The 72,089-nt window shown below is 42.9% G+C and overlaps 2 protein-coding genes and 1 pseudogene across 5 annotated transcripts in view; all 3 read right to left on the reverse strand.

The window, feature by feature from the left end:
- Window positions 1-5,471: 5,471 nt before the first annotated feature.
- LOC135530035 (somatostatin receptor type 5-like) lies at window positions 5,472-37,288 on the reverse strand. Of its 4 annotated transcripts, none has more exons than XR_010453790.1 (5): window positions 36,761-37,288; window positions 18,382-19,138; window positions 16,147-16,596; window positions 7,421-7,607; window positions 5,472-7,265 (listed from the first exon to the last, which is right to left on the reverse strand). XR_010453790.1 is itself a non-coding variant. In XM_064958431.1 (5 exons), exons 3-5 carry the CDS (start codon window positions 19,132-19,134, stop codon window positions 7,524-7,526), a joined length of 1,287 nt encoding a protein of 428 aa, XP_064814503.1. In that variant the 5' UTR covers window positions 19,135-19,138; window positions 19,367-19,466; window positions 36,761-37,288; the 3' UTR covers window positions 5,472-7,523. The 4 variants fall into 4 exon arrangements, 3 of the variants coding, with proteins under 3 accessions (XP_064814503.1, XP_064814501.1, XP_064814502.1); XM_064958431.1 differs by adding an exon at window positions 19,367-19,466 and having other exon boundaries at window positions 5,472-7,607; XM_064958429.1 differs by having other exon boundaries at window positions 5,472-7,607.
- Window positions 37,289-63,527: 26,239 nt separating this feature from the next.
- Window positions 63,528-68,517, reverse strand: LOC135530037 (myeloid-associated differentiation marker homolog; annotated as a pseudogene).
- Window positions 68,518-68,965: 448 nt separating this feature from the next.
- The window catches only part of LOC135530038 (myeloid-associated differentiation marker-like), a 4,225-nt gene continuing 1,101 nt past the window's right edge, over window positions 68,966-72,089 (reverse strand). Inside the window, exon 2 of the mRNA XM_064958432.1 lies at window positions 68,966-71,477. Coding sequence (XP_064814504.1) covers window positions 70,890-71,477 — 588 coding nt within the window. The 3' untranslated portion in view covers window positions 68,966-70,889. The remainder of the gene's footprint in view (window positions 71,478-72,089) is intronic.

Below are 72,089 nucleotides of genomic sequence, written 5' to 3' on the forward strand. Positions count from 1 at the left end.
AAACAGCGTCCCTGTTCACCCCAGCGCCTTTGTTATGGTTTTTGTTTTGTTGACTAAACAGAGGTGAGGAGCTTCCAAACGGAGAGGAGGAGCTTCCAAATGGAAAGGAGGAGCTTCCAAATGGAGAGGAGGAGCTTCCAAACGAAGAGGAGGAGCTTCCAAACGGAGAGGAGGAGCGTGGTAAAAAAACATCCTGTACATAATGTTCTGTTCTAACACGCGTACAGTTTTGTCTGGGGGGGAAAAAACAGTGTTTGTTGTTTGCAGTAACGTCTTTGTTGTTGTAATAGCCCAAACAGATGTGTCAGTTTCACCAGATTCCATCTTTAAGCTTTAGCATTAACTTGAGGACAAACTCAAATCTACAGGCCACAGGCAAGGTTATTTATCACCTCTGTTAAACAGTCATCCATTCCGTCATTAGACAAATCAATAAATTATTATTCAGCCACACGTCCCCATCGAGCCCTCTGGACCCATCTGACCGTCACAGAAACACCTGTGGGGAGGAACACCGGAGAGAACAATAAAGGCTTTCGGTCCTGAGGATGTGTAGAACAGAAACCTTATACCTCCTCCTTGTCTGCCTTATCTCGTCTCTCCTTCTGTCCTCCTTCTCATTCCTACTTCCATCCCCTCCGTTCTTCCCCCTCTTTTCACCCAATGGAAAATTTTTCTCCACATAACTGAGAAGTGGTGGTGCTCATACTCCTAGGATTGCCACAGAAGAAAAGTGGGCTGCCTCCCCCCCTCCCTCCAGAGTGAGTAAAAAAAAAGGACAAAACCAGAAATGTTCACTTGATACTCAGGGTGTCTTCTTGAAGACACTGGTAATGGGTTAAGGCTTCCCCTTTCTTAAGCATTCACGTGGACATAACAACTAAGCCTGTATAGTGGAGAAAAAAAGGGTAACAAATTAAACCATTTCAACTTTTCTTCCTGTGTTTTCTGATGGATGCAAAGTAGGCTCATTCTGTCTCACTTCTTTCGTAAGATTACACTGCAGTAATTCTAGTGGGTCAAGGTCAAAGACCTCAAGCTCAATTCCTTTAAGTTAACAGACCAAGATACATCAAAGCCTTGCTGTAGCCTTTAAATCAGAATGAGGAAATCCTTTGAACTCTCCTACAGTGACCTTGCTTACCACTCTCATTTCTCTGCAAAACCCGGAAAGAAATCATTTGGAGAGCTGAGAACACACAACACGTTCAGTTACGGGGAGGGTGCTTTACGGGTCGTCACCTCAGATGCAAAAGTTTAGACAAGAGCTTTGTTTGAAGCAAAGAATTGTGGCCTTGGAAAAGCAATTTATTTAATGTTAATTGAGGCAGAACGTTTTTTGCAGCTTGGAGGATACAAGAACACACAATCACGACATGTCAATTGGTAAAAACAGACCAGATATTGTGCGCCAAATTAAATATCCTCCATGCAAATTTCCTCTATAGAAGGAGGAAGTCCTATGCCTGTCAGACGATACTTGTATGTATGTTTAATATTTTGGAAACAATTGTCTGACTACAATACAGCTGCCTTGAACACCTTCAGGATAGCAGTTGTGGGTTCAAATACAATTTTTTCCCCCAAATACTTTAAGCCTTTGATTTGGTCGGGTTTTGCTCTTTTGGGATGATTCCATTGGTTTCACTGCGCAAGACAAACAAAATCAAGCGTTGATAAAGTATTTGAAGGAAAACCAGTTCTGCAGGATAGCGCTGTGCCGCTGACGAGAGTCTGAAGGCTTGAAAAGTCAGCAGCCATCCCCATCACAACACCTTCCACCCAGGCTAGCTTGTCAGGCCGAGGGAAACAATCCGCTCCTCAACCTAGGAATGGGCTGTGGAACCTGGGGGAGCCGGCCGACTTCAGCCACCCCCAGTGGAGAGACCCAGACAGCATGTCACAGTCATTTTGTCTAGTCTACATCGGGCATCAATAAGCATCAGAGCCACTCTATTAAGCAGTGGGTTGCCGGTGGGCTGCTGAAGGGTTGTCATGACGTTTGGTGCATCAAGGATGGGGGTCCATTACCCACAACCCCATAAAACAAAATTGATAGAAAGTTCAGCACATTGTATGTGTTATCAATTTGGTTTTATTTAACTTTTATGTAATCAACAGCAACACAAGTTCAAGTGGTCTTCATGAATCTATAAAAAGGTGTAATTTAGTTTCCGCCTCCCAGAAACGAATCTCCCAAGATATTGATGTCAGTGTTGTGTGAGTTACAATATTATCGCAACTTGAAAACAAGATATTGATTTATTGGAAGCCACTAATTGTCTCTGACTGGGTGACAGACTTTCCTAAAGAGTGTGTTTTAGAGGTTGGTGTGTTTTTGTATGTGTGTGTGCACACGCATGCGAGCTAGAGAGTGAAAAAGAGCAATGTGAGGGCCTCCCGGGTGGCGCAGTGGTTAAGGGCGGCGCTGTACTGCCAGCTGTGCCACCAGAGACTCTGGGTTCGCGCCCAGGCTCTGTCGCAACCGTCCGCGACCGGGAGATCCGTGGGGCCTCACACAATTGGCCTAGCGTCGTCCGGGTTAGGGAGGGCTTGGCCGGTAGATATCCTTGTCTTATCGCGCACCAGCGACTCCTGTGGAAGAGAAGTATGTGTGGTCATTCATAACAGAGAAGCTCTTCCCTTCTGAAAGAGAAGAGAAGTATGTGTGGTCATTCATAACAGAGAAGCTCTTCCCTTCTGAAAGAGAAGAGAAGTATGTGTGGTCATTCATAACAGAGAAGCTCTTCCCTTCTGAAAGAGAAGAGAAGTATTATTCATAACAGAGAAGCTCTTCCCTACTGAAAATGTTTTTTCTCTGGGAAAGGGTGCCTGTCTGGCCCCTCTGGGCTACGGCATTCTACGGCTAAGTCTTGGGATGAGTTGATGAGTTTGAAATACAATACAATCAATATGTAGGCTATTTTATGTTTAATTTATTTAAACTTTAGTCAACAGGTTAATCTCATTGAGATAAAGATATGTTTTATCTCAATGAGACTAATCTGGTTAAATAAAGGTTAAATAAATAAAAATGAATAAAATGGCCTACATATTGATTGTATTGCATTTCAAAATGCATCAACACATCCCAAGACTTAGCTGTAGAATGCCGTACAGTGCAGTCTAATGTTACCGTATTTCTAGAAGCGTCAATAAAAAAACATCAACATCTGTAAACCAATTAAAACCCTAAAATAGTATTTTGTCTTTTGTCTTATGTCTTCCTCTCTCCTCTTCTCCACAATGTTACATCTTCCTCTGAGACCTCATAAGTCTCATCACTGTTCAAGCCAGAGTATGGAGGCTACAGATTTATCACTAGACACCACCCAAGCACCAATGTAATTGCAGGTTTGTTTATTTCCTATTGAATAAACATTTATGGGTGGAAAAAGCAATTCCCCCCCACCTGCGACCTCTTAAGACCCACAGGGCCTGTGTCGGACAATACCGCAGTTATAAATAATCCCTTGCTCTCCTGGAAGCAGAAATTGATGGAACTGTTGCCTACTTGGTATATTTAAACTTGAATCATTTTTATTATTATTGTATTATAAAAAGTATTAGACTTTTAAAATCCACCATTTGTTTGTATAATTGGGGAAGGTTAAAACTGCAGCGCTATGGCAGTGTGTGCCGCATTGGACCTTTTCTTGAAGCTATAACGTTGACATAATTGAGATAAGTCTCAACACATAGCCGTTGTTACCAACAGATTTGAAGTAAGACTACACAACAAAGCTCGTCAACACACCGTGAGCTTCATTCAACGGTCCATGTGATGGCTAGCTAACGTATATAGGAAGATTTGAGAACAGACCTTCAAATAACCTACTGTTCTTCTTCTGTCCTTTCCCCTGACATTGAGGGGTGGAAAACATGCCAGTCAAACGGTTAGGTGTAGCCTAGGGCCTAGCGGTTTAAAGGGGAGCTTGTTGTTTTCACCCATACACCTGCATACATCTGCAGTAGTAAGCCACTGGGACACGTTGCCTGTAAACACACTGGAGATACAGGTGAAGAGGAAGAGAAAGAGAAAGCACCAAGGACGGTTGGTGAGAGGGAGGGATCATGGGAGGATAGGAGATGAAAGAAGGGCATATAGAGAGAAAGAAAGACAGACAGAGAGACAGAGACAGGGGGAGCGACATACATCCAAAGAGCATGCATGCCTGGTCGCAGTATCTGTTCAGCTTTTACATTCTACTCTTTGCCACTCCTGTTGTTTTCCAAAGGAGTGGAATGTTAGCTAAAAAGACTGGTACAGGGAGTGGAATGTTAGCTACAAAGACTGGTACAGGGAGTGGAATGGCTACAAAACTGGTACAAGGAGTGGAATGTTAGCTAAAAAGACTGGTACAAGGAGTGGAATGTTAGCTAAAAAGACTGGTACAAGGAGTGGAATGTTAGCTACAAAGACTGGTACAGGGAGTGGAATGTTAGCTACAAAGACTGGTACAGGGAGTGGAATGTTAGCTACAAAGACTGGTACAGGGAGTGGAATGTTAGCTACAAAGACTGGTACAGGGAGTGGAATGTTAGCTACAAAGACTGGTACAGGGAGTGGAATGTTAGCTACAAAGACTGGTACAAGGAGTGGAATGTTAGCTACAAAGACTGGTACAAGGAGTGGAATGTTAGCTACAAAGACTGGTACAAGGAGTGGAATGTTAGCTACAAAGACTGGTACAAGGAGTGGAATGTTAGCTACAAAGACTGGTACAGGGAGTGGAATGTTAGCTACAAAGACTGGTACAAGGAGTGGAATGTTAGCTACAAAGACTGGTACAAGGAGTGGAATGTTAGCTACAAAGACTGGTACAAGGAGTGGAATGTTAGCTACAAAGACTGGTACAAGGAGTGGAATGTTAGCTACAAAGACTGGTACAAGGAGTGGAATGTTAGCAAGGAGTGGAATGTTAGCTACAAAGACTGGTACAGTGAGTGGAATGTTAGCTACAAAGACTGGTACAGGGAGTGGAATGTTAGCTAAAAAGACTGGTACAGGGAGTGGAATGTTAGCTAAAAAGACTGGTACAAGGAGTGGAATGTTAGCTACAAAGACTGGTACAAGGAGTGGAATGTTAGCTACAAAGACTGGTACAGGGAGTGGAATGTTAGCTACAAAGACTGGTACAAGGAGTGGAATGTTAGCTACAAAGACTGGTACAGGGAGTGGAATGTTAGAATGTTAGCTACAAAGACTGGTACAAGGAGTGGAATGTTAGCTACAAAGACTGGTACAGGGAGTGGAATGTTAGCTACAAAGACTGGTACAGGGAGTGGAATGTTAGCTACAAAGACTGGTACAGGGAGTGGAATGTTAGCTGGTACAGGGAGTGGAAAAGACTGGTACAGGGAGTGGAATGTTAGCTACAAAGACTGGTACAGGGAGTGGAATGTTAGTTACAAAGACTGGTACAGGGAGTGGAATGTTAGCTACAAAGACTGGTACTGGACGACATCCATAGTGATCGAACCAATTGTATTTTTGTCATTTTATTAAAACAATAACACTGAAATGAAACATTTTGAACACATGTCCAGATGGTACACATTAGCAATAATGCTATGGTATTATTTAAAATAATTAGCATAAGTAACAGCAACTTCTTTTACATTTACTTGACCACGGTGTAATCCCAGAGTAGAGTACACAGATAATAACTTACTGTATAATCTTGAACCTGTCATACATGACTGTAAGACAGTCCGTGTGGATTGTGTGCTCATTGAAATCAATACAGTTAAAGCGAATCCATAAAATACTGCATGTGTGTACAGCAGATTAATCATTGAGTCGCTGTCTGATGAAAACTCCATTTTTGCAATTACATTTTTTTTTTAAATTGAAAGCAGTAACTCCCTTCAATGTACTCTGAACATTTAATGACTCTAGGACCAAGAAAATGTATTCAAAATGGCTCCTGAAGTTCCAGAATTGTATGTTCAATAATGGGACAATATGGTAATTTCTTCCATTTCCTGAAGAAAGGTGTTTTGGAGATGAGTGCTTTCCATCAGCCAGCGACGACTATGCTGTTGTACGCAGATTGTTCAGTAGGGCATGCAAGGGAAACCATTTCAAAAGGTGAAATTAATCTGTGTATCTTACTGGACATTAGTCTAGGAGGTAGTCCCTCCCTGTTTCAGTCCGTTTTATTCTGTATGGTGCCTAAAGAACATGACCTCAGGTAAGGTCAAGCACAATGAAGTTGCACCAGTGCTTCAATCTCCAATAAAAGGTCAAGGGGATCCATTAATCACAAATAAACGCATTAAAATAACCAAAACACTTGGAACAACTACCCAAGTTTATAACAATAATACCCAACAAATAACAATAATTCATCAATAATATGAATAGGATCCTCAGTTATAACATTATGCCATAGATACAATGAGTACTGTACGCCAGATTCATATATTTGATTGACATCATCATTATCATCATTCTCTCTGTTCGGGGACAGTGTTCTTTTTCCACAGTGCAGGTTTCCTCTAATACCATTTCATTGGTCATCCCAGCTTGAACTAACTTTGTCCAGAGCAGAAACCATCCATGAGTCCACAGGTGGGAATTATGAGCCTTTGGGACTTGTTACAGGTGATCATAGTGACAAATGGACAAGGGTCATAGACAGTGTGTGTAGTACGGTCCCGTCATGGCCTTACCTGCATAGTGATGAAGGCCCAGTACATACCTACATACAGAAAGTTCCAAGCTCACAAAGATGACAATCCATTTCAATTCACAACATTTCTGATGAAATCAAATGATCCAGTTCATATAAAGTGAAGGGAATACTCAGGTTCATTTTCTAGGGCATTTTAATCTAGGGCAAGTTTCTACCCATTCACAGTCTAAAAAATAGTATTTCCTTATAGTATATGTAAGGAATCTATAAAGTACATGGAAGAATGTGCTCTTGCTGGTTCCATGACACCAAGCTGGTGCAATGCACAGGCGGTTGGTGGCACCTTCATTGAGGAGGACGGGCTTGTGGTAATGGCTGGAGCGGAATCAGTGGAATGGTATAAAATACATTGAACACAAGGTTTCCATGTGTTTGATGTCATTCCATTGGCTCCGTTCCAGCCCTTATTATGAGCCGTCCTCCCCCCAGCCCCTTCCAGTGCTGCAATGCGCTGTAAATGTCTGTAGTTTATACTGACAAATATGGAGAGGTGTCATCGCAGAAATCGTTCAGTGTAGTGTCAGAACAGGAAGTGTTCTTTGAAGTCCCATGTACCTCTTCTTCCTGTATCGTCCGAAACATGTCATTGGTCAAGAGCTACATGGGTTGACAGTGGGAGGGCTCCCAATGATGGATTGTTTGTCGTGATGGAGAGGGAGGTGGCTTGGCTCATCAAAGCATAGACTAACCAGTCAGGGCTTATCAAAGTGTAGACTCACCAATCAGGGCTCATCAAAGCGTAGACAGACCAATCAGGGATTATCAAAGCGTAGACTGACCAATCAGGCCTCATCATAGCGTAGACTGACCTATCAGGCCTCATCATAGCGTAGACTGAACAATCACTGGGCTCTCTAAGGGCAGAAGCTCCGTCGTCATGTTGGCACAAGTCTCAATTTGAACACACTGCAAAGACAGCAAGAGATACATTTAGACATTACAAACAATGACCAGCACACTCTATCAGGGACTCCTTGGCTGGACAAAGCTTATGTCATACACTCCCCATCCCCCTTTGCCCCCGTCCGTCCATCCGTCCCCCCATCCGTCCGTCTGCCCCCCGCCCATTCCCCCGTCAGCCACAATTTGTTTTTAATCTTCAAACTGTAAAAGAGATGATAAATCTCTTTTAAGATATAATAGAAAAGAGGACTTCTCTTTGAGCATCTTCTGTCTGATATGTCACACAGAGCTGCTGTTTGTTATGTATTATGTTATGTACATTATGGCATCATAGAAACACATTCACACTAACAGGGAGTACTAGACACAGACACAAGTCACACCAAGGAGATCACCAGAAATCTATTCACACACAAACAAGTGAACTTTTCTGTTTTATTAGTCTTATGTACAGGACACACATGGTGTACATCATCCAACAAAATGCTTACTAGCAGGATCCTTCTTGACAACGCAACAACAGTAAGACATCATAAAAGATAAGAATTCAAATATAAAGTAAATGGCTCAGTACAATAGAATTTTTATTTTTGCATAAGTATAATATATGAAGGCACAGTTTATAGTCCAATATTTACACGTGTTTTGGGGAAGGGGCGATTGGTGGGAAAGTGTATAAATTGTGCAGTATTTAACAATGATAATAAGAGTCTGGTAGCAGCAGTTGTGATGTGTGTAGCATAAATGTGTGTGATTGTGTGTGCGTGTGTGTGTGTGTGGAAGACTGCATATCTGTGAGGTTGTGTGAGTGATTAAGTGAGTGCATATGTGCTAAGGTGTGCAGAGTCAGTGGAGGTGGTCAGACCAGTTCAGCAGTCTGAGGGCTTGTAGATAGAAACTGTGTCTGAGTCTGTAGCTATCAGACCTCATGCTCCGATACCATCTGCCCGACGTTAAAGGAGTGACTGGGGTGTGTGGGTTCCTTGATGATGCTACTGCTCGCCCCCAGGCAACGTTTTGATTAGATGTCCTGGATGGGTGGGAACATGGTCCCAGTGATGTACTGGGCCTTCTTCACCAACAGCTGGAGGACCTTGCAGTCGTGGATGAAGCAATTCCCATTCCAGGCCGTGATGCAACAGGTCAGCAGTACTATTTGGAATTTCTTCAGCCGCCTTACGAAGTAGAGACGGTGTTGTGGTGGTGTTGTTGGTCCATGTCATGTCCTTGGTGATGTGGACAGCGAGGAACATGACTCTGCTGTAGTCCCATTGATGTGGATCAGGCATGTTCCCCCCTCTGATTCCTGAAGTCAACAATCAACTCCTTTGTTTTGCTGATGTTGAGGAAAGGTTGTTGTCCTGGCATCACAATGCCAGTTCATTTACTTCCTCCCTATAGGCTGATTCGCCATTGTTGGTTAATAGACCTACAGCAGAGGACTCAGGACACACCCCTGGGGGGCCCTTGTGTTAAGAGTCAGTGTGCTGGAGATTGGCTTGTCAATCCTGACAGCTTGTCGTCTGCCCTTCAGGATGTCCAGGATCCAGTTGCAGAGGTGGTGTCCAGACCCAAGTCTCTGAGCTTGGTGTTGAATCAAATCCAGTGAAAATGTATTTGCCACATGCATTGTAAACAACAGGTGTAGACTAACAGTGAAATGATGACTTACGGCCCCTTCCCAACAATGCTGGGAGAAAAAAAGATAAATAGGAACACGAGGAATAAATACACAATGAGTAACGATAACTTGGCTATATACACAGGGTACCAGAACCAAGTCGATGTACAGGGGTACAAGGTAATTGAAATAGATGTGTACATATTTCTAGGGATAAAATGACTATGCAACAGGATAGATAATAAACAGTTAAAGCAATGTAAATGCAAGAGTTAGTGCTAAAAAGGGTCAATGCAGAAAGTTACATAGTTAACCAATAGCTACCCGGACTAACTATTTAGTAGTCTTATGGCTTGGGGGTAGAAGCTGTTAAGGGTCCTTTTGGTACCAGACTTGGTGCATCAGTATCGCTTCCCATGTGGTAGCAGAGAGAACAGTCTATGACTTGGGTGGCTGGAGTCCTTGACAATTTTTAAGGCCTTCTTCTGACACTGCCTGGTATAGAGGTCCTGGATGGCAGGGAGTTTGGTCCCAGTGATGTACCCTCTGCAGTGCCTTGCGGTCGGATGCCAAATAGTTGCCATAATAAGTGGGGGTGCAGCCAGTTAAGATGCTCTCAGTGCTGCAGCTGTAGAACTTTCTAAGGGCCCATGGTCAAATCTTTTCAGCCTCCTGAGGGGGAAGAAGCATTGTCGTGCCTTCTTCGTGACTGTGTTGGTGTGTGTGGACAATGATAATTCTTTAGTGATGTGGACACCGAGGAACTTGAAGCTCTCGACCCACTCTGCAACAGCCCCATCGATGTGGATTGGGGAATGCTAGGCTCTCTAGGTCCGGTAGTACACGATCAGGTCCTTCGTCTTGCTAATGTATAGGGAGAGGTTATTGTCCTGGCACAACACTGACAGGCCACTGAACTCCACCCTATAGACTGTCTCATCATTGTTGGTTATCAAGCAAACCATTTTTGTGTCTTCAGCAAACTGAATGATGGTGTTGGAGTTGTGTGCGGCCACACAGTCATGGGTGAACAGGAAGTACCGGAGGGGACTAAGCATGCACCCCTGAGGGGCACCCATGTTAAGGGTCAGCGTGGAGGATGTGTTGTTGCGAATTGGAGTGGGTCCAGGGTGTTTGAAATGATGGTCTTTGCCATGACCAGCCTTTTAAAGCATTTCATGGCTATCAATTTAAGTGCTACTGGGCGATAGTCATCTAGACAGGTTACCTTGGCCTTCCTGGGCACAGGGACTATGGTAGTCTGCTTGAAACATGTAGGTATTACAGTCTGGGTCAGGGAAAGGTTGAAAATGTCAGTGAAGACACTTGCAAGCTGGCCAGTGGATGCTCTAAGTACGCATTCTGGTAATCCGTCTGGCCCCGCGGCCTTGTGAATGTTAACATGCTTAAAGGTCTTACTCACATCTGCTATGGAGAGGGATATCACACAGTCATCCGGAACTGCTGGTGCTCTCATGCATGGCTCAGTGTTGCTTTGGCTTGAAATGAGCATAGAAGGAATTTAGCTGACTGGTAGGCTCACGTCACTAGGCAGCTTGTGGCTGGGCAACCAAAATCGTTCATAGTTTAGCATCCCCTGCCACATCCAACAAGCATCAGAGCCAGCATAGTAGGATTCGATTTTAGTCCTGTATGGAAGATTTGAATGTTTGATGGCCAAATGGAGGGCAATGGAGCAGGATTTTTTTGCGTCCGGATTAGTGTCCCGATCCTTGAAAGTGGCAGATCTAGCCTTTAGCTCAGTTTGGATGTTGCCTGTAATCCACGGCTTCTGGTTGGCATATGTACGTATAGTTACTTTGGATGACACGTTGTTAATGCACTTATTAAGTGCCAGTTGGTGACTGATGATAAACTCCTCAATGTTATCAAATGTGCCACCAAAACAGTCCTGTAGCTTAGTTAACATCCACTTCATCGGACCAGCAAAATTGAGCACGTTACTGGTACTTACTTTTTGAGTTTTTGCTTGTAAGTAAGAATCAGGACGATGCCTACAAAAGACAGCTAGATGCTAGAGTTATGGTTAGAGTTGACAAATGGAGGGCAATGGAGAGCTTTGTATGGTTTTTGTGTGTGGAGTAATGGTGATCTTTATTTTTTACTAATTTCTACATTACAGCTGACATGCTGTCAAAAAGGAAATAAGACAGATTGTAGTTTCCCTACATTCAAATCGCTGGTCGCTAGGAGCAAAGCCTCTGGATGTGCATTTTCTTGCCTTTGAGCCCGGTCTTAGTGCCAGCCTGGTTTGTGGTGATAAATAGACATGTTGTCCAAAAATATAATAATATGGTCTGCAGTTTATTATGAGGTATTCTAACTCAGGAAAGCAAAACCTCAAGACTTCCTTAACATTAGATAGTGTGCACCTGTGGAGGCCAGGAAGAGCAGCACACACCACTCTCCCCTTAACCCTACCCGCAGCTGCCGGTCGGTGCCTACAAAAGACAGCTAGATGTACACTACCGGTCAAAGGTTTTAGAACACCTAATCATTCAAGGGATTTTCTTTATTTTTTACTAAATTCTACATTATAGAATAATAGTGAAGACATCAAAACGATGAAATAACACAACCCTCCTCATGTAGTGGGAAAAAGTATTACATTTGACATTCTTCAAATAGCTACACTTTGCCTTCACACTTTGCCTTCATGACAGCTTTGCACACCTTGGCATTCTCTCAACCAACTTCACCTGGAATGCTTGTCCAACAGTCTTGAAGGAGTTTCTTTGCATAAGTTGATGTGCACTTGTTAGCTGCTTGAACTTCCTTTCTGCCATTTCTGAGGCTGGTAACTTGTTTTTTTGTGACTGAACTTGAAGAAACTTTCAAAGTTCTTAAAATGTTCCAGATTGACTGACCTTAGTGTCTTAAAGTAATGATGGACTGTCATTTCTCTTTGCTGTTTTGAGCTAAACTTGGTCTATTAGCAAATAGGGCAATCTTCTGTATAACCCCCTATCTTGTCACGACACATCTGATTGGCTAAAACGCATTTAGAAGGAAATAAATTCTACAAATTAACTTTTAAGAAGGCATACCTGTTAAATTAAATGCTTTCCAGGTGAGTACCTCATGAAGCTGGTTGAGAGAACGCCAAGAGTGTGCAAATCTGTCATCAAGGCAAAGAGTGTCTATTTGAAGAATCTCAAATATATAACGCTTTTTTTTTACTACATAATTCCATATGTGGTATTTCATAGTTTTGATGTCTTCACTATTATTTTACAATGTAGAAAATAATCTAAATAAAGAAAACTTTAGACCGGTAGTGTATATTATCAGCCACGACTGAACAAGGACATGGATGACACCATGGCTGTACTAAATTCTACAGGTAATTCAGGTTACAAGAAAGCATGGGGACTGTAAAAATACCTAAGCATTATGAAATGGATATGAACACACACGTACTCAATTACATGCTCGCTTACACATACAGACTTATACACTCACACACACCTGATCTCACTCTCTTCTTTCACGCTCTCTTTCTCTCTCTTTTCTCTTCTCTTCTCTCCCTCTCTCTCTATTGTTGAGAACAGGTTTATAATTTAATGTGCTTATTGTTTATGTTTTTTATGTATTTTGTCGACAAGTTTATATATGTTTACTACCAGCAAGGGGAAGATATCAGAATAGTGGCATTGGCTCACAGGCAATGCCCTCGTTTGATATTCATCGCCAACGCCACTGGCTCCAGGTCATCTGTAAGTTTCTGCTTGGCTAAAGCCCCGCCTTATCTCAGCTCACTGGTCACCATAGCAGCACCCACCCATAGTCCAGTACGTCCTTTGCCTCCTCTACCGCACTGGCCCTGAGGTGCGTGTCATCAGCCCAGTGCCACCTATACCGGTCCCACGCATCAGGCCTCCAGTGTGCCTCCACAGGCCAGAGCTTCCGGCAACGGTTCCCAGTCCGGAGCGTCCGGCGACAGTTCCCAGTCCAGAGCTTCCGGTGACGGTCCCCAGTCCGGAGCCTCCGGCGACGGTTCCCAGTCCGAAGCCTCCGGCAACTGTCCCCAGTCCGGAGCTCCCGCTTACGGTCCCCAGCCTGGAGCCTCTGGCGACAGTCCCCAGTCCGGAGCCTCTGGCGACGGTTCCCAGTCCAGAGCCTCCGGCGACGGTCCCCAGTCCAGAGCTTCCGGCGACGGTCCCCAGTCCAGAGCTTCCGGCGACGGTCCCCAGTCCAGAGCTTCCGGTGACGGTCCCCAGTCCAGAGCCTCCGGCGACAGTCCCCAGTCCGGAGCCTTTGGCGACGGTTCCCAGTCCAGAGCCTCCGGCGACGGTCCCCAGTCCGGAGCTTCCGGCGACGGTCCCCAGTCCGGAGCTTCCGGCGACGGTTCCCAGTCCAGAGCCTTTGGCGACGGTCCCCAGTCCAGAGCCTCCGGCGACAGTCCCCAGTCCGGAGCCTTTGGCGACGGTTCCCAGTCCAGAGCCTCCGGCGACGGTCCCCAGTCCGGAGCTTCCGGCGACGGTTCCCAGTCCGGAGCCTCCGGCGACGGTTCCCAGTCCAGAGCCTTCGGCGACGGTTCCCAGTCCAGAGACTCCGGCGACGGTCCCCAGTCCAGAGACTCCGGCGACGGTCCCCAGTCCGGAGCTTCCGGCGGCGGTCCCCAGTCCGGGGTCTCCGACAACAATCCACGGTCCGGTTCCACAGAAGTGGAGGGATCAGTGTAGGGAGCGGGGACTGCATCCAGAACCGGAGCCGCCACCGAGGGTAGATGCCCACCCGGACCCTCCCCTGTAGGTTCAGGTTTGCGGCCGGGAATCCGCACCTTTGTGGGGGGGGGGGAGTACTGTCACGCCCTGACCTTAGATATCTCTGTTTTCTATATATTTTGGTTAGGTCAAGGTGTGACTTGGGTGGGTACGTTTGTATGTCTAGGGGTTTTGTATGTCTATGTTGGCCTGATATGGTACCCAATCAGAGACAGCTGTTTATCGTTGTCTCTGATTGGGGATCATATCTAGGCATGCCTTTTTTCCACTTTCTGGTGTCCACTTTCTTGTCTACAGTTAGGTGCCTGTGTGCATACTAGTAGCTTCACGTTTTGTTAAGTTGTTTGTTGTTTTGTTTTGGTGAGTTTCAGTTCATAAAAAATATGTGGAACTCTATTCACGCTGCGCCTGAGTCTCCTTCATACGATGAACGTAACAGGAACTCAAAAGGTGTGATATAAATTACCAAAAATGTAGATCTGAATGTGCAAATAGTCAGGAATGATTCGCAAGGAAGGTGGATCCTTTTGAATATCTCAATGGACCGTAAAGGTAATCACTCTACAAACTATCATCACCGTGCCTCTAAGGAAATCACTAATATTATGGACACATTAGAAATAGTGGATATTTGGAGATGAAAAAACCCCGACCTAGTGAGATACTGTATACATGGAGGAGACTTAATCAAGCTAGTCGTCTTGACTATTTTCTTGTCTCTTTCTCTCTTGCAAAAAAGTTTTAATAGTAAACTTAATGAGATCAGTTCATCATCTAATTGGCATTCACAAAACTCTTATATATTTTCCACGTGGACGGGAATATTGGACATTTCATCAAAGTTTACGGGAGGACAACTTATTTTTAACTAAGACAAAATCATTTATAACTGAATTTTTCCAGTGTAGTATAGGTTTAGCAAATCCCCTTATTGTTTGGGATACCTTCAAATGTACCTTCAGGGGTCATTCAATATTCATCAATAATAACAAAGCTGTTTCTGGCAAAAGAGCCAAGACTAACAAGGGATATACATTTACTAATAGTACAGGTTGATAGCAATAAAAACGATACTACAGAGATACAAAATAAGTTAGAGGAAAAACAAAAATAACTTATTCAAGAATGATCTAATGTAATCTATTACAAAAATAAAGCAAGGAATATGGACAACATTTTTCCTGAATCTCCAATACAGGAACACTAACAAAAATAATTTGCAGAAACTCGTTACTGAAGAATCTATGATTCTCCAAATGGTATTTTAAAATGAATTCTTTCCAAATAATATAAAACATAGAAAATTAACAAATGTACAGAAAGATCAAAATACAGAGGAAGAACTTTTTGATGCTATTAAATCCTTTTAGTCTGGAAAAACCCCAGGGCTTGATGGCATACCGGCTGAGGTATATCAAGCCTTTTTTAAATACTAAAAGCGCCATTGTTTGTTTTAACTACTCCTATAGAAATGGTAGTCTGTCAGGTACTCAGCAGGGAGGTCTGATTTCTCTCTTATTAAAACAAGACCTAGATGGCAAATATAAAGAAGTCTATCTAAAGTCTATCTAAAAAACTGGAGGGCCCTTACACGTCAATGTTGTGATGCAAAAATACTAGCGAAATGCATAGCACTCTGACGCTGAGTGGAGAAATCAGTGGTACCCATTTACAGTACTAGTGGGTGTAACTAACTATCAGCACACAGTACACTGGATCCTCTCAGCGTCAAAGCTTCTGATCAGGAGGGTTTACTATGTTAGGCTTCCAGAGTGATTTTCAGCTCCTCTCACCCTCTATGCTGTAAAGCAGTTGTGGGACAAGGAGAAGGGTAAACGCCCTGTGTAGTAAGTGCTTATTAATCTATTCTACTTCTTAAGATGCTCTGCAGGTGAAAAAAACTATCAAGTACTATCATTTAGATAAATATAAATTACATATAAATTGGCTGTGAATCTAGTTATATTGTATACTGCGGTTGACTACCAATGAATGAAACGGACAGCCTTCAAGATTATCTTTAGCAGACTGACCAAAATAATTGATACCTGATAGCCATTCACAGTTCTTGGGTAGAATATTGACCCATAGAATTAGTAGTCCACCCATCACAGAACGTTCACTTTATTGCGAATGTCCGTTCTAGTCGTTTTATTTCTATAGATTTACCTACTTGGTTGTTCTGCATGTGTCCATTGTTGAAGTCCATGATCCGGGGGGTGAAGAGCGGGTCTTGCTGCTGTGTCGTCTCCACCCTCTCCAGCCGAGGGGATATGGGACGTCCCCCTCCACTCCCCATGTCTCCTCCGTCCCCCACCCCAACTCCGTTCGCCTTGTGGAGACACAGGACCTTCCTGAAGCTCTGCTTGAAGTTGTCAGACAGGAAGCCGTAGAGGAGCGGGTTGGCACAGGAGTTGACGTAGGTCATGATGACCAGGAAGAAGTAGACGCCAGCGGTGACACTGTTCTCTGGTATGATGAAGACGAGGTTGACTATGTTGGTGGTGAAGAAGGGCAGCCAGCAGATGACGAAGACCACCACGATGATGACCACCATGCGGGTGACTTTGCGTTCGGAGCGGCGCCGCCTGGTCAGGCCCGCCCTGGCCCCGGCAGACTTCACCTGTAATGAATGGGTGGTTTTGTCTGTGACTTTGTGAAGGAATAGCTTTGGACATGGACACCTTTGAAGATCACTATATTGAGAGGATTTATCGTGGTTTGGAGAGGTTTTAGGCCCAGGCCAGGGTCTAAGGCACTGGTCCATTGGGTTTGGAAATAGAAACAAACCTAAGAACCATTAGAATTCAGTTTGGGACAGTGAGAAGAAGGGATTAAGGACTCAAATGCATTGGGGCCTCAAACAAATGGAAGGCGCCCTCAAACAAATGGAAGGGGGCTTCAAGCAAATGGAATGGGGTCTCAAACAAATGGAATGGGGTCTCAAACAAATGGAATGGGGTCTCAAACAAATGGAATGGGGTCTCAAACAAATGGAATGGGGTCTCAAACATATGGAATGGATCCTCAAATAAATGGAATGGGGTCTCAAACAAATGGAATGGGGTCTCAAACAAATGGAATGGATCCTCAAACAAATGGAATGGGGTCTCAAACAAATGGAATGGGGTCTCAAACAAATGGAATGGGGTCTCAAACAAATGGAAGGTGGCTTCAAACAAATGGAATGGGGTCTCAAACAAATGAAATGGGGTCTCAAACAAATGGAATGGGGTCTCAAACAAATGGAAGGTGGCTTCAAACAAATGGAATGGGGTCTCAAACAAATTAAATGGGGTCTCAAACAAATGAAATGGGGTCTCAAACAAATGGAATGGGGTCTCAAACAAATGGAAGGGGGCTTCAAACAAATGGAAGTGGTCTCAAACAAATGGAAGTGGTCTCAAACTAATGGAATGGGGTCTCAAACAAATGGAATGGGGTCTCAAACAAATGGAATGGATCCTCAAACAAATGGAATGGGGTCTCAAACAAATGGAATGGTGTCTCAAACAAATGAAATGGGGTCTCAAACAAATGAAATGGGGTCTCAAACAAATGTAAGTGGGTCTCAAAAAAATGGAAGGGGGCTTCAAACAAATGGAATGGGGTCTCAAACAAATGGAATGTGGTCTCAAACAAATGGAATGGGGTTCTCAAACAAATGGAATGGGGTCTCAAACAAATGGAATGGGGTCTCAAACAAATGGAATGGGGCCTCAAACAAATGGAATGGGGTCTCAAACAAATGGAATGGGGTCTCAAACAAATGGAATGGGCTCTCAAACAAATGGAATGGGGTCTCAAACAAATGGAATGGATCCTCAAACAAATGGAATGGGGTCTCAAACAAATGGAATGGGGTCTCAAACAAATGGAATGGGGTCTCAAACAAATGGAATGGATCCTCAAACAAATGGAATGGGGTCTGGTGTGGGTGGTCTCAAGCAAAAGTCTGGTGTGGGTGGTGTCTGGTGTGGGTGGTGTCTGGTCTGGTGTGGGGTCTCAAACAAATGGAATGGATCCTCAAACAAATGGAATGGGGTCTCAAACAAATGGATCCTCAAACAAATGGAATGGGGTCTCAAACAAATGGATCCTCAAACAAATGGAATGGGGCCTCAAACAAATGGATCCTCAAACAAATGGAATGGGGCCTCAAACAAATGGATCCTCAAACAAATGGAATGGGGTTCTCAAACAAATGGAATGGGGCCTCAAACAAATGGATCCTCAAACAAATGGAATGGGGTCTCAAACAAATGGAATGGATCCTCAAACAAATGGAATGGGGTCTCAAACAAATGGAATGGGGTCTCAAACAAATGGAAGGGGCCTTAAACAATGAACAAACAATGAACAACTTAATACTAAAGAGGATGTGGGTTATAGTACAACCCAACTATACCTTGATGATGATGAGCAGGTAGCAGAGGCAGATGATCAGCAGGGGGCCGAAGAAGCCCAAGATGGCCGTGTAGAGGATGAAGACCGTTGACCACAGCTCCTGGGGATCGGGCCAGCTCATGTTGCACGAGTTGAAGCGGTCCTGAACATCTGAGTAGATGGTGACCGGCAGCACCACCACGAACGACACCACCCACACCAGCCCGTTTATGATCTTAGCCACCTTCGGCTGCCGCCACTTGACGCTCCGAATGGGGTGCACCACGGCCAGGTAGCGGTCAATGCTCATCACGGTCAGGCAGAAGGTGCTGGTGAACTGGTTGATGGAGTCTACCGTCATGACCACGCGGCACAGAAACTCCCCGAACGGCCAATAAGAGAGCACGTTCTGGGTGGTCAGGAAGGGAAGTCCTAAGATGTACAATTCATCTGCCAGGGCTAAGTTCAGAAGGTACATGTTGGTGACAGTCTTCATCTTGGCATAGCGCAGGACCACGTAGATGGCCAGCGTGTTGCCCAGGAGGCCCACCATGAATACAGTCATAGAGATTACTGCGGTGATAACGGTGCTGCTGTCCTGGAAGGGAGCGCTCTCGCCGGACTCATTCATGAAGAGGTTGGGGACCGTGGAGTAGCCCCTGGAGGAGGAGGAGAGGTTGAAATCCCCAGGGATGGAGGTGCAGTCTTGGGGATTCATAGCGGGGAGGTGGGGGTGGGGTTGGAGGTCAGGGAGATGAATTAGGAAATGGCCCATAAGGCTGAAAATAAAAATAGAACTGTCAGTTATTGAGGATGGAAAATAAACATTCTAATAGACATTCTAATGGACATTTTGAAAAGAACAGAATAGAAGAAGAATATAGAATAAATTAGAATAGAATTGAACATCATTAGTCATTCTGACATTTGTCTATGAAAACCATCTTATGGATGAGAGGTTGAGTGATGTTTCAATGTTTTTGTTATGTAATAGTGTGATATTTCACCTTTTCCACTATACTGCTTCACCACTCCACTTTGTTCACCCATAACAGCACATGGACATTCTCTGTGCAGGGAGCCCATATTGACATTGTTCACTCTGTACTTCATCAGAAAAACAGCACATTTGCATGGACTACCTCAGGCAGGCATACATCCATGCACTTCTTCCACGTATTCCTCATGCCTTACTACAAAGCAGTCAACCTGCCACTGACTTGGTAAATAGCTGAAGGATGGGGTTGGAGAAATGTAACCAAAGTGGTCACCCTGCCACTGACTTGGTAAATAGCTGAAGGATGGGGTTGGAGAAATGTAACCAAAGTGGTCACCCTGCCACTGACTTGGTAAATAGCTGTTGGAGAATTGTAACCAGTTCATAGACAGAGCTATGGATGCAAGGACTGACCATCCAAGATATCCAAATTATACTTTTAACCTTATTTTGAGGCTATACAATGTTTGTTTACAATTGCATTGTTTACAAACAAAGGGGTAAAACATGGTTATATTTGGGTTCTGATGGGGTTCTGTTTGGTTCTGATGGGGTTCTGTTTGGTTCTGATGGGGTTCTGTTTGGTTCTGATGGGGTTCTGTTTGGTTCTGATGGGGTAAGACAGTGGAACTAAACTCTTATACTCTTCAATGGGTTTATATTATGAATTCTAAGTCCAAGAATGGACGTAACAATCTGGTCTGTCAATGGCGTGCAAGTCCTGGACAATGCTGGGTGTATCTGATTGAAGACTTGGTCAAGGCTAGGTCAAGGGTTGACATTTCATTGTTCAAGATGGATCAGTGTTTCTGAGTAAACCCCTAGCCCTAGCTCCTGAAACCTGTTGCGCCAATAAGTGGTCTGATGTGGGGATTCATTGAACCGCAGTCCAAAACATTGGAATGACGTCCATTCAACAGCCTAGTGTTGTGACTATAAACAATTGCATGTGGCATGGAGGCGAAGTTGCATAAATCGGTTTGACATTTCTGTCAATCTAAATCAAAACTATTGTAAGGACATAATTGTCTGACTCTATTAGCGCAAAATCATGACAGTTTCTATTTTCACTCATGAAAAATTGCACTTTCCAGTGCCCAAAAATTGGTTATATAATATTCAAATTTATACAGAAAATAAAGTCAACATAACATGACTTTGTTTAATAACTTGTGTTTGTGCCATTTACAGACGCAATCCGCAGTTACTACATCCATTTTTGGACCGTTAAATGATTGATATATAGCCATTGATTCTTGAATAATATACTTTATCAAAGCCTCATGAGCTTAGTTCAACTGTAGGAACCCATCAGAAGCCAAAATATAAGCTTGTTTTACGTCAATGTTTGTAAACAAAGTCCATGTAAACAACCACTATAGCTTTAAAACATGGTAAAACTATCATTTCAATCTCATGGATGGTAAGTCCTTGCATCCATAGCTTTTTCTATGAATTTGTGAGTGGTTATATTACTCAAGCCCCGCCCCTCAGCTGTTTACCAATAAAGTGGCGGGGTCACTGCTTTGTAATATTTTGAACTGCAGATTGCCCCTTCAAACTACACTTTGCGATCTATAAAGGACCAATCTCGGTTTACCCAGAACTAAAATCTCACGTAATTTGTTTTTTTTATGTTTACGTAGTCTGTCCATAAAAGATTAATAATGGACACATTGAAGATAAACTGCCAGTCGGTTGACTTTAATTTCTTATGCAGATTAATAAGAGTATATTACACAGTGACAGTCATTCCCACATTAAGATTAAAATGTTGGAAAAAGCTACTAAATGTCCATTACTGGCATAAGCCCACAGTAGTGAAAAACTCATTATTGCAGTTAAAAGAAATAGAAAAGGACTCTTCCTAAGACAATGTGTGTGCTTTCTAGCTTGTCTTGAAGTATTTATGGTTGATAGGATAGGATAGACTGAAAATGTGAAAGTTGGTTTGGTGTCTCTAGCTTGTACAGGTCAAGTTTAAAATTTCAGGTTTTTTTAATCATATTTACAGAATACACATGGTATACACCATCCAACAAAATGCTTACAGTACATTCATGTTCTGGAAACTTTTTCCCAAAATGAATAATCAGAATCATGTTCTGCGCATGTGTTATTTAATACACACATTCAAGTCTGTCTCTTTACTTGATGCTTTAGTCACCCTCTTCTGAAGCCTCGACCACTTTGACCGAGATGATGATGTCACCTATGTCTCTGTCTCGTATTTCTGAACAGCTGAAATAAAAACCTGTTGGCGACTTGAACAATCATTCAAAAAATATAAACACTGAGGGTACAAACATCTGAATGGCACACATACACAATCCATGTCTCAATTGTCTCAGGGCTTAAAAATCCTTCTTTAACAAGTGACATCAATAATGGACCATATCTTTCACCTGGATTCACCTGGTCAGTCTATGTCATGGAAAGAGCAGGTGTTCCTAATGTTTTGTCCTCTCTCTGTGTGTGTGTGTGTGTGTGTGTGTGTGTGTGTGTGTGTGTGTGTGTGTGTGTGTGTGTGTGTGTGTGTGTGTGTGTGTGTGTGTGTGTGTGTGTGTGTGTGTGTGTGTGTGTGTGTGTGTGTGTGTGTGTGTGTGTGTGTGTGTGTGTGTGTGTGTGTGTGTGTGTGTGTGTATATATATATGAAGGCTATCTGTCTGTTGTAACGGATATTGCTTGCACATCAAATTGCTACTTACTGCCTGTCTGTGGCTTGCTTTTTGATATGCTGTGTACATCTAGCTTGCCTAAATAGCTGCATGTAGGCCAACTCCTCTCCTGAAAAAAGAACATGAAATTGCTAGACTGCCTGTTGTGTCGTTCTCATGTTTGCTTTGATTACTGTTACAACAGACAATGAACTAAGTTTGTTTGAACAAGCAGCAGGGGAGTCACGAAATGAGTGAGCACTAAGGCAACAGCTGAAAGGACTCGATCCTGCACATGCGCAAAAATCTCAGTATCTTTAGCGTAGCCACTCTGTATAATTTAACATTTTTAAAATCTTAAAGTGGTATTTGTAGCTGAAATGGTTCAAGTTTATTAGCATTATATCTATATACATAGAGTATACCAAACATCCTAATATTGAGTTGCACCCCCCCCCCCCCCCCATCTGGCACCTACTACCGTACCCCATTCAAAGGCACTTGAATCTTTTGTCTTGCCCATTCACCCCCTGAATGACACACATACACAATCCATGAGTCAATTGACTCAAGGCTTAAAAATCCTTCTTTAACCCGTCTACTCCCCTTCATCTACACTGATTGAAGTGGATTTAACAAGTGACATCAATAAAGGATCATATCTTTCACCTGGATTCATCTGGTCAGTCTATTTCATGGAAAGTGAGTGTTTTCCTAGTGTTTTGTCATTATAGACTATATTATGTCATTATAGTTTCTAAAGGTTTTAGAGAACTTGAAGTTAGGACAGCCTAAGCATCTTAAAGTTGGTCTTGTAGCCAAGGAGCAGGACCGTTTTGAATAGCTACCACTGTATTCGTGTGCTTCTCATTCAAACCCATGTTCATTTATGCAAAGTAAAGAGTAAAAAAAAAAACTCTGTACCAAACATGATTGTGAATTCAGTAGTCATCATAGTAAGTATTTAACACCTAGTTTACAGTTTAGCTTTAAGTTAAAAAATATTGCAAAGTAGACAAAATGCATCGCATTTCTAAGTAGTTTGTAGTGAAACAATAAATTTAAAAAAACTTTAAGAGAGCAAAAGGATCAACTATGTCCAGTCCATTATAAATCCAAAAAGTATAAATAGTATCAACAAGCCGTATGCAAGCCATCTGAGTTGAGTCAGTCTGCACATTTCAACATTGGATTGAGGTTCATAGCTTAACCCTGTAAGACCAATGGTTGAACAAATGCAATGCTTCCAAAAAATTGCATTGTGTACAGATCCTAAACTAAAACATCATGACAAACACTACCTAGTGCATCTCCTTAGACCCAGATGTATCTCTGAGCAGTATGTGTTGTGTGTCTGTATGATTATTGTGGCATCAGTAGACTCTGAAACATCAGAAACCTGTCCACTTGTCTAAGACTACACCAGTCCACCAAACAAGCATATGTTGTAAGCCATCCATGCAAGTACATGAAATTAAATATTTTTTCCTATCTTTTCTAAGATGTAGTGATTATGTTAAAAAAAATACATTTCAGAAACAAACATTCTGAGCCAGAGCTAGAGTTAGATTTGTAAGTGCTGCAAAAATGTAACATTGGGCTTAAAGGGTTGCCAAACTGAGACATAGAACCACATTAATATTTGATAGACAATTTAGAGAGATGGTTTACCTTCCAACATCAAAATAACTCAAATGTATATATTTCAACAACAAACCAAAAAATGGTGGTTTATGAGGTCCGAATACTGCAATTACGTTCATTCATTTGATGTTAAAGAAGTAAGGTCAAATTGGGATTTAGGAGGTGCCTAAACCTCCTGACAACAATACTGACAGCAACACTTATCACATCATACTACAGGTCACGGGGGACCTACACCTTTGGGGAGAAAGTCAGTAACTGTGAGAAAGTCAGTTCTGGTTACTTTTTAAAAGGGCACTCTGCTCAAAAATGAATGGAAATAAAATGATGCTGACTTTAAAATATACTTTCCCCATCAGGCAGGGGTTATCACTATCGCCTGATGTAGCCCATATGATGCAACATAGTTTCTGTAAATAAACAGCCTGAGGGTTACCCCTCTGCATTTACCCCATTTGGCTAATCATTAGCTAGATCACAACCTCTAAAGTATAAACATTAGGCTAATCATTAGCTAGATCACAACCTCTAAAGTATAAACATTAGGCTAATCATTAGCTAGATCACAACCTCTGAAGTATAAACATTAGGCTAATCATTAGCTAGATCACAACCTCTAAAGTATCTAAAGTATAAACATTAGGCTAATCATTAGCTAGATCACAACCTCTAAAGTATAAACATTAGGCTAATCATTAGCTAGATCACAACCTCTAAAGTATAAACATTAGGCTAATCATTAGCTAGATCACAAACCTCTAAAGTATAAACATTAGGCTAATCATTAGCTAGATCACAACCTCTAAAGTATAAACATTAGGCTAATCATTAGCTAGATCACAACCTCTAAAGTATAAACATTAGGCTAATCATTAGCTAGATCACAACCTCTAAAGTATAAACATTAGGCTAATCATTAGCTAGATCACAACCTCTAAAGTATAAACATTAGGCTAATCATTAGCTAGATCACAACCTCTAAAGTATAAACATTAGGCTAATCATTAGCTAGATCACAAACCTCTAAAGTATAAACATTAGGCTAATCATTAGCTAGATCACAACCTCTAAAGTATAAACATTAGGCTAATCATTAGCTAGATCACAACCTCTAAAGTATAAACATTAGGCTAATCATTAGCTAGATCACAACCTCTAAAGTATAAACATTAGGCTAATCATTAGCTAGATCACAACCTCTAAAGTATAAACATTAGGCTAATCATTAGCTAGATCACAACCTCTAAAGTATATAAACATTAGGCTAATCATTAGCTAATCTAGATCACAACCTCAAAAAGTATAAACATTAGGCTAATCATTAGCTAGATCACAACCTCTAAAGTATAAACATTAGGCTAATCATTAGCTAGATCACAACCTCTAAAGTATAAACATTAGGCTAATCATTAGCTAGATCACAAACCTCTAAAGTATAAACATTAGGCTAATCATTAGCTAGATCACAACCTCTAAAGTATAAACATTAGGCTAATCATTAGCTAGATCACAACCTCTAAAGTATAAACATTAGGCTAATCATTAGCTAGATCACAACCTCTAAAGTATAAACATTAGGCTAATCATTAGCTAGATCACAAACCTCTAAAGTATAAACATCTTGTTGCTAGTTAGCAACACATTAATGACTTGAATGCCCCCCGCCAAAAAAGAACATTCCATTGGCACTCAGCCATTGGACTAAATGTTCAACCCCTGTTGCTGCAGGATCATTTTGCTGCGACAATACAGGTGAAATGAAGATCCTACCACTGTAGTAACAGTAGAAAGACAAGTGATCCTCCTCTTTTAACAGTGACCATCAAAACTGCTTTGAAAGGTGTGTTTTCCTGCGACTGCATTAAGAATGTTGTACAGTGAGTGACAGGGCATACATATTTCTCTCCCTGTGCAGCACTCGCAATTTGAATACGCCTTCGAGAGGAGTATATTATAGGCTGAACAATTGAATAGTTCAACTATTCAACAGTGGGATTCTTATATGTTTCTGTTGCATACTCCCTTTACAAAAAAGGACGTAAAATGTGCAGTTTCACATGTGAAAATCGCATTTTCAAATATTGAGCTTAAATTTCACGTGAAACCATATTTTCACATGTATAAAATGTGGAGTTCACGTGTTAACACCAACTTTCCTTGTGAGTTGCAGTTGAACATGCAGTTCAACATTTGAAAATCAAATTGTGTGCCATCCTATCGGACTTCCAATCACAGCCGGATGTGATCGAATCGAACCAGGGTCTGTAATGACATTTATAACACTGTGATGCAGTGCATTAGACCACTGTTCCACTCCAGAGCCCACACCAAGACACGTAAAAAAACAACCGTGTAAAAATCACATTTGCATTTTCACATGTACTAAAACTTGACAACCCCCTTTCACGTGTGATGATGAAATAGTGTTATTCACCTCACATGTGAAAAGGTGTTGTTAGCATGCTGCAGTAGCAATGTTTCCACATATGGAAGTGCAAATTCTGTAATGCCATTCTGTAAAAAGGCAACTTAGCCTATCTGAGTATAATAATTAAAGTGTGTTAAAAATGATGAGTTCTTATTTCTGAGCCATTCATTTGGAGTGTTACCTGGCGGATTGGGTCCAATTTAAACCCTGGTTATGTCTCCAAGTTAAGCCATAAAGGACAACAAAATATTATTAAAAGAAAGTTACATAGAAAATCCACAAAACATTTGATCTTTTAAAAAATATGTTTTTGAGGGCAAAATACAAAATGTGGATTAGTCAAGTTGATACATTTTGCCATTTCAGACAAAACCACCAAAGTCCCTGTGCCCAAGAAAGCGTAGGTAACCTGCCTAAATGACTAGCGCTTTGAAAGGCCAGTGATGGCTCATATCAACTCCTTCATCCATCCGGAAACGCTAGACCCACTCCAATGTGCATACCCCCTCAATAGATCCACAGATGATGCAATCTGCCCTTACTTTAAAATATATATATAATCAATAATCAAAGGCCTATTACAAGTATTTCTGAGGGTAATATATTGTTTCCTCATTTGGATGTATGCTGGCTTCTTAATGTTACCATTGTAATGCACATTTAAAATGTTTCTGGTTCGAAAAGTATAAATAGTATCAAAAAGCTGTGCGCAATTATTATATTGTTTCAGTCTGCATATTTCAACATTTGTTTGGTTTTGATAGCTTAAACGGTTCAAGAGGAGTAGCGTTAAGTTTTGACCATTCAAATGGTATTTTAAGGGTCTGTAATAAACCATTTATTAGCCATTTATAAATTGTTTGTTCACCATTTATAAAGCATTACTCCCACATGAATAAACCATTTACTAATCAAGTGAAGTATTTTTGCATTCTTTCATCTAAAGTGAGTGCTATGAATATAAATCTTCCATAAATGTTAGGAGTGACCAGTGTAAAACAGATGGGCATGCCATTGGTAGACATTCTGTAGTACCTCGTAAAAGAATAAGCACACAACACAGGATGTTAAAGGAAATATATAAACGTGTGAACAATTAGCTTACTAACGTTCACAAATGTGGGAGTAATGATTAATAAATGGTAAGCAAATGTATTTTAAATGCCTTATAAATGGTTCATTATGGACCCTTAAAATAAAGTGTTACAGGCACTTGTATTACCATTGAAATGAATTTGGTGAAATGCACTTAAGAAATGTTGTAGTAGAAAAGGTATAAATAGAAGGGGAAAAATCTCAAGCAATCGAAGTTGGCTGTTGTGGGCTGTTGTTTAGTGTTGAATGTGTAAGCGGTTTAAGTGCTAGAGTGAGTGGAAGAAATAGATAAACTACAAAAGTACATTTCCTAAAGAACATTTGTGTGCTTGATAGCTTGTCTTAAAGTATTTATAGTTTTGAAAAACGTTATTGTTGTCACGCCCTGGTCGAAATATATTATGTTTATTCTTCATTTATTCGGTCAGGCCAGGGTGTGACATGGGTTATTGTGGTGTGTTTTTGTCTTGGGGTTTTGTGGGATGTCTAGCGTTAGTCTATGGCTGCCTGAGGCGGTTCTCAATCAGAGTCAGGTGATTATCGTTGTCTCTGATTGGGAACCATATTTAGGCAGCCATATTCTTTGTGTGTTTCGTGGGTGATTGTCCTTAGTGTCCTTGTTCCTGTCTCTGTGTTAGTTTACACAAGTATAGGCTGTTTCGGTTTTCGTTACGTTCATTACGTTCTTTGTTTTTGTAGTATTTGTATTTATTCGTGTTTACGTTTGTTCATTAAACATGGATCGCAATCTACACGCTGCATTTTGGTCCGACTCTCTTTCAACGCATGAAAACCGTTACAGAATCACCCACCACAAACGGACCAAGCAGCGTGTCAACAGGCAGGAGCCACAGGAGAAACAGGAAAGGCAGCAACAGCGGTGCAATGAGGATTGGACATGGGACGATATATTGGATGGCAAGGGTTGCTACACATGGGAGGAGATCCTAGCGGGAAGGGATCGCCTTCCATGGGAACAGTTGGAGGCAGCGAGGAGAGCAGAGGCAGCCGGAGAGAGGAGCCGGTGATATGAGGGAACACGGTTGGCTAGGAAGCCCGAGAGTCAGCCCCAAAAATGTCTTGGGGGGGGCCTCACAGGGAGTAGGGCTACGCCAGGTAGGAGACCTGTGCAAACTCCCTGTGCTTACCGGGGGGCTAGAGAGACCGGGCAGGCACCGTGTTATGCAGTGGTGTGCACGGTTTCCCCAGTGTGGGTGCATAGCTCGGTGCGGTATATTCCAGCTCCTCGTATCGGCCGGGCTAGAGTGGGCATCGAGCCAGGTAAGGTTGGGCAGGCTCGGTGCTCAAGAGCTCCAGTGCGCCTGCACGGTCCGGTCTACCCAGTACCACCTCCACACCCCAGCCCTCCGGTGGCAGCTCCCCGCACCAGGCTTCCTGTGCGTGTCCTCGGCCCAGTACCACCAGTGCCAGCACCACGCATCAGACCTACTGTGCGCCTCGCCTGTTCAGCGCAGCCAGAGCCTTCCTCCTCTCCTGCGCTGCTGGAGTCTCCTGCCTGTTCAGCGCAGCCAGAGCTGCCAGCCTGCATGGAGCAGCCAGAGCTGCCAGCGTGCATGGAGCAGCCAGAGCTGCCAGCCTGCATGGAGCAGCCAGAGCTGTCAGTCTGCATGAAGCAACCAGAGCTGCCAGTCTATATGGAGCAGCCAGAGCGGCCAGTCTGCATGAAGCAACCAGAGCTGCCAGTCTGCAAGGAGCCGCCAGTCTGCCCAGCGCCGCCAGTGCCGCCAGTGCCGCCAGTCTGCCCAGCGCCGCCAGTCTGCCCAGCGCTGCCAGTGCCGCCAGTCTGCCCAGCGCCGCCAGTGCCGCCAGTCTGCCCAGCGCCGCCAGTGCCACCAGTCTGCCCAGCGCCGCCAGTCTGCCCAGCGCCGCCAGTCTGCCCAGCGCCGCCAGTCTGCCCAGAACCGCCAGTCAGCCAGGATCTGCCGGAACCGCCAGTCAGCCAGGATCTGCCGGAACCGCCAGTCAGCCAGGATCTGCCGGAACCGCCAGTCAGCCAGGATCTGCCGGAACCGCCAGTCAGCCAGGATCTGCCGGATCCGCCAGTCAGCCAGGATCTGCCGGATCCGCCAGTCAGCCAGACTCTTCCAGATCCGCCAGTCAGCCAGACTCTTCCAGATCCGCCAGTCTGCCAGACTCTTCCAGATCTGTCTATCAGCCAGGATCTGCCGGAACTACCTGCCTGAGCTTCCTCTCAGTGCTGAGCTTCCTCTCATTGCTGAGCTTCCTCTCAGTGCTGGGCTTCCTCTCAGTGCTGGGCTTCCTCTCAGTCCCGAGCTTCCCTCAGTGCTGAGCTGCCCCTCAGTGCTGAGCTGCCCCTGTCCCGAGCTGCCCCTCTGTCCCGAGCTGCCCCTCTGTCCCGAGCTGCCCCTCTGTCCCGAGCTGCCCCTCTGTCCCGAGCTGCCCCTCAGTCCCGAGCTGACCCTCAGTCCAGTGGGGTTCTGGGTGAGGACTACTAGGCCATGGTCGGCGGCGAAGGTGGACTATCCTAGGACGCGAGGAGGAGGGACTAAGACATTTATAGAGTGGGTTCCACGTCCCGCGCCGGAGCCGGAGCCGCCACCATGGACAGACGCCCACCCGGACCCTCCCTATTGTTTTGATGTGCGTCCGGGAGTCCGCACCTTAGGGGGGGGGTTCTGTCACGCCCTGGTCGAAATATATTATGTTTATTCTTCATTTATTCGGTCAGGCCAGGCTGTGACATGGGTTATTGTGGTGTGTTTTTGTCTTGGGGTTTTGTGGGATGTCTAGAGTTAGTCTATGGCTGCCTGAGGCGGTTCTCAATCAGAGTCAGGTGATTATCGTTGTCTCTGATTGGGATCCATATTTAGGCAGCCATATTCTTTGTGTGTTTTGTGGGTGATTGTCCTTAGTGTCCTTGTTCCTGTCTCTGTGTTAGTTTACACAAGTATAGGCTGTTTCGGTTTTCGTTACGTTCATTACGTTCTTTGTTTTTGTAGTATTTGTATTTATTCGTGTTTACGTTTGTTCATTAAACATGGATTGCAATCTACACGCTGCATTTTGGTCCGACTCTCTTTCACCGCATGAAAACCGTTACAATAGTAGTGATAGTGACTGCAGTACCCTTACAGGAAAAACCATATCAATTTCATATGTGATCTTATGTGAAGTTAATGTGATAGCATGTGATAACATGTAAAAGAAACATGTGACAACATGAAACTACACATTTGAAAACATGATCTCATGTGAAATAAATGTGACAACATGGGGATGTAAAATTTCATACCATAAAACTGTGACAACTTTTAAAAGTTTTTCCCGTTAAAGTGCAAGTTAGATTTTCAAGTGACAGTTTTTGACATGTGAAAATGCAATTCCACATGTGAAATGCTCATTTAATTTTCACGTGAAAATTGAAATGAGTGAAAACATGTTATTCTCTTCATGTGATTTTTTTGTTGTTGTAAGAGAAGTAATGAAATGGAGGTTTTAAATTAGTGGTATGCTGTTCAGCTAAAATGGTGTACAAATCTTGTATCATTGACAATATGATTACATTCGGCAGATCACGTAGTAGTGACTTTTCAATATGACCCCACCTGGGTATGCTGATGTTTCTGCTGCACCACAAAGTCTGTAACCTTCTCAGAAGCCCCATCAGATTCAGTAGCTATAAAACATCTCTGCACTTAGCAAAAGAGTGCCATCTGCACTGCTATTTTAGTTATCAGTTAATCTGACTATTCTCTTATCATTGATTCTATTTACTTATTTCAGCAATTAGATATTTTTTGTATGGTTGTCTAATGTTATTATGTTTAAACGTTACTCCTGAATCACTATGATAAATCAAATAGTTTTTCTTCATACAAGGCTGAGATTTACTTTGAAGTCCAAAGTGTCGGAAGTGAACTCAGTGTACAGGTGAACTCAGTTCATACAGCCATGGTGGCATAGCAGGAGAATCAGAATACCGGGAAGTAAGAAGTTCTGAGTTCAAATCCCAGGTGAGAACATGTTGACTAATAATGACTGTATAAATATACATACACAATGTAATCATATACGTCACATTTGTAAGTTGAAAACACTGTGGCTATTTCAGGATGTTCCAGGGACATCCTAATGACACATTTTTGCTTGCAGTGCATTATGTGAACATTTTAATTCACATGTGAAGGTTAATGTGAAATATCATCACTTATGAAGTGTTCCAAAACCACATGATTTCACATGTGAAAGGTTATGTGATCACTTGTGGAAATCCACATGGCGATGAAAATGCCCTCCTACATACCACTTACCTTTTACACAGAAAAATGGTTGGATGGAAACGTGGTAACTATCTGCAAACCTGCATGGTGACATTCTTTCCACACCTCTTCTTTGGCTGCATTTACACAGGCAGCCCAATTCGGATATTTAGCTGCTTATTGGTCTTTTGACCAATCAGATCAGCTCTTTTGACAATAATTGGGCAAAAGATCAGAATTTGGCTGCCTGTGTAATCTTCTTTCTCTCCAATTGTCATGTCACACATAACAAAGGCATGGTTTTCTATAGTCAAATTCTAATTCCTGTCAACGCGCCCTGCAACAAGAACGAACTGGAAAAGTGGCATATCTGTTCATTTGAAACTCTGGATGATGGCCTTGTGAAGTATCTTATGACATTTTTAGCTAACCACATTGGAACATTCTTATCTTTAAGGACATGGATGTCCTGGCAATAAATCAGCTCATCTCCGGGTGACTTCAGTCACAGTAAAATGCTATGGTAAGTGACGCTGGGCAAATACCTAACGTCAAGTCAGATAGTTTCACAGTCAGTCATTGAACTAATAAAAAAACTAGACACAGGCAATGCTGCATATCAATGCAAAAGCCTGCAGGCAAAAAATGTTAATGCTTTGAATTGTTCACGTTTTACAATTGTATTATACATATAAAGTTGGTTCAGCCATGTGAAAAGAATAACACATACATACTACTCATCAAGGACATCAACCACCCGAGCCACTGCCTGTTCACCCCGCTATCATCCAGAAGGCGAGGTCAGTACAGGTGCATCAAAGCTGGGACCGAGAGACTGAAAAACAGCTTCTATCTCAAGGCCATCAGACTGTTAAACAGCCACCACTAACATTGAGTGGCTGCTGCCAACACACTGACTCAACTCCAGCCACTTTAATAATGGGAATTGAATGGGAAATGATGTAAATATATCACTAGCCACTTTAAACAATGCTACCTTATATAATGTTACTTACCCTACATTATTCATCTCATATGCATACGTATATACTGTACTCTATATCATCGACTGCATCCTTATGTAATACATGTATCACTAGCCACTTTAACTATGCCACTTTGTTTACATACTCATCTCATATGTATATACTGTACTCGATACCATCTACTGTATCTTGCCTATGATGCTCTGTACCATCACTCATTCATATATCCTTATGTACATATTCTTTATCCCCTTACACTGTGTATAAGACAGTAGTTTAGGAATTGTTAGTTAGATTACTTGTTGGTTATTACTGCATTGTCGGAACTAGAAGCACAAGCATTTCGCTACACTCGCATTAACATCTGCTAACCATGTGTATATGACAAATAAATTTGATTTGATTTGATACTAGAAAAGTACATTTCCTAAAGAATATGTGGGTGCTTGCTAGCTTGTCTGGAAGTATTTATGGTAGTGCTAGTGACTGCAGTAGTAATCGTAGTGACTGGTTACAGTTGAAAAAGTAGCTAGATTGAAAGATTGATTGATTGATTTATTGATTGCCTAAATATGTAAAAGTTGGTTTGGTGTTTCTAGCTTGAGCGGATCAAGAGTTACTGCTATTTTAGATGGGTAATTTATGCAAATGTCAATAGTTGTAATTGATAAAATTTTGACATTTTTAAAGTTGTTTTAATGTTTGTAGCTGAAATGGTTAAAGAGCGGTAGCTTTTAAAATGTCCACCACTTTGTTCTTATGGCTGGCATTGAATCCATTAAGTGTTATGCAAATTTATGCAAATACATTTATTTATGTAGTTTAGAAAGGTTTTATAGAATTGTGTAGTTAGGATAGCCTGAACATTTTAAAGTAGTTCTTGTAGCTTAATTAGCTTAGGAGTAGGTTGAATACCTACAAATGTATTACAATTGTTCTCATTCAAGCCCACGTTCATTTATGCCACCCAAAATATGATTCATATTATTACGTAAGAGATCTAGAGTGGTCTTGCCTTCAGCAAGCACACTAATAATAATAAGAGTATGTAACGGCCTAGCTAGGCCACGCGTGGATTTCCGTGAGACTTGCTTGATACGGAGTTGATAAGAGTCATTCTGTAGTCAATGTTACTTACTGTATCAGCACGTGCATAAAGCCTAGGTGTTGTGCAGCTGCTGTAGCAGCAACCTAAAATTAGGTTTGGAGTCTATTTTTCTCGGCTCCACATGCATAAACACCATACAAAGTGCCTAAACCTTTTTTTGACATGTAAAAAGCATATTCACTCAGCTTCATAGTGAAAATGTAATAGAAACATGAATAATAGTAGTAGGTTACATCAACACAATAGTTGTCACGCACTGACCTTAGTTCTCTTTGTTTTCTATATTATTTGGTTAGGTCAGGGTGTGACAAGGGTGGTTTGTGTAGTTTTTGTATTGTCTCTGGGTTTTTGTATGTTTATGGGGTTTTCTGGTCTGTATATGTCTATGGTGGCCTAGATTGGTTCTCAATCAGAGGCAGCTGTTTATCGTTGTCTCTGATTGGGGACCATATTTAGGTAGCCATATTCCTTGGATAGTTGCCTGTGTCGTTATGTCTATGTATAGTTGCCTGTGTCGACATGTCTATGTATAGTTGCCTGTGTCGACATGTCTATGTATAGTTGCCTGTGTCGACATTTGTTGTGCATAGCGTCATGTTCGTTTTGTATAGTTTGTTAAGTGTTCTTCCTTCATTTAAAGAAGAATGTATTCCCATCATGCTGTGCCTTGGTCTCCTCTATATGACGGACGTGACAATAGTAGAAGGCTACCTGTATGAAAAATAAAACTGTAGTTTTAGGTGCTTCTACACCTGCATTGCTTGCTGTTTGGGGTTTTAAGCTCGGTTTCTGTACAGCACTTTGTGACATCAGCTGATGTAAGAAGGGCTTTATAAATACATTTGATTGATTGTTGTCTTCCTAGTTCATAACTGGAGGTAGGTTATATGTATAGTAGCAATAGGTTTATTAGAAACATTTAAACATTCAAACCAGCTGATGAACCGAAAGGCAGTTGCAGAGCTGATGGTCTACCTCTATCTTTTGAGGCAGAGGATGCTGTAGAGTAGACCCTCCCCCAACCCTCCTTAGAAGTTATTCTGATTTGACAGGACAAAGTTGGCAAAATGGGTGCCACCCGTTTGATCATCGAAGTTGAGAAGCACCCTTTGCTGTACGAACCCAGCAACCCCAAATACAAGGACGCTTTGTCCAAAGAAAAAGCATGGAATGCTGTAGCAACCATCCTCGGAGAACCAGGTATGTTTTGTCAACAAAATCAATTGATGTGCATTTGTTCTGGCCTACAATGTACAGACAGCTAGCCAGTGGCGGCTGTGATTGGTTGAAACCCAGGGGTGGTGTTCTATTTAGAATGAGCAGCCAGCTCACAAATGAACAAGTGCCCCAGGGAGAATGCAACAAGCATGCAGATGCTATAAGTGAAAACACATTATCTAACTGGGGATGGCTAACATAATGTCACAAAGCATGATGTGCTAGCAAGTTAACTTTCATTCTGAAATAACTTCCTATTTCCGAGTTAGTCAGATATTAGTTTAGAAAGACTTGAAATTGGCATGGGAGCTAACTAGCTAACAAGCTACCAGCTAGCTATAGCTAGCTATCTGCTTATCAAAGGTAGATAAAGGGTTCAATTGACCCAAATATCTACCTGTCATGTCCTGATCTGTTTCACCTGTCCTTGTGATTGTCTCCACCCCTTCCAGGTGCCGCTGATTTTCCCCACTGTATTTATCCCTGTGTTTCCTGTGTCTCTGTGCCAGTTCGTCTTGAATGTTTCCAAGTCAACCAGCGGTTTTCCTGTTCTCCTGCTTTTTGCATTTCTCCTTTTTCTAGTCCTCCTGTTTTTGACCCTTGCCTGTTCCTGGACTTTGACCACAAGCCTGTCTGCCACTCTGTACCTCCTGGACTCTGATCTGGTTTTGACCTTTTGCCTGTCCATGACCATTGTCTTGCCTACTCCTTTTAGATTAATAAACATTGTAAGACTCCAACCATCTGCCTCCTGTGTCTCGCCTTGTGTCATGACACTACCAAACTATTTCACAATGTTTCTCAAAGTTACTATAACAAGCTAATTAATTTGATCATGCTTTGTGATAAACACAGATTTACGCTGTGTAAGTCAACACAACATGTCGCCTGATAAACACCATGGGGAAAACAATACAATTGACCAGCCACAGTCATGCTTTTTTGCCCAACCAGATCTGCGATGAGAAGGTTCTAGCTAGTGTATCCCTCTGTCCTTCCACTCTTGTTGGATGTAGATGTACGGTTGATCAGGCCCCAGGCTTCCATGACTGTTGTGATTATTTACAAGTTAAATACAATTAGCTTTTTGCTTTAGCATCATCTGTACCTGATAGAGCAGATCTAGTCTCAAGCAGAAGTAAGCTGTCTGGTACGAGAGACTCATTGGGAGGAAGACTAGAGCAGACCCGGAGGTTCTGACTGAGTGAACATTTGAGCGCTCCAGGGTGGACCATTTATTTAGTGCTATAAAATTGTGTGATTTCATTGGGGCAGTTCTCCCTCATATCAAATAGGTGGCAAAACAATCCAAGCAATGTTCGCACGGCCTATGTGCCCACGGAGCTGCTGCTGAGTCAATGAGGGGCAGAGTAGTAAGTGACTGCACCACTTGTTTTGAACAGTATATTTTTAAACAGGAAAATGTACACATTTGCCACACTTTTATGAAACATTTAAAACATAATCAAGAATTATATAATATATATATATATATATTATTTTATTTTTTTACAATTTGACCAATGAGGGTTCTGCCTCTAACGCCCAAATGGGCAGGCCACCACTGCAGCTAGCCAGCAACTGTTCAATTGTTGATTAATGAATGAGGTTAATGAATTGACTGCAGAAGGTTGTAGAATTTTTACTCAACTTATTTTTGATGTAATGAGAAATATGGTTTTCGTCATATACACACATTGGACCCCAAATCAAGAGATTCCTTGCAGAAGAGATCTAGTACTACTGATTCTGCTTCCACCCACGCATCTGTTTCCCTCTCTGGTGTAGCGTGTAAAATTACTGCACTAACGTCCTGTTCACAGTTTGGGTACGCGCCATCCAGGTGTACAGTAGCTCCTCTGTAAGTGTTAGAGTAGTCTTGTTTTCACCAAGCACACCAATCCTTCAAACCTAATATTACATTGCTTAGGGACATATTAAACAATGTAACTTTAATCTTGTTTTAATAATTCCCATGGAAAACTAACATATTTGCTCGCTTTATTCATTTCTATTGAAAAACTTACCTGAGCGTTTCATACACTGTCCATGGCACGTCCGAGTTTAGCCATTCCGCAGTGCGCATTTCCATATCTTTTCCACTTCAGACGCACGCCTTTATCGGCGTGGTGCTGTTAAAGACTTGTATCAAAGCAACGAAATGTTTTGAAGAAGTTGACTATGTTACACAACGATCAAGTCAACAAGTCCTCGTCTCAATTCCAAGCGGGAGCAGCACACACTCAATAATCCGTTTTTGCATCTTTGCTGATCTCAAAACGCCCACAATCTAATCATTATTGTTATGTAAACTAAGATACATTTTCTTATCAAATCAAAGTATCTTGTTTGATTGTGATGAATGTGTAGTTTACTGTTAGCAAAGTAAAACAGCAAGCTCCAGCTCTGCAGGGTGCAGAATTCATTTGAAGGTGGGAATGCAGTTAATTCATCTGGAGCTTTTCGGCTAGTCCTTTTGGAGAGGGAGGCTGGCTGCTGCGCTGGTATTTATATATCACAATAGCGCGACAACGTCACTATGCTTCTGAGCAGGTCTCTCACCAATAGCTACTGATCCACCATAAAGCCATACATACAGTACTCACCTGTTGCACAAGCTAAGGCAATAGGACTGATGCAACCTGGACTCAGGGTTAGACGTAACATAGTAAAGGACAATCATGGATGTTCAAATAAGAATGATATGTAACATTTGGTATGGTATTTATACATTTGTGGATATCTATCAATTTCGTATGATATGTTATGAATTACAATTCGAATGACATGTTAAGAATTGCAATTCGTACAATATGTTGTGAATTTGCAATGCGTATGATATGTTACGAATTCCAATTTGTTGTTGCTAACGTTAGCTAGGTGGTTAAGGTTAGGGTTAAGGTTAGGCATTAGGTTGAAGTGTTATGGTTAGAGGAAGGGTTAGCTAAGTAGTGCTAAGTAGTTGTAAAGTAGCAAGTAGTTCATTAGTAAGTTGCTAATTACCTAAAGTGCAAAATCCATGATGAGATTCGAACACGCAACCTTCGGGGTGCTAGACATTCGTGTTATATACTTCACTATTCCAAATGTAACATATCATACAAATTGAGTTACTCTGATCTTCGATTACTATGTTACGTCCATTATATGAGACCAAGCTGACTGATGAAATCTTTGCACAGCAGCTGTTTTTAGCATCATGAACTTTATTTACACCTTTCCAAATATCAGTCTTTCCTTTTTTATTTTAAATCTTTTGTTAAAATGTATATGTTTTTTAATTAGGCTAGGACTATCCAGGATTCTATAAAAAAAATAGATTCTACACTTGGATTGATGTATGGTTCAAGACATTCATTTGAGAGGGAAGATGTTTATATCACTATATTGGCTATATTCCTAATACAGAGTTCATTATCTGAGACTTTCTCCCCATAGGATAAACCCACGGCTGTGATTTCTGGCTTGGAATGCTTTCACGTTGTTTTATGTTGACAGATGAATGGTTGTATGGTTTGGGTGTCGGACACTAATGAACTAAGATCATAGAAAATTGATTCCTCTACCAGCATGGGGTCTTTTCATCTTGTTTGAGACATACAATATTGCATGGACATGTATTCCAGTCATTTCTATTAGCCTGGTCCAAGTTATGTGTGTGTGCTTGTCAAGCCAAACATGTCTGAATACCCTTTAAGCACATACATGGGGTGGCAGGTAGTGTTTAGAGCGTTGGACTAGTAAGCGGAAGGTTGCTACATTGAATCCTGACAAGGGAACAATCTGTTGTTCTGCCCCTGAACAAGGCAGTTAAGTATTTGTTCTGAATTGACTTGCCTAGTTTAAAAAAAATACATAATTGTTTCCCAAATTACACTTTATTTTCCTGGGAACCCAAAATGATAATTTTTTTCCCTGTCACCAACACACCTGGTTGAAATAATCAGGCTTGATGATGAGTTGAACCAAGTTAATAAAATGTGTTAGTTCTAGGGCAAAAGCAGAAATATCCACCCCATAGGGTCACACGACCAGGATTGGGAAACACTGACTCATACCCTCCATTAGATGATTGATTATGGCCCTCTATCACACCCTTGTGGCCTAAGTAGAGATCATTGTCAGGGTGGTATGTGGGCATTAGCCTGGTGCCAACCCCATTGCTCATTGTCAAGCCAAACGTGTTTGTCATGATAACGAGTGATAAGGAGTTGTCATGACGGAAACAAACAGATTGACACTCATGCTAAATTTGTATGACTTTTTTACACATGAATGTGAGATTATCCTTCCTTTCAAAGATTTTACTTTTATAATTTAAAACACCTGACAGTCACCAACAACAACAGAAAACATACAACACAGGCACAATGTACAACACAACACAATGTACAACACAACAGCAACGATGTCAAGGAACTCCAAAAACATACTAGAAAAAGAAGAAGAAAAATCCAAGCATAGTCACTATGTTCCAACCCATCACTCTTTCTTCCTTTCCTTCCTTCTTCTTCTCTTACGGGCGAGCCAACCCCTCTCAACACTGCATCCTCTCCCATATACCAAACCACGGGGATCCAGATACACAGAAACCTATCAAGTTTCCCCTGGAAGACATACAGAATGTCAGTCCTTCCAGGGGAAATAACCACAACCACAGATGATCCCTCTTGGTATGACCACTACTGACTCTGTTGCAGTAGGGCCTAGACAAGTCACATACAAGTTGAAATCCTTATAAAGCACATGCACCAGTTGTTTCTCAAATTACAAACTCTGGTCCTGTTTTTGCCCTATCACCAACACAGCCTTTTATGAAATGATAAAAGGCTTTATGATGAGTTGATTACTTGTTTCAATGTGTTAGTGCTATGCTAAAAACAAAAATCTTCCCCCCTTAAGATCCTCATGGCTGGAACCAGGATTGGGAAACACTGACCTACAGCCCCCATCAGTTGATTTATGCTTGTGGCCCCTTGCGGCCAAAGTTTTACTGATTATGTTCATATGTCTGGATTTACTTCAAACCTCTGTGGTGAACCAACAATGGAAATGTCAGGAAGAGTACCATGAAAAACTGGTCAATAATTGACTTAATGGCTGCTTTCACATAGGCCTCCCAATTCTGATCTTATTTTCACTAATTGGTCTTTTGACCAATAAGATCAGCTCTGAAAAAGATCTGAAGTGAAAAGATTTGATGTGACTGGTCAAAAGACCAATTAGTGGAAAAGAGATCAGAATTAGGCTGCCTGTGTAAATGCAGCCATTAAGTGACAATGAGTTGGCATGATAGCACAAACAGACTGGCACTCAGGCACTCATTTTTATTGGCATAGCACATAAATGTGATTATCCTTCTTTTCAAAGATTTTACTTCTATAATTTTAATGTATGACAGTCACCAACAACAACAGAAAATATACAACAGAAACACAAAACACACACAATGCAAAACACAAAATCATAGCACATAAATGTGAGATTATCCTTTCTTTCTAACATTTTACTTTAATACAAAACAACAGCAATTTCAAGGAACTCCAAAACAAAACATAATAGAATGTTCTTTTCCAGCTCCTCCTCCTCCTTTATTCCTTCTCCCTCTTCTTCTTCTCTCAGAGGACTGGGATTGACCTGTACCCTCCATCACTGTTTAAGTATTGCCTATCTATCAATCCCATGTGGCCAAAGTTCTACTGATTATGTTCATATGTCTGGATTTGGCAAGAACAGGACCATGAGAAACCGGTTTATATATTTGACTCATCCCTCAACTTCCTGCCTATACTACTGGGATGTGTTTTTGTGTTTTAACATTGCCTTGTGTTATTGTTTAGTATGCCCTTGGGTTATTTTTATTATATGGAAGACTACACTAAGTGTACAAAACCTTAGGAACGCCTGCTCTTTCCATGACTGGCCAGGTTAAAGAAGGGTTTTTAAGTGAGACATGGATTGTGTACTGTATGTGTGCCATTCAGAGGTTGAATGGACAAGAAAAAACACTGTAGTGTCTTTGAACAGGGTATGGTAGTAGATGCCAGGTGCACCGGTTTCTCAAGAACTGCAACACTGCTGAGTTTTCACGCTCAACAGTTTCCCGTGTGTATCAAGAACGGTCCACTACCCAAAGGACTTTCAGACAAATTGATAGAACTGTGGGAAACATTGGCGTCAACAAGGGGCAGCATCCCTGTGGAACGCTTTGGACACCTTGTAGAGTCTATGCCCCGATGAATTGAGGCTGTTCTGAGGGTGAAAGGGGGTGTAACTCAATATTAGGAATGTGTTCCAAATGTTTTGTGCACTCAGCGTATATAGGAAACAGAGAGAAAAAGAGAGAAAGGCTGCATTTAGACGGGCAGCCCAAATCTGGTAAATTTTTCATGAATTGGTCTTTTGACCAATCAGATCAACTCTGAGAAAGAGCTGATGTGAAAAGATCTGATGTGATTGGACAAAAGACCCGTTTTGGGCTGCCCGTGCAAACGCAGCCAAATACCAATGCAATCGCCTGGGTCATACACAGCCAAATACCAATGCAATGGCCTGGGTCATACACAGCCAAATACCAATGCAATGGCCTGGGTCATACACAGCCAAATACCAATGCAATGGCCTGGGTCATACACAGCCAAAAACCAATGCAATGGCCTGGGTCATACACAGCCAAATACCAATGCAATGGCCTGGGTCATACACAGCCAAATACCAATGCAATGGCCTGGGTCATACACAGCCAAATACCAATGCAATGGCCTGGGTCATACACAGCCAAATACCAATGCAATGGCCTGGGTCATACACAGCCAAATAGCAATGCAATGGCCTGGGTCATACACAGCCAAATACCAATGCAATGGCCTGGGTCATACATAGCCAAATACCAATGCAATGGCCTGGGTCATACACAGCCAAATAGCAATGCAATGGCCTGGGTCAAACACAGCCAAATACCAATGCAATGGCCTGGGTCATACACAGCCAAATACCAATGCAATGGCCTGGGTCATACACAGCCAAATAGCAATGCAATGGCCTGGGTCATACACAGCCAAAAACCAATGCAATGGCCTGGGTCATACACAGCCAAATACCAATGCAATGGCCTGGGTCATACACAGCCAAATACCAATGCAATGGCCTGGGTCATACACAGCCAAATACCAATGCAATGGCCTGGGTCATACACAGCCAAATACCAATGCAATGGCCTGGGTCATACACAGCCAAATAGCAATGCAATGGCCTGGGTCATACACAGCCAAATACCAATGCAATGGCCTGGGTCATACATAGCCAAATAGCAATGCAATGGCCTGGGTCATACACAGCCAAATAGCAATGCAATGGCCTGGGTCAAACACAGCCAAATAGCAATGCAATGGCCTGGGTCATACACAGCCAAATACCAATGCAATGGCCTGGGTCATACACAGCCAAATAGCAATGCAATGGCCTGGGTCATACACAGCCAAATATCAATGCAATGGCCTGGGTCATACACAGCCAAATAGCAATGCAATGGCCTGGGTCATACACAGCCAAATATCAATGCAATGGCCTGGGTCATACATAGCCAAATAGCAATGCAATGGCCCGGGTCATACACAGCCAAATAGCAATGCAATGGCCTGGGTCAAACACAGCCAAATAGCAATGCAATGGCCTGGGTCATACACAGCCAAATACCAATGCAATGGCCTGGGCAATACACAGCCAAATACCAATGCAATGGCCTGGGTCATACACAGCCAAATACCAATGCAATGGCCTGGGTCATACACAGCCAAATACCAATGCAATGGCCTGGGTCATACACAGCCAAATACCAATGCAATGGCCTGGGTCATACACAGCCAAATACCAATGCAATGGCCTGGGTCATACACAGCCAAATACCAATGCAATGGCCTGGGTCATACACAGCCAAATAGCAATGCAATGGCCTGGGTCATACACAGCCAAATACCAATGCAATGGCCTGGGTCATACATAGCCAAATAGCAATGCAATGGCCTGGGTCATACACAGCCAAATAGCAATGCAATGGCCTGGGTCAAACACAGCCAAATAGCAATGCAATGGCCTGGGTCATACACAGCCAAATACCAATGCAATGGCCTGGGTCATACACAGCCAAATAGCAATGCAATGGCCTGGGTCATACACAGCCAAATATCAATGCAATGGCCTGGGTCATACACAGCCAAATAGCAATGCAATGGCCTGGGTCATACACAGCCAAATATCAATGCAATGGCCTGGGTCATACACAGCCAAATACCAATGCAATGGCCTGGGTCATACACAGCCAAATAGCAATGCAATGGCCTGGGTCAAACACAGCCAAATAGCAATGCAATGGCCTGGGTCATACACAGCCAAATACCAATGCAATGGCCTGGGCAATACACAGCCAAATACCAATGCAATGGCCTGGGTCATACACAGCCAAATACCAATGCAATGGCCTGGGTCATACACAGCCAAATAGCAATGCAATGGCCTGGGTCATACACAGCCAAATACCAATGCAATGGCCTGGGTCATACATAGCCAAATAGCAATGCAATGGCCTGGGTCATACACAGCCAAATAGCAATGCAATGGCCTGGGTCAAACACAGCCAAATAGCAATGCAATGGCCTGGGTCATACACAGCCAAATACCAATGCAATGGCCTGGGTCATACACAGCCAAATACCAATGCAATGGCCTGGGTCATACACAGCCAAATACCAATGCAATGGCCTGGGTCATACACAGCCAAATACCAATGCAATGGCCTGGGTCATACACAGCCAAATAGCAATGCAATGGCCTGGGTCAAACACAGCCAAATAGCAATGCAATGGCCTGGGTCATACACAGCCAAATACCAATGCAATGGCCTGGGTCATACACAGCCAAATAGCAATGCAATGGCCTGGGTCATACACAGCCAAATATCAATGCAATGGCCTGGGTCATACACAGCCAAATAGCAATGCAATGGCCTGGGTCATACACAGCCAAATATCAATGCAATGGCCTGGGTCATACACAGCCAAATACCAATGCAATGGCCTGGGTCATACACAGCCAAATAGCAATGCAATGGCCTGGGTCAAACACAGCCAAATAGCAATGCAATGGCCTGGGTCATACACAGCCAAATACCAATGCAATGGCCTGGGCAATACACAGCCAAATACCAATGCAATGGCCTGGGTCATACACAGCCAAATACCAATGCAATGGCCTGGGTCATACACAGCCAAATAGCAATGCAATGGCCTGGGTCATACACAGCCAAATAGCAATGCAATGGCCTGGGTCAAACACAGCCAAATAGCAATGCAATGGCCTGGGTCATACACAGCCAAATACCAATGCAATGGCCTGGGTCATACACAGCCAAATACCAATGCAATGGCCTGGGTCATACACAGCCAAATACCAATGCAATGGCCTGGGTCATACACAGCCAAATACCAATGCAATGGCCTGGGTCATACACAGCCAAATACCAATGCAGCCCTCTTCATCCCCCTTTCCTCCCTCCCTCCCTCTCTCCCTCCCTCCCTCAGCCCCCTTTCCTCCCTCTCTCTCTCCCTCCCTCAGCCCTCTTTCCCCCCCTTTCCTCCCTCCCTCCCTCAGCCCTCTTCATCCCCCTTTCCTCCCTCCCTCCCTCTCTCCCTCCCTCCCTCAGCCCCCTTTCCTCCCTCTCTCTCTCCCTCCCTCAGCCCTCTTTCCCCCCCTTTCCTCCCTCCCTCCCTCAGCCCTCTTCATCCCCCTTTCCTCCCTCCCTCTCTCCCTCTCTCCCTCCCTCATCCCCCTTTCCTCCCTCCCTCTCTCCCTCCCTCAGCCCTCTTCATCCCCCCTTCCTCCCTCTCACTCACCCTCAGCCCTCTTTCATCCCCCTTTCTGCCCTCTCTCTCGCCCTCCCTCAGCCCTCTTCATCCCCCTTTCCTCCCTCTCTCTCGCCCTCAGCCCTCTTTCATCCCCCTTTCCTCCCTCTCTTTCACCTTCCCTCAGCCCTCTTTATCCCCCTTTCCTCCCTCTCTCTCGCTCTCCCTCAGCCCTCTTCATCCCCCTTTCCTCCCTCTCTCTCGCCCCTACTGTATTATGTCCATGTATTATGCCCCACCCTGCAATGTAATATCTTCCTTTCTTTCTTTCTTTAATTCTGTCTGTCTCTATCTTTCTCTCACTCTCCCTCTCTGACCCATTTCAGTTGAAGGCATTCAGTTGTACTACTGACTAGGTAGCTCTCTCTCTTAGCGGCCGCTAACCACCATGAGATTACCCAGTGCCCCGGGGCAGCCTCCCGTAGCCCTGAGACGGGCCGCTAACCACCATGAGATTACCCAGTGCCCCGGGGCAGCCTCCCGTAGCCCTGAGACGGGCCGCTAACCACCATGAGATTACCCAGTGCCCCGGGGCAGCCTCCCGTAGCCCTGAGACGGGCCGCTAACCACCATGAGATTACCCAGTGCCCCGGGGCAGCCTCCAGTAGCCCTGAGACGGGCCGCTAACCACCATGAGATTACCCAGTGCCCCGGGGCAGCCTCCAGTAGCCCTGAGACGGGCCGCTAACCACCATGAGATTACCCAGTGCCCCGGGGCAGCCTCCCGTAGCCCTGAGACGGGCCGCTAACCACCATGAGATTACCCAGTGCCCCGGGGCAGCCTCCCGTAGCCCTGAGACGGGCCGCTAACCACCATGAGATTACCCAGTGCCCCGGGGCAGCCTCCAGTAGCCCTGAGATGGGCCGCTAACCACCATGAGATTACCCAGTGCCCCGGGGCAGCCTCCCGTAGCCCTGAGACGGCCGCTAACCACCATGAGATTACTCAGTGCCCCGGAGCAGCCTCCAGTAGCCCTGAGACGGGCCGCTAACCACCATGAGATTACCCAGTGCCCTGGGGCAGCCTCCAGTAGCCCTGAGACGGGCCGCTAACCACCATGAGATTACCCAGTGACCCGGGGCAGCCTCCTGTAGCCCTGAGACGGGCCGCTAACCACCATGAGATTACCCAGTGCCCCGGAGCAGCCTCCAGTAGCCCTGAGACGGGCCGCTAACCACCATGAGATTACCCAGTGCCCTGGGGCAGCCTCCAGTAGCCCTGAGATGGGCCGCTAACCACCATGAGATTACCCAGTGCCCCGGGGCAGCCTCCAGTAGCCCTGAGACGGGCCGCTAACCACCATGAGATTACCCAGTGCCCTGGGGCAGCCTCCAGTAGCCCTGAGATGGGCCGCTAACCACCATGAGATTACCCAGTGCCCCGGGGCAGCCTCCAGTAGCCCTGAGATGGGCCGCTAACCACCATGAGATTACCTCTCTCTCTCTAACAGGGACCTGATTTAGAGCAATAGACAGTTTTCCTGGGTAAGTTGAGGCTGAAGTAACTCCTCTGAGTTGTGTTCGTGGGCAAAGGAAATCTCTTGATATATTTGACATAAATCTCTTGACGCACTCAGTGAGAGACACATAGAGAGATAGAGAGAGAGAGACTATTGCCCTAGAGCACACAAAGATTGTCTGGGTCCACTCACCAACCAAGAATGAACAAAATGGGACAAATACCCAATTGAGAATCTGCATGCAGAATTCAGACAAAATATACTTTGTGTTCAACGCAAAACCCCAAACAATGTATGCAGAGCAGAATGATGACTATACCTGCTAGTTATCAGCATCCAGAAAAGACCTGTTCAACTCTACAACCTCCTAAAAGTCCACACATTCCACCACAAAGCCCTCACCTACAGAGAGATGAACCTAGAGTCCCCTCAGCCAGCTGGTTCTGGGGCTCTGTTCATAAACACAAACAGACCCAACCAAACTGTGAGAAGGCAAAAAGATAACTAAACGACACACTGGAAAGAATCAGCCAAACAAATTGGAATGCTATTTGACCCTGAGCAGTGACTACACAGTGGCAAAATATCTGACCACTGTGACTGACCACAAATTAAGAAAATCATTGACTATGTACAGACTCAGTGAGCATAGCCTTGCTATTGAGAGATGTCGCCATAGGCAGACCTGGCTCTCAAGAGAGACAGGTTATGACTCCACTGTCCACAAAATTAGGTGGAAACTGAGCGGTACTTCCTGACCTCCTGCCAATGTATGACCACATTAGAGACACATACTTCCCACAGATTTCACAGACCCACAAGGAATTTGAAAACAAATCCAGCGTTGATAAACTCCCACATCTGTTAGGCAAAATACCACCATGTGCAATCACAGTGGCAAGATGTGTGGCTTGTTGCCATGGGAAAAGGGCAACAAGTGGAGTACAAACAACATTGTAAATATCACCAATTTTTATCTGTTTATAAGTATTGGTGGTATTTGTAGTACTATTTGTACTACTATTCATACTACAACTATTTGCACATGGCTAAAATACTGTACATAACTGATGATATAACACTTGAAATGTCTATCTTTTTTAAACCTTTTTTGACTGCAATGTTCACTGTTAATAGTTTTTTGTTGATGTTGTTAAATTTGTTTCTTCTCAGTTTGAATTCTTGTTTATTTCACTTGCTTTGGCAATGAAATGAAATTGAATTGAAAGATAGATGGAGATGGAGAAGTGTTCAACAGCATCTGAATTGATGGCTCCCTAGAGACAAGGAGAGGAGAGGGAGGAATGTAAGCAGAGAGGGAGCAAAAATCATAAAATAGAGGAAGAGACATATAGAGGACAGAGGCAGGGAAGGAGGGGTAGAGCTAAAAACTCCATAAAAAGACAGAGAAATAGCACTATTCTAAAGCCCGTTAGCAGGGTGAGGAAAGACCTCTGGGGTTGATGACTCCTATGACGCATGGCACCTCGCTTGACTTAATGTGACGACATTGTCTATATCCACTCTCTGAACATGCGTCACTCAAAGAGATGAGAGTATGGTGACCTGTCCGAACTTAAAGAAGCTATGAGTTCAATCAACAACGGACCAGTCAATTTGACAACAAGAGATTTGCTGGCCCCAGTCACTTTGACAACAAGCTATTTGCTGGCCCCAGTCAATTTGACAACAAGATATTTGCTGGCCCCAGTCAATTTGACAACAAGAGATTTGCTGGCCCCAGTCACTTTGACCACAAGAGATTTGCTGGCCCAAGTCAATTTGAAAACAAGAGATTTGCTGGCCCCAGTCAATTTGACAACAAGAGATTTCCTGGCCCCAGTCAATTTGACAACAAGCGATTTGCTGGCCCCAGTCACTTTGACAACAAGCTATTTGCTGGCCCCAGTCAATTTGACAACAAGATATTTGCTGGCCCCAGTCACTTTGACCACAAGAGATTTGCTGGCCCAAGTCAATTTGAAAACAAGAGATTTGCTGGCCCCAGTCAATTTGACAACAAGAGATTTGCTGGCCCCAGTCAATTTGACAACAAGATATTTGCTGGCCCCAGTCACTTTGACCACAAGAGATTTGCTGGCCCAAGTCAATTTGACAACAAGAGATTTGCTGGCCCCAGTCAATTTGACAACAAGAGATTTGCTGGCCCCATTCAATTTGACAACAAGAGATTTGCTGGCCCCAGTCAATTTGACAACAAGAGATTTGCTGGCCCCAGTGAATTTGACAACAAGATATTTGCTGGCCCCAGTCACTTTGACCACAAGAGATTTGCTGGCCCCAGTCAATTTGAAAACAAGAGATTTGCTGGCCCCAGTCAATTTGACTACAAGAGATTTGCTGGCCCCAGTCAATTTGACAACAAGAGATTTGCTGGCTCCAGTCAATTTGACCACAAGAGATTTGCTGGCTCCAGTCAATTTGACCACAAGAGATTTGCTGGCCCCAGTCACTTTGACAACAAGAGATTTGCTGGCCCCAGTCAATTTGACCACAAGAGATTTGCTGGCTCCAGTCAATTTGACCACAAGAGATTTGCTGGCCCCAGTCAATTTGACAACAAGAGATTTGCTGGCCCCAGTCAATTTGACAACAAGAGATTTGCTGGCCCCAGTCAATTTGACAACAAGAGATTTGCTGGCCCCAGTCAATTTGACAACAAGAGATTTGCTGGCCCCAGTCAATTTGACAACAAGAGATTTGCTGGCCCCAGTCAATTTGACAACAAGAGATTTGCTGGCCCCAGTCAATTTGACAATAGAGACAGTTTGTGTGTTACATTGTTACACGTAGTACCTTTAATCATATCTCTTTCTTTTGCTCTTTCCCTCTCAATCTCTCTCGCTCTCTCCCTCTCTCTGGGTTTCTTTTTCTTTGCCCTTCTCTCTCTGTCTGTTTCCTTCTCTCTGTCATTCTCCCTCTCTATCTATCTCTGTGTAATATTGCTTCCACAACACCCACTTTCCTCTCCATCCACCAGATGCTGTAAAATAGCAGTTCATCATCTTTGTTTCAAAGTGTGCCACATCACTATCAGCTGTTCTCCCCTAGCCTTCCTCTCTTCATCACAACATTCTGTTCCTGCAATCTGTCCTCTGAGCTCTGTCCTTCCTGGTTCCCCCTGATCAACTGTGTTCTCTCAGCCATGTTGTCTAATCCCAGCCTCGCAAGCCGCCTGGTCTCGTGAACTTACATGGCTTTCCCCTACCCAGCGGTAATCAGTCTGGTAATTACAAGGCTAGTCTAATCCCTCTGTGACCAATAAACACACAGCAGAAACTCAGAACAGATACGATCTTCCAGACCTGGGTTCAAATACTACTTACAATTTTGAGACTATTCTATTGCTCCAGGCAAGTTCAATCAAGCACAGCTATAGTATTTGAACGGATTTCAAATAGTATTTTAACCAATGTCTTCTATCTTCTTTGGCTTATGGATGTTCAGTGTAGCCCTCCACTACTAGTCATAACTCTGAAGAATACAGATACAGAAATAATAGTATTCTCCTTTGCTACTGTTGGTGGATTTGATATGGAAAAGTAAGACGCCTATTTGGTGTTCTATTCAATTTCAGACAGTCTGCAAGTTGGAACGCAAGAACGAAAGATAGAACAATAATACATCTCTGTGCTTGTTATTCACAGAAACAGCAGCCAATTGGTTGGAGCACGAAGCAGACCAGTGACGACAATGGACCCACTAGGAAAGGAGACGAGGATAGGAGGACAAGAAGAGGGTTTGGGCAGGGTCAGTGCTGTCCTGGCTCTCTACTCCTCTGGGAAGGAGTAAATAAAGACAGAAAATGAGTTGCATTCTTTCTGATTGACAAAGCCCTCCTAAACATCCACTGATATGGGTGTCCATATTAGGAATACATGTCCAATGCCAGCGCCTATGGATGAAGATGAAGCTGGGCTGGGTAGCGGTTGTTGGAGATTAGCTGTGAAAAACTCATTGGATAAATTGAACTGCCAGAGAGAATACACAAAGGTGCTATTTACAGTCGTGGCCAAATTTTTGAGAATGACACAAATATTAATTTCCACAAAGTTTTCTGCTTCAGTGTCTTTAGATATTGTTGTCAGATGTTGCTACGGAAATGTGAAGTATAATTACAAGCAGTTCATACGTGTCAACGGCTTTAATTGACAATTACATGAAGTGCAAAGAGTCAATATTTGCTGTGTTGACCCTTCTTTTTCAAGACCTCTGCAATCTGCCCTGGCATGCTGTCAATTAACTTCTGGGCCACATCCTGACTGATGGCAGCCCATTCTTGCATAATCAATGCTTGGAGTTTGTCAGAAATTGTGGGGTTTTGTTTGTCCACCCACCTCTTGAGGATTGACTACAAGTTCTCAATGGGATTAGGTCGGTGGAGTTTCCTTGCCATAGACCCAAAATATCAATGTTTTGTTTCCCGAGCCACTTAGTTATCACTTTTGCCTTATGGCAATGTGCTCAATCATGCTGGAAAAGGCATTGTTCATCACCAAACTGTTCCTGGATTGTTGGGAGAAGTTGCTCTCAGAGGATGTGGTGGTACCATTCTTTATTCATGGCTGTGTTCTTCAGCAAAACTGTGAGTGAGCCCACTCCCTTGGCTGGGAAACAACCACACACATGAATGGTCTCAGGATGCTTTACTGTTGGCATGACACAGGACTGATGGTAGCGCTCACCTTGTCTTCTCCGGACAAGCTTTTTTCCGGATGCCCCAAACAATTGGAAAAGGGGATTCATCAGAGAAAATTACTTTACACCAGTCTTCAGCAGTCCAATCCCTGTACCTTTTACAGAATATCAGTCTGTCCCTGATGTTTTTCCTGGAGAGAAGTGGCTTCTTTGCTGCAAAAGTCTTCGCCTCACTGTGCGTGCAGATGCACTCACACCTGCCTGCTGCCATTCCTGAGCAAGCTCTGTAGTGGTGGTGCTCCGATCCCGCAGCTGAATCAACTTTAGGAGACGATCCTGGCTCTTGCTGGACTTTCTTAGGTGCCCTGAAGCCTTCTTCACAACAATTGAATCGCTCTTCTTGAAGTTCTTGATGATCTGATAAATGGTTGATTTAGGTGCAAACTTACTGGTAGCAATATCCTTGCCTGTGAAGCCCTTTTTGTGCAAAACAATGATGACGGAACATGTTTCCTTGCAGGCAACCATGGTTGACAGAGGAAGAACAATGATTCCAAGCACCACACTCATTTTGAAGCTTCCAATCTGTTGTTCGAACTCAATCAGCATGACGGAGTGATCTCCAGCCTTGTCTTCGTCAACACTCACACCTGTGTTAACGAGAAAATCACTGACTTGATGTCAGCTGGTCCTTTTGTGGCACTGCTGAAATGCAGCGGAAATGTTTTTTGGGGGATTCAGTTCATTTGCATGGCAAAGAGGGACTTTGCAATTAATTGCAATTCATCTGATCACTCTTCATAACATTATGGAGTATATGCAAATTGCCATCATACAAACTGATGCAGCAGACTGTGAAAATGAATATTTGTGTCATTCTCAAAACTTTTGGCCACGACTGTAGAACCTAAAAGAGTTCTTTGGCTGTCCCCATTGCACAACCCTTTGAAGAACCCTTATTGGCTCCAGGTAGAACCCTCTGTGAAGGGTTTCTACATGGAACCCAGAAAGGTTCTACCTGGAACCAAAAAAGGTTCTCCTGTGAAGATAACCGAAGAACCCTTTTGGAACCTTTTTTTCTAAGAGTAGATGAGGATTGTTTTTCTCTAACCTTGCAGGCTTCCATAGTGCTGCACCAACCTCTAAGCTCTATACCCAATGACAAAGAGCTGACTGATTAAACATGAAGGAAGCAACTGGCGAGGAAGTGGCTGTTTTGAAAAAGGAACGCTTTCCTCATAGTCTTTATGTAGCTGGTTGTGGTAGGCTCTGTTGTCTCTGCAGTGTATAGATGTGTCTAGTGGCTCATGCAGACATACAGAATCCAATATGTTCAGACTTTCAGCTACACTCGTGTGAGGCTCGTTTTCCTTACTCTTCCATGATACATCTTGGGTACTGAAGATCTCCTTTTTCATCACTTATAAGTAATGGTACAACTGTAGTCCTTCAGGCCATATTTCATTGTTTTCATTATGTGGAGTGGTACTTCTCACAAGTTTCCAATTTAAAAGATGGACTTTTCACAGAGTGGAGATTCAATTAGAGAGCCCAGACAAGCCCTTAACAATGAATTAATGACATAATTACTTTGACTTTACTGGCTGCTATACAGAGTGTTTTCCTCCTTTCTTGGAGAGACAAATTAATTCATGAATTGATCATTAATTGGTCATTTTAATCAATCAGTCATCATCTGTCATGTAAATTACATTAGCTGTCAGTTAAGCACTATTAGCTATGAACTTGTTCAAAATAGTCATCTAAAGGGTTTTTATAAACCCAATTATGGTTAGAATATACACATTATTAAAATATTAATACTGCCTATATTCTCTATTAGAATGTTCTGCACCTTCATCCTTAGACATTTGAGTGACAGCTTTGTAATTGAACCGTAATTAGGATAATCCCTTGACCTATGTGTCCATCGAAAATAACAGGTTTGTTCTTCAGCCTTCAAGGAAAACTATCTAGGAAATAATGATCTATTGTTTTAGAATAATTACTCAATGTGATTATCAGTTACATTTTGAAATGTGTCAGTGGTTTATGTTGATATTGGGTGGGTATGACAGTGGTCTAGCTGGCCACATGACATTTGGTTTGTGGTGCCAAGATTAGTGTGACAGGGGTTACCCAAAAAAAGACATCTCATTATTAATTAACACTTCAGAAGTAGCAGCGTCAGCTTGGATTTTGGTCCCTTGCCTCCACTTATCTTCCGGCATAATGTGGCCTGCATAGAGACAGAGAGGAGAGGAGAGGAAGAGAGGAGGGACACTCACCCGTAGCCCTGGTTGTCCCTGATTGTTATGATACTAACTAAGGTTCATGTTAGGAGATCCATGACTACCACTTCCACACTGCATCCCCAGGCTGCAGGTTTGTTTGGTGGCCATGAGGCTGCAGGTCTGTTTGGTGGCCATGAGGCTGCTGGTTTGTTTGGTGGCCATGAGGATGCTGGTTTGTTTGGTGGCCATGAGGATGCTGGTTTGTTTGGTGGCCATGAGGATGCTGGTTTGTTTGGTGGCCATGAGGCTGCAGGTTTGTTTGGTGGCCATGAGGCTGCTGGTTTGTTTGGTGGCCATGAGGATGCTGGTTTGTTTGGTGGCCATGAGGATGCTGGTTTGTTTGGTGGCCATGAGGCTGCAGGTTTGTTTGGTGGCCATGAGGATGCTGGTTTGTTTGGTGGCCATGAGGATGCTGGTTTGTTTGGTGGCCATGAGGATGCTGGTTGGTTTGGTGGCCATGATGATGCTGGTTTGTTTGGTGGCCATGATGATGCTGGTTTGTTTGGTGGCCATGATGATGCTGGTTTGTTTGGTGGCCATGATGATGCTGGTTTGTTTGGTGGCCATGAGGCTGCTGGCTGGTTTGGTGGCCATGAGGCTGCTAGCTGGTTTGGTGGCCATGATGATGCTGGTTGGTTTGGTGGCCATGAGAATGCTGGTTGGTTTGGTGGCCATGAGGCTGCTGGCTGGTTTGGTGGCCATGAGGCTGCTGGCTGGTTTGGTGGCCATGAGGCTGCTGGCTGGTTTGGTGGCCATGAGGATGCTGGTTGGTTTGGTGGCCATGAGAATGCTGGTTGGTTTGGTGGCCATGAGGCTGCTGATTGGTTTGGTGGCCATAAGGCCTTTCGTTGGCTTTGAGACTTTAGTATGGGGAATGCATGTTTGTAGTTTTCCTTTGTGTATGTTTATTTTTGTCACCATCCGAACAAATAATAATCCACTTGGACTGGCCAACCAAGAGGTCAAGAAGGAGCTGGCTCTGGACCTGAGGCAAGGTTGTTGTCTCCTGGGTACATGCATTCAACACCTGGTCGCATACGCTTACCTCACACATTTATGCACACATCACATCAGGTTACATACCATGTAGCAAGGCCTAAGACCCCCAGACGAGTGCAGCAAAATAAAATCATTGGGCTAGTTACTGGTGTCGTAACATATGGGGGCTCGTCCGGGATGAATGTTAACAGATGTTAGCGTTTGTGGTTCACCTTCGTCACTAAGGAAAATCATTTCCTGGGAACCACTGCTCTGTGTGCGTATGTGTGCGTATATGTGCGTATGTGTGTGATGTGTGTGTGTGTGTGTGTGCACACAAGTAGGTCCTGGGGAAGCAGACAGCTGGCAATGATATGTCTGGAGCCCATCAACTACCTGCAGAAGGACAGAGTTAAAGGATGACTGCAGGACCCACTCAGACCTCTAGAACAAAGCACCCACTCAGACCTCTAGAAGTACAGCAAACCTCTGTGTATAACTGACCTCTATCTTAACTGTGTGAAGTCATCTGAAATTGTAATACAAATCATGGAATCGGTAACATTTTAATATATATTTATATATATATATATATATATATATATATATATATATATATATATATATATATATATACAATATAATATATAAACAATATATAATATATAAACAATAATACAATATATAAACAATAATTACTGACTTCTATCAAATAAAGGCACACACACACACACACACTGCTGTGCACACGCACACACAAGCGCGTGCAGGAAAAACACAGTCACAGATAAACATGGGTGAACACACACAGTGTGAGAGACCACACTGTCACCACCTCTTATAACTACCAGACAGATGGAGGTGGGATGGAGAAAATAATTGCCTCTCTCGCAAAACACAAAGGACCACATGACCAGCCATCAGTCATCACATCAAAACCAATCCAAGGACGGTTATTAAGTCCTGACCAAACCCAACCATGCAACCATGAACGCACAACCAAATAATAACTCAGTAACAAGTCTGTCTCAATACAGCACAGTGTGAGTCACTCCTCGTCCCTCTGTTGGTCATTAGTTCTATAAAAGTACTTTCTCTCATTAGTGGTGAATTTAGGATCTCAGGAGCCATGATAGATCCTCCTCCCTGTCCCTGCAGGCGGGGCTGGAATAAAACACTATTCTTGGCTTGGTGGGTGAATCACCACAGAATGGGTAAGGCTGAGTGAACACTCACAACCAGTCTTGTAGCAAGCTGCTGGCTGCATTATTGGACATTTGTCCAAGGTAGTTTCAAGTACGGAGCAGAAGTGATCATTCATCCACCAGAGGGCAAGTGATTTGATGTGCCGATTGTTTAAAAAAATGTCATGACTAATTAGAATTCCATGGTGCTCTGAGACATTAATAATGTAGCAATGAGCATGTTTACAGGCACAATAATAATTACATTTGAATGAAACTGATTATGGCAATAGGAAGCGTATGGCAATAGTCAGGTCAAATGAAAGTAAGCATACTCTGATTAAAATATCTGGTTTTCTAAGCAGTCATTCCATTTAGTTGGACATGTAAACAGCGTAAGTGGTGTTCCAGCAGCACAAGCCCCACTCTTATGGGTGAGTGAAGTGAGTTCAGAAAAACTGAAAATATGCATCTTGGAAATCATTTTGTGCATTTATTTAAGTTCCATCAGGTAGGCTGATTTCAGATGTGTCCATGTAAACAGGATTAAAATCATTCTTCTTGCAAAGCAAGACCACCTCCCTGCTGCAAAGCTGGCTCTCAAACACCAACACAGCCTCTTCCACTATAATTCCAGGGAGGTAAAGTCAACACCTATTTGATTATGCTCAGGGTTGGGTAGGTTACTATATAAATGTTATCCGTTACAGTTACTAGTTACCTGTCCAAAATTGTAATCAGTAACGTAACTTTTGGATTACCCAAACTCAGTAATGTAATCTGATTACTTTCAGTTACTTTTAGATTACTTTCCCCATAAGAGATATTTGAAGAAGAGAAACATGAATATTATGAATTGAACAACATTTTGCAGGATAAATCAATGTTAGAGTTTACATAGCTGAACTTAAATTGATGTTGCATTTTTCCTTACGGGTTATGTAGGGTATATTAGGGTTTATTTTTACAACAGTCATTACAATTATTTAATACCCCTTGATTGAGTGATTGGGCTAATTGCTTTGAGTTGAAAAATAAATTCTACTCTCATGGAATGGCATGCTTTGAGAACTACCAAAAAGTTATATTTGCTTGTGAAAAATGAATCCCACATTTGTTATCAGCCTATTGTTTACATTTTTGTTGATGACACTTTAAATCTATCAAAAGTGCATGTGTGAGTTTGAGCATGTGTCCATTAGGCCTAGGGACATTATTTTTGAATCAGCATTAATTAGATTGAGCAATAAAAGCCACACTCGTGGTCTTTGTAAATGAAACTTGTTTCTGATAGTATGTGGAGCACAATACTATGGAGGAGTTTAGAAGGGAGGAATTGACTCAACCTTGTATTCCATAGGCTGGGATCCGCACTATGAAGTTGTTGCATTGTTTTCACTGGCTGTCCACTGGTCACAAAAGCAATGATTGATAGGCAGCTTAATGTGCTTCAATTCAAGCATTATTAGGTTAAAATACACATGTACTGTACATTTGTGAACAGCCATACAAAACAACCAAAATCTTTAAGGCGCAAATAGCTAAATGAATAAAATAAAATGTTATTTGTCACATGCTTTGTAAACCACATGTAACGGCTGTCGTAGGTGGAAGAAGGAGAGGACCAAGGTGCAGCGTGGTACGTGTTCATGATCTTTTAATTACACTGAACACTAGAACAAAAATAACAAAACGTCACAAACAAAACAGTCCTGTCTGGTACAGAGACAGAAACAACTACCCACCACTCAAGGGCGAAAACAGGCTGCCTAAGTATGGTTCTCAATCAGAGACAACGATTGACAGCTGCCTCTGATTGGGAACCATACTAGGCCAAACACATAGAAATACAAACATAGAATAAAACAGAATGCCCACCCCAACTCACGGCCTGACCAACCTAAAATAGAGACATAAAAAAAGGAACTAAGGTCAGGACGTGACACCACAGGTATAGACTAACAGTGAAATGTTTACTTACGGGTCCTTCCCAACAATGCAGAGAGAAAGAAAAAACACATAGTAGAAAAATGTACAAATAATAACACAAGGAATGAATACACAATGAGTAACGATAACTTGGCTATATACAGAGGATTCCTGTTGGTTCCAGACCTGGTGCATTGTACCGCTTGCCATGCAGTAGCAGAGAGAAAAGTCTATAACTTCGGTGGCAGGAGTCTTTGACAATTTTAGGACCTTCATCTGACACCGCTTGGTAAGCGGTCCTGGGTGGCAGGGATATCGGCCCCAGTGATGTACTGGGCCCTACGCACTACCCTCTGTAGTGTCTTGCGGTCGGATGCCAAGCAGTTGCCATACCAAGCGGTGATGCAGCCAGTCGAGATGCTGTCAATGGCGCAGCTATAGAACTTTTTGAGGATCTGAGGGCCCATGCTGAATCTTTTCAGCCTTATGAGGGGGAAGAGGCGTGGTCGTGCCCTCTTCACGACTGTGTTGAAGTGTGTGGACCATGATAGTTCCTTAGTGTTGTGGACACCGAGGAACTTGAAGCTCAAAACCTGCTCCACAACAGCCCCATCGATGTGGATCGGGCCTTCCTGTAGTCCACGATCAGCCCCGTGTTGAGAATCAGCATGGCGGATGTTTTGTTGCCTACCCTCACCACCTGGGGGCAGCTGGTCAGGAAGTCCAGGATCCAGTTGCAGAGGGAGGTTTTTAATCCCAGGGTCCTTAGCATAGTGATGGTGGGCACAATGGTGTTGAAAGCTGAGCTATAGTCAAATTGGATGTATAATCTTTGCATGACAACAACAGTCACACCATTAGAAGACATAGCTTGGACTGTAGCCTACAAAGCCTATTCCTGCTCTTTTCCCACAATCTATAAAATGCATTTGGTGAGTCATCATAGTGGTCTCTGACTTGTGGTCAGACTCGCTCAGGCGGAACCAAACTTAATTTTGCACCTTTTTTCAATGCTGATTTGAGTATCATCGAGAAAACAGAAAGGTGTCATAATGTATGTTTTCAGAGACATTGTTTCTGAATTTTAAAGTAATCCTAGAAGAAATCTTCTAGTTTTTCAAAAGTATTTGTAATCTGATTACAATAATTTAGCTGATAACGTGACAGATTACAGTTACAGTTTTTCTGTAATCTGTTACATGTAATACAGTGGGGCAAAAAAGTATTTAGTCAGCCACCAATTGTGCAAGTTCTCCCACTTAAAAAGATGAGAGAGGCCTGTAATTTTCATCATAGGTACACTTCAACTATGACAGACAAAATGAGAAAAAAAATCCAGAAAATCACATTGTAGGATTTTTTAGGAATTTATTTGCAAATTATGGTGGAAAATAAGTATTTGGTCACCTACAAACAAGCAAGATTTCTGGCTTTCACAGACCTGTAACTTCTTCTTTAAGAGGCTCCTCTGTCCTCCACTCGTTACCTGTATTAATGGCACCTGTTTGAACTTGTTATCAGTATAACAGACACCTGTCCACAGCCTCAAACAGTCACACTCTAAACTCCACTATGGCCAAGACCAAAGACACCAGAAACAAAATTGTAGACCTGCACCAGGCTGGGAAGACTGAATCTGCAATAGGTAAGCAGCTTGGTTTGAATAAATCAACTGTGGGAGCAATTATTAGGAAATGGAAGACATACAAGACCACTGATAATCTCCCTCGATCTGGGGCTACACGGAAGATCTCACCCCGTGGGGTCAAAATGATCACAAGAAGAATGAGCAAAAATCCCAGAACCACACGGGGGGAGCTAGTGAATGACCTGCAGAGAGCTGGGACCAAAGTAACAAAGCCTACCATCAGTAACACACTACGCTGCCAGGGACTCAAATCCTGCAGTGCCAGACGTGTCCCCCTGCTTAAGCCAGTACATGTCCAGGCCCATCTGAAGTTTGCTGGAGAGCATTTGGATGATCCAGAAGAAGATTGGGAGAATGTCATATGGTCAGCTGAAACCAAAATATAACTTTTTGGTAAAAACTCAACTCGTCGTGTTTGGAGGACAAAGAATATTGAGTCGCATCCAAAGAACACCATACATACTGTGAAGCATGGGGGTGGAAACAACATACTTTGGGGCTGTTTTTCTGCAAAGGGACCAGGACGACTGATCCGTGTAAAGGGAAGAATGAATAGGGCCATGTATCATGAGATTGAGTGAAAACCTCCTTCCATCAGCAAGGGCATTGAAGATGAAACGTGGCTGGGTCTTTCAGCATGACAATGATCCCAAACACACCACCCGGGCAACGAAGGAGTGGCTTCGTAAGAAGCATTTCAAGGTCCTGGAGTGGCCTAGCCAGTCTCCAGATCTCAACCCCATAGAAAATCTTTGGAGGGAGTTGAAAGTCCGTGTTTGCCCAGGAACAGCCGCAAAACATCACTGCTCTAGAGGAGATCTGCATGGAGAAATACCAGCAACAGTGTGTGAAAACCTTATGAAAACATTTGACCTCATTGCCAACAAAGGGTATTTAACAAAGTATTGAGATAAACTTTTGTTATTGACCAAATACTTATTTTCCACCATAATTTGCAAATAAATTCATTAAAAATCCTACAATGTGATTTTCTGGATTTTTTTCTAATTTTGTCTGTCATAGTTGAAGTGTACATATGATGAAAATTACAGGCCTCTCTCATCTTTTTAAGTGGGAGAACTTGCACAATTGGTGGCTGACTAAATACTTTTGCCTCACTTTATGTGCATACAGTGCATTCCGAAAATATTCAGACCCTTTGACTTTTTCCACATTTTGTTACATTATAGCCTTTTTCTAAAATAGATTAAATAAAAACATTTCCTCATCAATCTACACACAATAACCCATAATGACAAACGAAAACAGGTTTTTAGAAATACCTTATATACATAATCATTCAGACCCTTTGCTATGAGACTTGAAATTGAGCTCAGGTGCATCCTGTTTCCAATGATCATTCTTGAGATGTTTCTACAACTTGATTGGAGTACACCTGTGGTAAATTCAATTGATTGGACATTATTTAGAAAGGCACACTGTCTGTATAAGGTCCCACAGTTGACTGTGCATGTCAGAGCAAAACACAAGCCGTGAGGCCAAAGGAATTATTCGTAGAGCTCCGAGACAGGATTGTGTCGAGATCTGGGGAAGGGTATGAAAACATTTATGCAGCATTGATGGTCCCCAAGAACACTGTGGCCTCCATCATTCTTAAATGGAAGAAGTTTGGAACCACCAAAACTCTTCCTAGAACTGGTCGCCCGGCCAAACTGAGCAATCGGGGAAGAAGGGCCTTGGTCAGGGAGGTGACCAAGAACCCGATGGTCTCTCTGACAGAGCTCCAGAGTTCCTCTGTGGTGATGGGAGAACGTTCCAGAAGGACAACCATCTCTGCAGCATTCCACCAATGAGGCCTTAATGGTAGAGTGGCCAAACGGAAGCCACTCCTCAGTAAAAGGCAAATGTCAGCCCGCTTGAAGTCTGCCAAAAGGCACCTAAAGGACTCTAAGACGATGAGAAACAAGATTCTCTGGTCTGATGAAACCAAGATTGAACTCTTTGGCCTGAATGTCAAGCGTCACGCCTGGAGACAACCTGGCACCATCCCTACGGTAAAGCATGGTGGTGGCAGCATCATGGTGTGGGGACTGGGAAAATAGTCAGGATCGAGGGAAAGATGAATGGAGCAAAGTACAGAGAGATCCTTGGATGAAAACCTGCTCCAGAGCGCTCAGGACCTCAGACTGGGGCAAAGGTTCCCCTTCCAACAGGACAATGACCCACACAGCCAAGAGGATCTGCAGAGAAGAATGGGAGAAGCTTGCCAGATACAGATGTGCCAAGCTTGTAGTGTCATACCCAAAAAGCATTGAGGCTGTAATCGCTGTTAAAGGTGCTTCAACAAAGTACTGAGTAAAAGGTCTGAATACTTAAGATAACGGTGATATTTACGTTTTTTTATACATATATAATGTTGCAAAGAAAATATTTTACCTGTTTTTGCTTTGTCATTATGGAGTATTGTGTGTAGATTGATGAGGGGGAAACAATTGAATCAATTTTAGAATAAGGCTGTAACGTAACAAAATGTGGAAAAGTGAATACTTTCCTGCACTGTATGTGCATATGGATTATATGTAACATATTACATGTCATGCATTCCTCCCCAACCTTGATTATGCTGGACAGGTTCACTCAGAACACACAGGCAGCAAGGGACAGTCAGTTTCTCTCAACCTATGACCTCCTTTGTGTCCCAAGGTTCAGGCAACTCCCTTAGCCATGTAAAATGCCCCAGCATAAGTCTATCTCTACACACCAAGGGCTGCCCTGAAAACCCTTCTATCTACATTTTTGTCAATTTTGATTATTTTACATAAATTGAAAGTAGTCATTGCCGTGCATATGTTGAAAATGTTTTATGGCTCAAGGATCAATTAAAAACATCCGGAACACCGTGTCAACTTCCAAGACACAATGGTATTAGATCTGAAAACAACTGCAAAAAATTGACTTTTTGGAGATACTAGGTTTTTTCTTTGCACACCTGCCTCCCCCACACCCAACGTCCCAGACAGACAAAGAGAATTCCGGACACAAAGCTGATTTATTCGCATCAACCTGGTCCCATGGAGGTATCAGAGCTGCTGTTCACAGTGTAATGTATACATGAATCAAAGTTTCCATTGACAAGTTTGCTTAGGACCAAAGAGGAGCGAAATGACGAACCAAAGAGGAGTGAAATGACAGACCAAAGAGGAGAGAAAGGACAGACCAAAGAGGAGAGAAAGGACAGACCAAAGAGGAGAGAAAGGACAGACCGAAGAGAAGAGAAAGGACAGACCAAAGAGGAGAGAAGGACAGACCAAAGAGGAGAGAAAGGACAGACCAAAGAGGAGAGAAAGGACAGACCAAAGAGGAGAGAAAGGACAGACCAAAGAGGAGAGAAAGACAGACCAAAGAAGAGAGAAAGGATAGACCAAAGAGGAGAGAAAGGACAGACCAAAGAGGAGAGAAAGACAGACCAAAGAGGAGAGAAAGACAGACCAAAGAGGAGAGAAACGACAGACCAAAGAGGAGAGAAAGGATAGACCAAAGAGGAGAGAAAGGACAGACCAAAGAGGAGAGAAAGGACAGACCAAAGAGGAGAGAAAGACAGACCAAAGAGGAGAGAAAGGATAGACCAAAGAGGAGAGAAAGGATAGACCAAAGAGGAGAGAAAGACAGACCAAAGAGGAGAGAAAGGACAGACCAAAGAGGAGAGAAAGACAGACCAAAGACGAGAGAAAGGATAGACCAAAGAGGAGAGAAAGGATAGACCAAAGAGGAGAGAAAGGACAGACCAAAGAGGAGAGAAAGACAGACCAAAGAGAAGAGAAAGACAGACCAAAGAGGAGAGAAAGGATAGACCAAAGAGGAGAGAAAGGATAGACCAAAGAGGAGAGAAAGGACAGACCAAAGAGGAGAGAAAGAGAGGCCAGAGGAAATATGGCACCACATTTAGTTTCAATTTCTCTCTTGAATAAGCCTGCAGGCAGGTCTGATTATATATGATATCATCCTTTATTGGCTGCCACTGACCCTTGGTCCTTGGCTGCAGGCACAGTTGTTTGACTGTCATGTATTGTGAACTTGATCGCATTTCTAAAGAAATAGATCTGAAAAAATTACTTTTTCCAGCCAGACAGAAGGATTCTGTTAACATTTTCTTTTAAAAACGTTCAACTTTGTTTGCACATCTGATGTCCAAGTATGCACCTTGAAAGTGTGTCCATAGTTATGAGAAATGAAGTGTATCCATAAATCATAAGTCTTTAGTCCCAACTTAATTACCTCATAGTTTTGCTACCTTTTTACTTCCTCGGACTATTACCTGCTCTTTGTCATTCGGAGTAGCCTTCTGTAGAAATTATCCAAGGTAGAGTCCGGTCAGTCACATTATGCACAAACCATAAAACCTCACTTCCCCAATATTTTGCATGTAAACTAACTGTAGCGGCTCAAACACAGCAACAACAGAAAAAAACTCAGTCTTTGTCGATTCAGAAGAACAACAATAGCTGACAGGAGAGCTTGCAAGCATTTCACTGTACTGTTTACATTTCACTGAATCCTGTGCATATGACAAATCATTTTTTATTTGACAATAGACAATGCTGCAAGGACAAGCCCTTTTCTCTCTAATGACATATATTCCAAATCTATCTTCGCTCCAGACTGGTTTATACATCAAACTTAATGAAACTTTTCAGAAGTACAATGAGAGTCTGATTTTTTTATTCTCAGTCGTGTGATTGAGCCACTATTTAGCTCACGCTTCAGCAGACAGAAGTTACAACTGTGAAATCTGTCACTTCTTTTTATTGAGCAAAATACAGTATCACTTCTGCTATTTTCAAGTTGGTTACGTTGATCAGTAGGTCTATTGTTATTGAGTCATAAACTACAAATGGCAACACAGCCTAGCAACCCACATCAACACAACCTTTGGGTAATGATTAACATGATCACACCAGGGAGTGTAACGAATGACGTGAACCAGTAGGACTGTTGCGGATAGACAATGACAAGAACTGACACGATTCCCTTTTCTGAACATTTGTTTGAGTTGCACAGCCCTTGTCCAACACTCTCTGGTTCAAACATACAGTGAGCTGAGAGGGAACAAAGGTTCATGTGTGTCATTAATCATTCACACATCTCTATTGTTAGCATGTTGCCGTAGATTTTGGTTGTCAATCATTTCTATACGCTATGCAAGTTTGTTGTAGGCAAATTGTTTTACATTTTTGCATACAAAGGCCATACCCAAATCTAACTGCCTGTAGCTCAGGACCTGAAGCAAGGATATGCATATTTGAAAGGAAACACTTTGAAGTTTGTAGAAATGTGAAATTAATTTAGGAGAATATAACACATTAGATCTGGTAAAAGATAATACAAAGAAAAAACATGAGTTTTCAATTATTATTTTTTGTCCCATCAACTTTGAAATGCAATAGAAAGGCCATCATATCACTTAGGAGTCCAGGCACCCTTTAGATTTTGGCCACTAGACGGCAGCAGTGTATGTGCAAAGTTTTAGACTGATCCAATGAACCATTGCATTACTGTTCAAAATGTTGTGTCAAGTCTGCCCAAATGTGCCTTACTGGTTTATTGATACATTTTAAGTACATAACTGTGCACTCAAACAATAGCATGGTATTATTTCACTGTAATAGCTACTGTAAATTGGACACTGCAGTTAGATTAACAATAATTTAAGCTTTCAGCCCATATAAGATATGTCTATGTCCTGGGAAATGTTCTTGTTACTTACAATGTCATGCTAATCACATTAGCGCACGTTAACTCAACCATCCTGAGGGTGGGTCACCGATCCCATAGAGGTTTTAATGAAAGGCATCTAACAGAAGTAAATTAATCCACAAACACGAATATCAGTTTTTATATATCTTAAATGAATGTGTTTTCATGAATTTGAGGATATAATCGTCAAGCCCATTCAAAAGCAGACAGAATGAAGTGTCTATGGATGCTTCCGAAATGGCACCCTATTCCCTATATAGTGCACTACTGGACATTTTGAATGCACCCTATGTCTGCACCTGAAAGATGGTACACTTCAATGGAGAAGGTCCCCTGTCCTGTACACAAACTTTCTCTGATTACCTCTCCCTATTCTATGGGCTTCTAAGAAAAGGTCAACATCATAATGAAAGATCAGTTCTTGAGTTGAGTCCCCTTCCAACTCCAGTCTTTTAAAAATACCTAAACCAGCAGTTCTCAATTCTCTCCTCAGAGAACCCCAGCTGTTCCAGAGCTACCACACCTGATTCAACAACACCTATGGAATTTTAACAGTAGATGTCTAACCAGAATAAATATCTCTCTCTGGTTCTTCAAAGGGTTCTTTGTAGAACCTTTGAGATTGAGAAAGGTTCTTAATTTAATATAACCATTATCCATAAAGGCTCTATAAATAACCATTAAAAAGGGTTCTTTATAGCACCCAAAAAGTGTTGTAATGATAGCGGAATCCCTTTTGGTGCTATGTAGAACTTTAAAAAAAGTTATTTTTAGAACCTTAGGAAAGGTTTCTTTATAGCACCATAATAGTTCCATTTATAACCTTGTGAACATGGTTCTTTATAGAACCTTCAAAAAAGGGTTCTATATAGTACCAAAATAGGATACACTATCGTTATGAGCCAAATAACTGTTATTTGACACTATATACTGTAGAACCGTTTGTTTTTAGTGTGCAGTCCACATAGCACTTCAGCAGGTCATCAACCATCTGGCAGTTAGTGAGCCAACTAGCAGTACAACAAGAGAACATGTCGAACAACCAAGAAAGAAGTGGTCAACATGAATATAAGATCACAAATCCTTTGCAATTGGCAGAATCTATATTGTTGCTATTTTGCCTTTGGCCCAAAGGAATGGTTATACATACCATGTTGCCAGATTAGACATTCATATTGTATTTGCATCAGAATCCAAAAATCTGTATTTTTTATTTCTATGAAATCGACACGATCAATCATTAACTCAGCTTCCTACTGCACACTTTAATAGCTACAAGTGATAAACTGTGTGTCCTTGCCTGTAGAATCCTCATCTGCAATAAGAGTTGATTTACAGTGTTATAGGAATAACTACATATCTTCCACATGTCTGAAGCAAAAGACATCAGCAAATGTTCTGCCAACGTTCTGCAATTGTTCTTCTTCCAAGCTCTCAGTCATTGATTTGAAAATAAACTCTTCATTCTCTAGAAATGAAATGGATCTTTTCAACCATATGTGGAGAATCAAGATTACCAACGTGCTGGAGTTTCTTATTCAGTAAACAGTATTTTCTCCATGCAATATGATAGTGTGTCAGTCATTGACCGGTTCTGGAAAAGTGGGAGTGAAGGTTCCTGAGAATGTGGCCTATTCCTCATCCAATGTGAAGAAGACCACCTTTATCGAGTAGATCGTATCCAAAATATAGATCACCAGGTTGATCACGGTCATGAACGTCACCACAACCAGATTGTCCCAGGGACAGGGGGAACACGGAACGGGCCGGGGTTGTTCTCGAAACTATACAGCGGCCAGATGACCGTGGCAGTCATGTACATCATGGTGGCCAGAATGTTATAGACCGTGAGCAGTTTGTCAAACGAGAAGGGGAAGAGCGACAGCAGCTGACCGACGGTGAGGAAGATGATGACGAGTGCGAAGATGAAGCAGAGGGAATAAACCGCCACGCACCACTGCAGTCCCGGATGAAACAAAAACCTTGCCGGATCCAGCGACGTAAAGATAATACAGGCCAGCAGAGTCTCCAGGATCTTGAGGAGGCCCGGGACAGTGGACAGGAAGCCACTGATCTCACCACCCCGGGCCGGAGGCGGGCCAACACCACCTCGCCGACATACACTCCGAGACAGAGTAGGGAGCTGACGGTGGCGGCAATCTGGCGGTAGCAGGTGGGGCAGGTGAAGAAGGTAGGGTAGATGATGGAGGAGGTGAAACACATTAGTGCGGCCAGCACGGCGAAGGACGTGGTGAAGTCATCCCAGGAGATGGGCACCTTGAGATGATGAGGAGGGGAGATGTGAGGAAAGGTTATGTCTAGGGCCAAGAGTTTTCCTGAAAAATATGTTTTCCTGAAAAACATGCAACTGCTACTACTGCTTTACAATAGAAATAGACATTTGAAATATATAAGACAGATACACATAAGCTACGATACACGTGAGCCACAAATTCCCCTCCCACCAATCTATTCCATCAAATCCAGACAGTAAACATCCCCCACCTTGGCGCTGAAGCGGGTGAACTCCATGATGAGGATGAAGAGGGAGAAGAAGCAGCAGAAGCACCAGGTGAACATGCACCAGTCCCAGTGTGTGGAGAACACATGGCCTGCCGAGGCCACCAGACTGAAGGAGATACAGGTGAGGACCACCTCCAACATACGGATGATGCCCACCGGCAGGGTGAGAGACCTCAGGTCCACGTTCACCATGTTGAGATACTGTTGAAGGATCTATCTAGGGACTGGGTGACTGTTCACTCACCAAGGGTTCCTTGACTTTTTGTTTTCCTCTCTCTTTCTTCTGGCTAATGTTCTTCTTTCTGTCTCTCTCCTTTGCTCTCTTTTACCAAATGCACATATTTCACATTTGAATGAATCACTGATTCAATGAACTGTGTTCATTTCCTGTTGCCTCTTAAAGACTTACATTCTCCTCTTCATGGAAGCTCACCCAGTAATTTTCTGCTGTCACTTTCTTTTCTCCGCTGTGTCACATTGACATCTCCACTCCTCCTCCCTCTCCTACTGTCTTTGTCTCTCTGTGCATCCCCCTGCCGACTAAGGACCTTCCAGTAAAGCACTACAATTCCAAGGGAGGTAAGACCTTCTCTCATTCCTGCCTTATCCAAGTCTCCTTCCCCATGTTGTGGAGACCAGAGCATGCCTGTGTCGAGCCAAACTCCTGTGTTTATGATGGTGTGTAAGCCCATAGAAATAGAGTGAATAGAACGGGCCTCCTCCTTCATGTCAATGATTGCAGCCATTGCGAGTGTACCCATAGGCTAGGTTGAAGATAACAGAGGTTAGGATAGCTTAATAATTAAATGCAAAAGCATTCTAAAATAAACAAATTCATTGCACCAGCGCCTGAATGAAAATGACTGGGGAGAGAATGGTAGCAGTACAGAAAGTTCACCATCAAAGGGGAAAATAAATAAAACGGAGGTGAATTTCAGACTATTACTCAGCAAACAAATAGATTAACTGTTTTACTGTCATTTTATTCATTTAACCATTTTTAAAGTTGTCTACAGCCGCTGGTCATGTTTTCAATGCTAATCCTATAACCGATAGGTTGGTAGATCAAATTCCCGAGGTGACAAGGTAAAAATCTGTTGTTCTGCCCCTGAACAAGGCAGTTAACCCACTGTTCCTAGGCCGTCATTGTGAATTTGTTCTTAACTGACTTGCCTAGTTAAATAAAGGTTAAATTAAAAAACATTTCAATAAACATTCTTGGAAATAATTACCTTGGAAATAATTGCATCACAATACCAGGCAGCCTTTGCGAGTGCACCCATGAGTTTAGAGGTTCCAAGCCCGTTCTGCTCATTCTATTTCTATCGTGTATCCTGCCTTCTTTTGGCTTAATTGCACGTTTTACGACCCAGACTCAAGGCACTCATTGGAAGCCGGTCCAGTCTTATCTGGCTCGCCCACGCCACACATGATGGACTCTGGTCTCTGTCAAAGGTAAACTTCAACACTGACCCAATCCCTGGGAGTGGGACCATATCAGACCTGGGTTCAAGTAAGATTTGAAATCTTTAAAATACTTTGAGCATTTGATTGAGTCTACTTGGAAAGACAGTGGAGTTTGCACCTTTGAGACTATTCTATTGGATCCATTGTGTCAGGTAAGCTCAATCAAGCACAACTACAGCATTTGAAAGATGTCTGATACTATTTGCACCCAGCTCTGGTCCAAGTGCACATCCCCCAACCAGGGAACCCTTGGCTTTTGAAGTGATCTCACATTTGTTCAGTTTAATGTTCCTAACTTGACTTAAGCTCTTTTTTGACACTTGATGGCTATTGACTAATATCCTCATCCATGTTCTTGAGAAAGGGAGAGAAAGAGATGGAGGGAGGGGGGGGGGAGTGGTAGGCAAAGGATTTGTAGAGGAACTATTCTGTTTCCACTGAAAATGGAAATCGAATAATGTTCTGGTTGATAAAGATAATATGATATCAAATCAAACTTTATTTGTCACATGAGCCGAATACAACAAGTGTAGACCTGAAATGCTTACTTACTTATATGCATACTACTGACCCAGTTCAGAGTGTACCATACCAACTTTGAATGTAACACTCTAGATTTTGGAATCATTTACAAAATGTATTGCATTTGGATTCACTGGTGCCACTAGGGCAGTTTAACATAATAATGAAAAATGACTCTACTGCCAATGTTTGTCTATGGAGAATGCATGGTTGTGTCAACAGCAGCAGCTGTCTCAGCTGAAGGATCCCTTTAAATATTGTCAGTGCATTGCCTAATTCCCTCTCACTGTTATATACCCTCATATTCTTCCTCCTTCTCCTCTCTCTATATACTTCTCCTTCTATCTCACTCTCCCTCTTCTCTTTCTCTATTTCTCTCTCTTTCTCTCCCACTCTCACTTCTCCCTCTCTCTATATCTGCCTCATCCATTTTTCACTTTTACCTCCCTCTTGATCTGTGCCAAGGAGACAGCAGCAACATAACTTCATTTCTCTTTTGAACAAATCAATAATCCCTGTCAAAGGTTGCAAGACAGAAGAAAAGATGTGGCCATAAAAGACCTTGACTTCATTACCATAATCAGATCAGGAACCTCCATCATTCTGTTGGCTTCTGTTTTGGGACAATGATTCTTCATTCGTCACTTAACTTAATTTCTCTCATGAAGAAAGGAATAACCCCTGCCATATGTATCACAAAGCAAAGTGTGGGCATGAGAGACCTTGACATCATTACCATAAACAGATCACCAACCACAATTATTCTGCTGTCTTTTTAGAAATTATAATTAGTTTAGCAGCCTCAGAATGGCCCAATATGTTCCCTATCAAATCGAATCTGTGGTAAGCCACGGTCCGTGAGGGATTCAGATGCTGCCTGTGTAAGAGAGTGATGTCATCCAGGTGGGACGGAGCGGAGTGTGATTGAGACTTGTCTCGCTGTCGGATTCCCCGCCGCACTCAGCAAACACAGAAAGAGACATGAAAGCAAAGCCCTGGGCTGGACCTCGACATCCCATGCCATTTCATCCAATAGGCCTCTCATAGCAGACATACCCTAGCAAATAGAGAGAGGGAGGGAGCGTTGCTGAATGTCCTTTAACAGTGTTGTAGAAAGAGAATAGGTGTTAAGCAAATGTTTTCTTTATTTTATTGTTATATAACATTATTAAAACAATTTGGTCACGTCAGCTAAATGTCAATAGTTATGTTTTACTTATTCAGATTCATGTTTGAGCTGAATTCTGTCATATCTGTCTGGATTGCATGTTTGTTAGGATTAGAGTAGGTACAATAGACAGAGAGAGAGAGAGAGAGAGATGTGATAGCCGACAACTGCATAGCAGATCTGTTTTTATTTGGGCCATGACAAAGATGTAACATCGTTGGAGCTGTCAAATCAGTAAAACCAATGATCTGCTATGCAGTTGTGGGTTATCGGGGGTTAACGCTGAACTGATTGAATCAAGGCCAGAGAGACAGAGATGAAATGGAGAACAGAATATGAGAATAAAATGAACATATCAAGAACAGCTCTTTGATCTTTCTATTCACTTTGATTACAGCCCATGTGGACTGCGTAGGGCGCACTGCATAGTTCCTTCTGTATTTTAAAAACGGGAAGACAAAATATACATTGAATCTACGTACGGATCCAAGCATTCAGAACATTCTTATCCACCTCATGGTTTGTGAATTGTGAATTATTATCCACCATACAGAGACATTCTCCCAATACGAATTAGTGTTCCAAAAAAACAGCATGGTTACAGTTTGCTGTATTTATACAAAAGCAAAGTTCAGTCTATTGTTTAAGATCCGGCACTGTGTTTCGGGGCCAGTTCTCAGGTTGGGTAAGGTGGGTGACCTTTGACCTTTGTCTTAAGCCGGGGTGACGAAGAACACCAGCCTGAAAGAGTAGACCGTGTCCACAATGTAAACCACAAGGTTGAAACAGGTCATGAACGCCACTACAACCTGGTTATCCCAGTAGCAGTTGCGGCCACACCCGCTGGGTCTGCTGTGGTTGTTCTGGAAGCTATAAAGAGGCCATATCACCACGCACGTCATGTACATCAGCACGGCCAGCACGTTGTAGCCCGTCAGCACCTTGTCGAACGGGAACGGGAAGAGCGACAGCAGGCGGCAGATAGTAAAGAGGATGATGATGAGGGCAAAGATGAAACATAGCGAATAGACCGCCACGCACCACTGGAGCCCTGGGAACCGCGAGTAGGAGCCATGGTCCAGAGAGATGAAGATGATGCAGGCCACGAAGGCCTCGAGGACCTTGAGGAGGCCCGGGATGGTGGAGAGAAAGCCGCTGATCTCGCCGGGTTTGGCCCGGATCAGGCCCACCTCCGTGCCGTACAAGAGGAAGGCCAGACAGGAAATGACGGTGGCGGCAATCTGCTTCCCGCAGGAGACACACGTGAAGAAGGTGGGGTAGATGATGGAGGCAGCCAGCACCTGTTAAAGCCCAAGACAATAGATGACGATGGTGGATGAATAACAGCAATGGAATTTAATAAACAACATCAGAGTTTGAAGACAATAACATGGAATGTCAGTGGACTTAATTGACTCATTAAAGTTGTCAAAGTTCTATGCGTATCACCTGATACTTCTACTTAATCTACTACCAATGTAGCTCCTACTCAATAAACCATTCCAAAATATTGGCAAAGCTACAGGAAGTCCAACGCACACCTTATTAATGGTTAAAGCCTTTCCTTTAATTGCATTTAGCCAATTTTCTCACTGATCTGACTAGAGGTGATATATGGACTACACTAGAGAAAAAGATAGATTAGCTGCCTTGCTGTTGTGACATACTGAAGATGAGATCATCACTTTGATCAATAACTTGTTCTAGTTCAGTGGAACTAGCAATTAGAAATGACTATTACTACAGTAATCAGTATCTGCTGGCGTCTATGTCTCAGTATAAGTTCATTCGCAATTAGTGTGAGAGTAAATGTACGCACACGACTAGCGATAGTTGCCATTATTGGATCAACCAACAACTCTAAGTGGTACTAAAATATTGCATGTTTCATTTAACCACTTTGTTCATGTACC

Source organism: Oncorhynchus masou, unplaced genomic scaffold, assembly GCF_036934945.1.
Source record: "Oncorhynchus masou masou isolate Uvic2021 unplaced genomic scaffold, UVic_Omas_1.1 unplaced_scaffold_1239, whole genome shotgun sequence".
NCBI lineage: Eukaryota > Metazoa > Chordata > Actinopteri > Salmoniformes > Salmonidae > Oncorhynchus > Oncorhynchus masou.

Coding starts and splice junctions, on each gene's coding strand:
- LOC135530035 (XM_064958429.1), bottom strand. CDS start 36,825: ATGGAAATGCGCACTGCGGAATGGCTAAACTCGGACGTGCCATGGACA. Junction 16,597..18,381: donor ACCTGCTCATCATCATCAAG/GTATAGTTGGGT, acceptor CATTCATTACAG/GTGAAGTCTGCCGGGGCCAG. Junction 7,608..16,146: donor GACACATGCAGAACAACCAA/GTAGGTAAATCT, acceptor CTGTCTTTGCAG/TGTGTTCAAATTGAGACTTG.